The sequence below is a fragment of the Seriola aureovittata genome, chromosome 11 (genome assembly GCF_021018895.1).
Source record: "Seriola aureovittata isolate HTS-2021-v1 ecotype China chromosome 11, ASM2101889v1, whole genome shotgun sequence".
Lineage (NCBI taxonomy): Eukaryota > Metazoa > Chordata > Actinopteri > Carangiformes > Carangidae > Seriola > Seriola aureovittata.
This window is the reverse complement of record NC_079374.1, coordinates 17,992,539-18,064,627: the sequence shown is the minus strand read 5'-3', so window position 1 is coordinate 18,064,627 and position 72,089 is coordinate 17,992,539. Positions and strand designations below refer to the sequence as shown.

The following is a 72,089-nucleotide window of genomic DNA, read 5'->3' as shown; positions in this document are numbered from 1 at the left end:
GTGTTTTTAACATTTTCTTGACAATGATGGGGCATAAAATGATAAGCTGTAACAGGCTTTGGCTACAGAGGTAGTGCTTGTTAGTACAAACAATTCATTGGCGCAGGCCCTGCTAATACCATCCAGAAGAGTGAGAGCAGTTCCAGACCTGCAGTGCTGGACATGCAGCCTGGAGACTGTCCTCTTGAGAAAACAACAGCTTAGGTTGTTTCACACTTGTATAACATTAGAGTACTGCACGCACACACACGCACGCACGCACGCACGCACGCACGCACGCACGCACGCACGCACGCACGCACGCACACACACACACACACACACACACACAGTAATATAAGCAAAAACACACTCTCCTAAAATGATTTTTACATTTTTAATGAAGCCACTTACCCCTTACATCTGCTGCAGGCTCTGATAAAATCAAGGGAAGTGTAGAGGCAGATTCATGTGCAAATAAATCTTGATTTTGCAAAGAAACGAAGCAGCTATTTTGATTTGATCGCTAGCAAACATCCTTGAATCTGAATGCTGTATTGTAACTCTATGTGATACTATGTGTTTTAAGGATTGTAGCTTTGAATATAATGTGAAATGTTCAGAGGAAGAGTGCTTGTGCTTAGACAGCCGTCTGTCTCAGGAACACCTTACGCAAACAGCACCGACACAAACTACAGCTTCAGAAATATCCAACAAGCTGAATCATCTCCACTCTCACTCAGTCTGAAAAATAAAGCCCAACCTTAAAAGCTTCATTATGCAGAGTAACAGCATTTGGATTGCATTGTACTGTGCAGGCATCCACACGTTCCACATTTTGAACAGTCCTGAAGCTCGATCAAGAGACAGTATTTTAAGTTGAGGCTGATGGGAAAGGGATTAGTTTATTTAATCATAAACCAAAGTACTGGACAAAAACTAGAATTACTGCAGCGTGGTTGTATGCCTCTGCCAACCAGCCAAGTTGCAGGAAATATGGTCTTCTATCTATTACATGTCATGACATTTGACCCAATGATGAAGATATTTTGAGAGGACTTTGACCTGCTGGTTGCACAAGAGAGTGGAAGTCAGAAGATCACCAAAATTATGAGGATTCATCCACCGTGGCCCATGAATGTCTGTACATAATTTCATGGAAATCCATCCAGCGGTTTCTGAGATCTTTGAGTCAGGACCAAAGTGGTGGACCGACTGCCATCCTTAGAGCAACCCTGTCTCCATGAATGATGCGCTTATTAACAGCAGCCAAGAGGTGGTTGGAGTGGATGGCAGGTGTACAAAGGACGTGGTGCAAGACTGTTTCACCAGAGACTGGAGTACACAGCCACAGCCCCATCTGTTGTTTGGTTTAGGCAACAAAAAAAACTTTTGTTAGGGTTTGGGAAAGACTGTGAGTGCCTAAATATAACCATCAAAAAGTTAAATAATGCTGTAGTCACCATTAGTGGATATTGTACTGCATGATCTGATATATGTAGTCTGTGAACATCACATTTCTTACAAAACAGTATTTGTTGTTGCAAATTAGCTGTATATAAATGCAACATCTAAGAAATAGATTTGCCTAGAGCCATTCCACTAGGATGGCTAATAAACTTTAGTCTTGCATAATACAAAGAAGACTGGGATCCAAGCTCATATAAACATTCCTTTAGAAAATAGTTTAAAACCCATTCCACTATAATATAACAACTTGTGTGGCCATAAATGGTGGAAATGCTGCAAGCCAAGCCAACATCTCATTGACAGTGAAAGGTAAGAAAAGCCAGCCTGTGTACAAAGCCAAGAATCACACTGCATTTAAAACACATCAGCGTCCGTCCACCCTCTGTCTGAGCTACTTCACTGTACGTACAGTTCATCAAGTGCAGTCTGCAGTAAGTACTACTAATCATTTATCCTCCAAATAACAGTTTGCATTTTGCACAAACCACTAGTAACTGTGTAGGAGGTTTCAATGAAACCTGTGTCACTCTGCCTTATGGAGCTGCAAAACCCATGTAAGAGTCTGGCTTCATTAGTCTGGCTTTCACTGCTGTTTAAATGTCCTCTGATGGTCCTAAAGCTGTTTCTAAACTGTCTATGTATGCTTGGATTTCAGGGGAGTGTTTGGAATATAAATAGTCAGATCCAAGTATATTGTGTGTAAGCATCGAAATCCTGACAGCTTCAGTCTAAAAAAAGGGATCATATCATGGGTGTCATGCATCTAAAAGCACTTACTTGTCAGACCCTATAAAGGTCCATGCCAGACGACACATTACAGCAGATAGCAGTGGGTTTGGCTTCCAATCAAATTACAGGCAGCCACAGAGAGTGCCACACCTGAGAGGGGGTTCGCAAACAGAATGATCCAGGTTGCTGCCTCACACTAAAAGATGACACAATTGCAAAACACATATGCACAGAAGCTCAGTTGTATATGCAAACTCGCAAACTCAAATGCAAACTCATATAGGAGGTGAATCACTCCTTGAAAGCAGTCACTCTCACATCTCGGTGATGACTGAGGCAGCGCTTAAAAGACAGGCAGATGCAGATAACAAAAGTTCCAATCTGATGAACAGCACTCACAGTGCACGCTGCCATTACATAAACACACATGCTCACTGAATGGGGAAAAGAGGGCGTCTTCCACCATTGATATATCTATCGTAATGGGCATGGGAACACACAGCAGTCATTTAAGACAATAGTCCCTGAGAGAGGTGGCTATTTTTTTTCTCCTCTGCAAGAGAAATAGTTATTGTTCAAACGTGTTAAAACACAAATTGTACCACCTGGCATCTTTGTTTCTAAATATGGTCACTGGCTCAAGTGTTTTTTATTCCCACCAGCTCCACGTCCTTGAAGTCTTTGCCAAACCTCTTTTGGCCACAGACTTTCTCTGTGGCAAATTGATCAAATTGTTCACTGAAGCCTGTCATTGAATTACAGAAAGAAAATCTTCTTTGTGATTCCTGCTCGATGTCTGATTGGCTTTTGCTCAAAGTTTGTTTTGGATTCATCTTACCTTAAAATGCCTCCATGCTGAAGCTGAAAAATGGATCCCAGAATAGACATAATGTTATCAATTAAATGTGTGTGTTGTAAAGAGTTGGAGCAGAGTGCTATTGGACACCAACGGCTTGAATGCTTTTTAAAGTCGGAGAATCTGTATTTGCTCTGCTTTTAAAACAATGACAAAGCTGAATTTACATTAAAAAAAAAATAAAAAGAGTGAGTTGGATTTTCGGTCTGCTTGAGTGGTTTTGCAGTCTGTCGTTTGGCTAAAAGCAGTACACAGATGAATGCCCTGACTGGCGTTTGCTGCGACAACAAGCAGCAGCTCCGTCTTTGACAGTTCCAACAGACTGATTTCCAAACACAAACTCCAGGCTCTCTTATTTTCCCAGAGAAACTATTCTTTCATGTCCTCATATCTATTCATTCACGGAGTTGGACAATTCAGAACACCAACACAATTTCACTCAGGTTGAAACATGTTTCAAATTTCTCTCAGCTCTACAAAGCCTTTCAACTTCTTTCAGCTCATTTTTTGGGGGTTTTCCTGCCCACAACTTCACTGTTTGCTTCACTCTCACTGCTCTCAAGGTCTTGTTTTCAACAGTAGCTGTTATCAGTGGAAAAAGCTCTTAAAACTGTTTGTGCACTACCTGCCCCAGCACCAGATGGTAAACAGAATTAGTGTCGGTGAGTCTTGGTGAACAAGATGGAGCATTTAGGAGCAAAAGAGCCAGATATTACCTTCAGCAGTTCATGGAGATCAAAACTGAGCTATAAAGAGAGTGAACATTGGACTTATATTATCAGGATTTGCGAGGTAAGTAGGACCCAAATGCAGTCAACTCTTGGGAGACGGTGCAGGCAGGTTTATTTAATCAAAAATCCAGACGTGAACATGACATGGACAGACATGAAGACAATAGGACGTGAACAAACCCAGAACTAAACAGACGAACCGACACAGACAAAGGGGAGCACAAAGACTATATAGACACAGGAGGCAAAGGTGATTGCACACAGGTGAAACACATTAGGGCGGGGCAGACAATCACCACAGACACAGGACCAAGACAGGAAGCAAAAGCACTGACACACATGGAAACCAATTACAAAATAAAACAGGAAGTGCAAAAGTCCAAAACACAACTAACAAAAAGTGTCTGCCATAGCAAACCATGACATATATTTAATTTTTCTATGTTAGGTCACCAGAAACATGACTCTAAAGGAATGCTAATGTTGCTACATATCTCCTGGATGTGTAAATATGCTAAGAAGTTCATTATAAGTGCTCCACTCCATCTAAACTTCCCTAAGAAAGCATATAATTTAATTATCAATCCTTTGATATCCAGCTATAATTACAGAAGTTAATGCTTCCAGAAAATTTGAATTAGGTTTAATCTCTACAAATGTGACATTTTTGTGCCCGTCCTTATATGCTGTTTTTACAGACAGGCTCAAACAACATTGTCCCAGCATGGATCTAATTCTGCAAAGAGACCTCTGCTTATCTTGTACCTTCTCCTTTCCTCTGCCTGCGCTGAACAGAGTAAACAGAGGCCAGGTCATGACAAAATCACAACAAAATCATTTTCTCTGTCCATTTTCATTTAGCTCATATGCTATCAAATAATGAAAGCACAGATTGTTGGTTGTGAGGAGCAGACCAGGGGGCTGGCAGGTAATTTGTTTGCTGTATTCATTTGAAGCTGCCTTCCTTTCAGCTGATGCGGAATACACTCTTAACTAAAATTGGTCTGTTCACTTGAAGCAGAACCTTTTACATCACTGTAAAGCATGGCAACCATCTTACTGATGCTATATAGGATGATCTTGTGGATTTCATACTGAATTGCAGTATTTGTGAAACTGTATGACTCTAACCCTTTCATCTGTGGGATGGCTTCTTGGAGTTTTTGTAGTTAAATTGGTCTTAACCTACATTAGAGCTCGGGTTAAAATAGAGGTCACTTTTATTACACAGGGCATTTCAATCTGATTTATATCATATGTATTTTTTATAATTAAAGCAGATTATTGTGATTCAATTTAGATGCCCTTCCCTACCCAGAGGAACCCTTCTGAACCACCCATACAGCTTTTCAGTGGTGGTTTGTCATAAGTGGACATTCAGTGCCATTGCTCCAATTTCCCTGATCAGCCAAATCAGGAGTAGCAGCTGCACTGGGCTTTCATCACATGCATAATTATTGAGGAATCGCTTGTAGGTTTGTGAAATAATTGGTTTTTGAAGAACACAAGTGCAGCCTAAAGCCAAGGGGGAGAGAGAGACTGCAGAAATGTGAAAACTCTGTTGTAACCAGCTGGCAAGTAGCCAGTGCTAGAATAAGGTTAATTGTATATTGTTATGATCAGCCTCTCTCTCTTTTGTGTTCCAAAGCAATGTTATGCAATAAAATAAAATCGATGATTATGGAGGAATGCAGTGTTTTACAGTAAGTGGAGGAATTCATATAGATATTGTAATTTCTGTTAATCAATAAGTAATGCCAGTGACATTAGTTGGTCCAATCAATATTCAAATTATTTATCTACTCTTTGATGTACAGAAGAATTTACTACCTTTCAGACGAATAGCAAAGTATGCTTTCATCTGTATTAATAAACCAGCAGGAATGACTGAAACTGTTAAGCTGAAGGACAAGCATGTATTTATTGCTTATTGTGGATGTGTATGTGTTTCTCTCTGATAGCAAATGCTAAATTACATTTTTCCACAAGACATTTACAAAACAGCTGGTCTTTGTAAAAGCAAAAACAACATTTTCTTTAAATCATTAACATTCATACAAATACGGCAACACTTTGTTGCTTATCTTGGTATTTCTCACTGCTGTTATTTAACTGTTTAAGTTTCCCCCAGTGTCTAATTTGTAGCAGGCGTGTGGTGGACAAGCTTGAAGTGTGGTTTTTTAGTTTTTTTCTATTTTGCTATGCAAATTATATTTGTGCTTACACATGCATCTTTGTGTGTGTGTGTGTGTGTGTGTGTGTGTGTGTGTGTGTGTGTGTGTGTGTGTGTGTGTGTGTGTGTGTGTGTGTGTGTGTGTGTGTGTGTGTGTGTGTGTGTGTGTGTGTGTGTGTGTGACCGCATGTGTGTGACTTCCAGGCAGACGCCAACAGAATTGAAACAGAATGATTGTGGATCCCATATGAACTTCTCACCTCCATCACCTGTGTCTCATAGATAAAACATACATAAAAATGCCAGACAGAAACACTTCATTACCATCTGTCACACTGAGAATCATATACTTCCTGAACACTTTAGGTCCAAGGATTTGCATTGTACAGCTGCAGGTGGCTGGTCAAGCCTTCTTTCTTTGTTATTACAAAGCAACTGTGGTTCGGAAAATTGCTGTAATTTTGTTACTCGCGTTGTCTCAGCACAAGTGATGGTGATTGAGGCTTTGGGATACATGTGGGCGTATGTGTTTGTGGGGGTGTGTGAGAGTGAAACCAAGTTAGACTCTCTCACACTAGTTAAAATTCCTCTTCTGATTATCTCTACTACATTTTACTCTGACAAATCTTCCTTTCAAATTTCATCTGTGGCTACTTTGCATTATGTTCCATTTAGTGAATTATTGCCAAACTCACTTTCTTTCTCTTCAGTTACACCACACATTACACATTCTTAGCTCTGGACGAAGGTCCACACTCTGCAAAGTGTAGAACAAAACGGTATAAAAAGAGCCTTGTCCCAGCAGCCATTACTCATGTGAATAAGTTGTCGTAACACTGCATAGAAGGAATGTTTAATTAATTGATTTATTTATTTTTATTTACCTTGTGCACGTGATGTTGTCTGTGTTGTGTGTTAAATGTGTGCGTGTAAGATTGACGACTCTTTGGTACTGCAAACCGAATTTACCTATGGGCACAAATGAAGTAACCTGACCTGACCTGAGATGTAAGTTCAGTGGAATAATTTGCAATTCATCCTCTAGAGACCATGAGCACCTATAGGAAATTCCATGGCAGTCCATCCAAAAGTTGTGATATTTCAATTAAAAGAAAAAGAAATGGTAGCACTAAAGGAAGAGTCAGCAGATCACCAAATTCAAGGACACATGATCAGAGGATTATCAAATCAACTGCATTTATCCTCTGGATAACCATGAATATTTGTATCAAGATTTCATGGCTATCCAGTCAATTGTTGAAATATTTCAGTCTGAGTTGGACCGACCAACCTTGCTATCTGCTGTAGTTGAAAGGTTTTTTTCTTAAGGGAATGTATTCACCAGAGTGAGCAGCTGGACATGATGGAGGTGTCTTGCCAGGAAAGTGAGTCAGAACCTCCTGGGGTGTGAAAAGACTATACCTGAAGATGTAAATAAAATATCCCACTTTGTCCTACTGCAAATGTCACAATGTGTCTGCATTAACCAGTAAAATAAATCCTTTGTGGATGATTTAGTAATTTATGATTGCGAACAAGATGTCACGAAGAGAAAACACCTAATGTTCCACACTAAGGTCCAGTTAAAATTGTTTGTTGAAGCCTCTATTTGCTGTGTTTATGATTTTTACTTAAGAATCTTCAAGCCTGCTTTTTGTTTTTTTCCAGTGTAAATCTTTGCCAAGTACTGGTTGTGATATTTCTGCACTCCACTCCACTCTGAGATCTCAGTCATTATGTATCGTCACGTCCTTGTGATTTTTTACTTGTGTTTGACTCCCTCCTTCCTCGTTCTATTCATCCATGATGACTCTCACTGCTCAAGCTACAGTATAAGCACCCAACTCTGTATGCTGGGATGAACTAATGTGTGAGAATTTGTGGCCGTGTAAGATGTTGTCTAGCCTGCCTCTGTGGGAGATGACTCTTCAGACACTGTCAGACTGTTGAGGCCTGTGGAGGCCAGATTAACCCCCTTAGATGAAATGGACAAGACAGCCTCTTTATAGAAGAACAGACAAATGCTTTTGTGAAAGTGTCCACAATGTAAAAGGCAGCATGAACATAAAAGTCAAAACCGTTAACTGATAAAAGGCAATTGTTAAAAGGTTAAGAACCCAAAGGGCACAGGAGATGAAAACGATGATCATTCCTCTCCTCTAAGTCATCTGGGGATATACTGAGCTCAGATTATTGCCGTGTGCCCAGACCGAGAGTTAGTGTGTATTTCTCCATTCATGCCGGTTCAGGATTATCTCTGCCTGAGTGACTTCCTGCTCCACTCTCTCTCCAGAAGGACCTGTATTCATTTCCACAGCGTCTATTATCCACAGAAAGGGAATGAAACAACCTAGCAATTACAGGAAAAAAGCTTCAAAGCCCAAAAGAGAAACTCTCTCTGGGAAATGGAACATTTCATTTGCTTTGATTTTTTTTCAGGCGAATTCCACTCAACATCATTACCTCTTCAAAAACTGGTTACAGTCCATCCCACCTACAGACTGATAGGGCAGCTCCCTCCACCAAATGTTGCACAGTTGCACCAGTAGTAGTAGTTGGTGTATCAGCAGTTGATAAGGGAGTTTCCAGTGCTCTAAGGAGTGTGTCTGTGTGAGTGTGTCTGTGCACACAGGGAGTTATTAGAGTCAAGCTCTTTATTTTCTATCAGCTTTTATCAGTCCTTCAATAACAAAAGCAGATTCACTGTGGTGTTCAGGTTTGGTCTAAATGTCAAGTGAGTCGCACAGAAGTATGGTATTTCATGATGTCAAGACGATGCTGAGGGGAAATAAGGTGCACACACAAATTTCCATTGCTGGAATAGTCTAGCAATTTTGCAGTTTTTTTTCATAAACACATTACAGTTTTTATTAGCATTATATATTATGTCATTTTCCAAGTGTGGGTGTGTGTTTGTATCTCCATTTTTTTTTCTAGATAGGCAGGAGGACACAAAAACCGAGAGCAGTTTTCATTTGTACACAGAAAACACTCTCTCTAATAGGCCAAACTCACAGTGTGTTGCAGCAGCGAGCATGAGCTATAGCTGCGGCGACTCGTTAGCTCCAACACTCTGCTGAGCTCATTAGAAAGCCACAGTGCAGAGTCTTCTGACCAAACTAAACCATAAACCAACAGCTGCCTCACTGCTGAACGTTTCCAATGAACACAGATCCCCCACTCAAAACTTCTGCCTTTGATCAAAACATGTTCCTTTTCAATAGATTTTGCCATATTGGTTTAAAAAATGATTTTGTTGACCTTGTAATTTTACTTTATACCGATAAAGATACTCATCCAAATGTCTTAGATGCAGGTGCGTTTGAAAATGTCACTTTAGTCTTGAAAAGAGGAATATCCCGCATGCTGCTCTTGCTTAGCATCACAATTTATTGATCATTGTAACCTTTCGGTCTCTCTAGACCTTTGTAAGAAGTATTCTAACCAGTTCTTACAACCATGATGTAATTATCATCATTGCAATCTTTTGGACTAGTTTGGCAATCATTTGACAACAGTAGGCATATTATGCAGATGGAGGAACGAGCGTTGAAAAGTTTGAAAGATAGCCACCACAGCTGTCATCCATCTGGCTTGTAGCCTACAGCTCGCTAGGCTATGTTTTTGTTAACAGCAGCCCAGGTATCCAATCACATTCAGTCAGTTGAAAGTTGAACTTTCAATCAGCAAAAAAAACTGTGGCTTGTTTTTCTTTAAACCAATTAGAATTGTTTTGGGTGGTGCTGAGCCCAAGGTGCAGCAGCAGTGCCTCTGCAAAATTATGTCAAAGGGGAGATATGTCGGCCGCGTGATTGCATGATCCAAATCTTCATGAAAATTCGGCCATTATCAGCGTGCGGGTTGCTAGCTCGGATGTTGATGTCGTTTCCTGTAGCGAACGGGATGTTGAAAACGGTAACAGGCAGGGGAAGCAGAATGAGAGTAGAATTCCTATGGCAGGCTCATGCCAACAGCCTACATCTGGTGAGTCAGACTTCTGATGCTTATGAACCCACTGAGAAGCATCAGCCATACCTGCTGCTCACCTCAGCTGTACAGACCTTTATAATGAGTTCTAGCTCATTGCTTCATTTTCAGCCACAGGCAGCTGCTTTCACTGTACCTGTGCTACCTGCTCAACACCAACTGGCAGACAGAACAGTCAGATATTTTCCTCAAGAGCTAGGTATGTTAATAAACCATGTTTTATAGTAGGTTATGAAACATCTGCTTGTGGGTTTTTCCAATAAAAGGTGTAGTGAACCATAAAACTTTAACTAGCTGCTGTACATTCACATTTTTGTCCACAAGGAGCTGGAATGTATGAAATGCCAGCAGTGAACACCTGTCATCGCTCTATTGGAGATATATGAACACCAGTTTACTTGTTGTCTTGTGTTGCTCATCGTGACTGTACCCAAAGGAAGCTGAAAATGATGTTACCTGACAATTCTGTGAACTACCTAAATGGACTACCTGAAACACCAGTTTCAATAAAAGTACAACTTACATAATGAATTTGGTGGATGTCTTTATTGGTGTTGTCCAGTCTGCTCTTCGATGCACTGATATTCTGTAGTCCCACCGGAAAAACCTTAATTTTGTTTTCTCACATTGAAAGAATCTTTGGTTTGACGAATACAATCAGGCACTGAGCAGCAACTTCCTGTCAGACAGAGCCAGCACCACTCTGACCGGATGTGATATTTGAATCCATCTCTCAGAGGACGGAAGATGCAGAGTATGAGACCATATGGACAGAAGAAACACAGAGTGAGCAGTTGGGGCTGAGCCTGTGCTGGTTGTGTAAACCCTGTAGAAACTTGTTGCCATGGATTTGTAAGCTCATGCTCTGCCAGTTTATTCAGGGAGTATGGGGATTCACAGTCAGGTTTACAACTTCTGAGCAGCCAAGAAAAGTGGTAAGTGGGTAAAATTATGATTAATTATTGTAATTTAAAACACAGGTGTATTCACAGCACACAGTATTTCCTGTTTAACTGTGTGGAGGTAACAGTGCTTCTTGGTTTCCCACGTGCAAGTATTAGAATCTCATGATAACACTGGCTCCAAGGCTACATCTTAACACTTGATAGTTTCCCCACTTTTTCTGACTCGTGACCTTTATTTTTTGTCCCCATTGTCCAGCAATTTGAGAGTTTTTAAGGTTCACATGACAATCAATTAAATTCATTTTGTATTAAAAATTATGAATCAGATGAGTCTTAGTATATGTCTAATAAAAACACAGTATTTTGGCTCCTGACCCCTGGGTTGAGAAACATGAATATTAGAATGTGAGAAACAATATTGCAAAACCATGTGTTATACACATGGCAAATGCTAATTATTAATTTAAATATTTTACTCGAGAAACACTCCTTGTACAAAATCTTTAACTATTCCCCTTTTGAGTTTTATTTCACTCTATTATCCATCCATAACCACAATGCATAATAGCAACAATATCTTCAAATCTGTACAAAGATTTGTACAAAATCTATTGGTAATTAGAAAGCTTGTGCCAATATGATGGATTGTTCCTTGTGGAACACTAAAACTTATTCTTGGGCTGTTTTGCAGCAATGAAGGAAGGCACCCACCTGATAAAGTAATCAACACAGATGGTAATACATGAATAACTTTACTTTCAATCCAAAGCACAGCAGTGTGGATCCCCAAGTTTCCAAACATACCAAATATGTAGGATGGATTTTAGTGACGAAGACATAACAATCACATTGTGGCTTAGTGAAAGGATTATAAATCTTGAATGACACATACAATTTATATCTGTGATATTGACAAACAGTGTGTACGCATCCTCTAGTAATCCAGGTGTTGGTACAGATGATCTCAAGCAGATAGAGGAAGTGATCAATCATGTGATCTAATGAGAAAAAGATGCATAGAGATACGCCGGAAGGAGGAGACACTGATGCCTCTGAAATGTCTCGGTCATGAAGGAGGAGAACATTGACTTGCTGGAGTGTTTCTTTCCTTCATTCTCACGCTGTGTTTCTGTTGAAACAAGCACTGCAGTCTGTGTGTTTGAGTGTGTATGAGTGTCTGTGTGTGCATCATCCAGCTGGGCCAGGAATAGAGGTAGGTTGATGTGTAATGTATCTGCACTGCTGGAGTTCAACTCCAACTGACTCTCTTTCTAACACTTACTGTGATCATTTTCAGTTGTGTTAGACTGACGAAGAGGTCAACCCACCAGGTGAAGAGGTTATATATTTTTCTTTAGTTTTATTGCCCCTTGCTTGTGAATTTGTGAGATTAAAGCAATCCTGTGGCGTTTTTGACCACTAGTAGTAGTAGATGTTTTTACAAGTGGGGCACCATTTTGTTTGAATTGTGTGTGTGCGTGAGAACACGCATGCACATTCTTTCCATCGCTACACAGTATCCTGCTGATTGACAGTTGGTGGTGGTAATGCATGAAGAGCCTAGCAAAGGACAGTGAAGTAGACAGCAAGCTTGGAAACATAAAAGTAAACACCACAGCTTTTGAAACAGAAGTTTAAAATATAAACTGAATTTCACACATTTGCTGGACCACAAAGAATGTGTTTTGATGTGAAACACTGCATCTAGACATTACTTGCTTTGTTTACACAAAAACTTTAGACGGGACGAGGTAAAAGCATGACATAAACTTTGGATGTAATATTTCATCTGTTTTTAGCCAATGGCCGAGACGAACGATGCCAATTAGTTTGAAAAACAGAAATGTGGGACTGTTTTAACTATAATGAAAGGTCCCTATTTAAGAATCAGTTGCAAAAGTCAGTACAGGTGTCATTAGTGGGATTGCATTCTATTATTTTTTAAGCATTTTTTTTTACCTCCGCCTTTACCTTTAAAGTCATATTTGATCCCCCTGGGAATAAAAGATACAAGCTTTACAGAAATCTGTGAAGAGATTTTCTGTCATTCTTCACAGATCATTCTTTTCAGCTGCTCTCTGCTGAAGGGGTTTTGTTGCTCTACCTTCCACTTTAAAATACGCCAAAGGTTTTTCTATTGGATTCAAGTCCGGGAGGCATACTTGACCAGGTCATGGTTTTTACTTTTTCTTCTTAAAAAATTCTTGTGTGGGTTTTACTGTGTTGTGTTTGGGATGATTGTCATGTTAGAAAATTCCTCTCCTGCCAAGCCTCTTGATAATGGGAGTGAGTCATCTAGTCATTCAGTATTTGGGTGTACAAACTTGAATTCATAGTGCCATCTATAAATGTCATCTCGCCTACACCTTTTGCACTCATGCAGCCCCGTATCAGTACACACCCACCTCCATGTTTCCCAGTCAGCATGGTGCACTTGCCGTGATAGTCATGGCCAGGTCCATGCCAAACATTCTGGACCCCATGTGATCCAAGCAAATCGATTGACCAAAAAATGTGTGGCTAGCACTCATCAGGCTTCTTTCTATGTTGTTTGGCAAAGTTTAATCTTGCAGTTTTGAAAAGTTGCATAAATAGCTTATTTTGCACAGTGTTATTTCTTCAAGCACAGCCACTGTGCTTTCTATTACTGGTAGTATAGCTCCTCGTGTCCTAACCACTGCTTTGGCTCATGCACAGTAGACACCTGATGCTTTTGTACCCTATCCTATCTTTATGAAGTTTCACAATCTGGTTTCTTACTTGTTCAGGTAGTTCTTTACCACGTGGACAAAACTGAGGAAGCTGTACTGTTCACATTTTATAACCCTTATTCGTGCAATTACCTTTAATTGGAAATCACAGGTGTAATAACTTTGCAGATAAGACAAAAACATCTTCCAAGTGATTTTTAACTCACTGCAGCACCAGATAAAGAAAAGTGTTGATTCATTTTCATCCCTGACTGTCCACCCCCATGCATCGTCTTTTTACTTAAAAGATGATAACCTGGTGAATGTTATTCTCTCACAGCAAAACAGCAGGCAAACCTTATCTCAACATCAGAGCTGATGGAGAATGACAGCTGGTTTCCCATTTCCTTTCCTTGCTGACACATATCACCGTATATACCAGCAACACCTCATGAAACACAGCAGTTGTCTTCCACATTAACGTAGTGGCTGCTACAGTGTGTGAGTCCAAGAAGAGATATATCACGAGTTACACATAGTGGATTAAAGAAACAAAGTACATTTACTCAAGTACTTTGCAACTCTGAGGTTTCTCTTTATGTAATTTTTTAAAGCAACTTACACCTTTAATTCAAGTTAATTTTGGAGGCAATTGCACTTTTTATTCCACTTCACTTATTTGACAACATAGCAAATAATCGCTTGGCAAGTTATATTTCTGAATAGCTATTGTGAGCATATAAAACACCATACAGTATATTGTTAGACTATGTTAAGTTTCCCAAAGGTATGACAAAGAGAATGGTTGAGGTACAACCTTGACCAACTACTACACTGAAATACTGCTTACACATTAAATTATTAGTAATAATAGTCAGACAATAAATATTTTGTAATATAACAATGATATTGGGTATCCTGCCTCAAAATGAATACATCTCATACTGACAGGGTATTTTACTAAGAATACAAAAGTATTATTTATTGGAGCACCTACCTGATGAACAAAATGGAGCATTACTATACTACTAATACTTACTTACTTAATGTTCTATTTCATGTTGAATATGTAAATATTCAACTGTAATATGCAACATGTTTACCATATCAATTTTATATGCTGAAAATTATAAAATCATAAAAATGACAACTCTAAAATCTGCGTTTCTTTCATTGTCATGACAAACAAAGTGAACTGTTCCTAGCAAAAGCTACTGCAGCTTGTTTGTGGACAGGAAATCAATGGAATGGATGTGTCAGCGATTACTGACAGCTGGGTCAATACTGTATATTCTACCCTATCCAGACGGCTCACATGAAATGAACATTAGACTGAGAAATACTGTGAAACTGAGTCAGAAATGAAGGTTAAAGGTGACCCGTCTGGTCTGGAACAGTGAGGTCATGTGGTTAAAGTCAAAGAGGAAATCTTGGCACTTAAGGCTTCATGCACATACTGTATATACCGGCAGAATTGGTTTGTGCTGCCTGGTGCTCCTTTTTTGAGATGGGTCTTGGCTGTATTATAATGAAGCACAACTGCCTGCTTAGGCCCATTGCAGCAACTGGTTTTGTTGCCGTGTGGATGAACGCCACAGTACTACAGCTTGAATCCTTTTGAAACTCTGTATTTACAGCAGAAATTGGAAAGTGTCTTAATTTTGCCGTGTTTTATGCAGATGCTTCCCCTTGGCAGCAGTTCAATTAATTATTCTTTTTATTCATCTTTTTTTAGCTTGTAGAAGCCCTTTTCAGCTTCCCTTTACATACACAAGCCCTTCTCTCCAGGAGATGTTTTGACTGACAAGTGATCTGCTGCTGTGCTATCACTTGTTGCCATGGTGACTCATAACTTTTGGCAATGTGTATAAAATGAGTGTGTGTTTTTGTTTCTTACCTTCTTTTCTCAAGTCTCATTTCGCCCCAGTGAGGCGTTTTATTAGTCAGTGTGGCAAAAGCTATGAGGCATCACGGAAGAGCCTGAACGGAGGTGTGACAGCACAACAGGAGCTGCAATTCAAAGCCAATCAGCTATACAAAGAATGACTGTGAGCCACCAGAGTACAATACCTACAGGTGACTGCCACTCATAGGCAAACCTAAAGAGTTTGACATTATGTTTTCCTGACAAGTGACCTTTTACAGCAAAACCTTTTAAAGAGGAGGTCAGTGTTTGTGCGTGTGTGTGTGTGTGTGTGTGTGTGTGTGTGTGTGTGTGTGTGTGTGTGTGTGTGTGTGTGTAGAAGGGGCCTCTCTGTGTTTCACCACAGGTAAAGTTACTGCAGAGGCAAATGCTGTTGGAAATATAATAACTACAGGTAGAACGTGCCTGAACAAATCTATGGGGCTCATATTACACCTGGAGCTAAGCAAAGCGCAAATGTCTTTGCTAGTTTTGGATCTTAGCACCCATGGGCGTGTTTTTCTGAAGAAAAGGTGCATGCAGGCACATTGTTGGCGCATTGCTGATCTGAATGGTGCAGTATTTCACTGTTATTTTAAAGGCAAATTATCAAGAGAGTATTATGCGCCTACAGAGGCAGATGCACAACGTGCGTTCACTCCGTCTGTTACGCACAGTCTGCTGAAAATGCGCTTCATGTTTGGATAAGTCAGGTGGAACATTAGAATACAGCTCAGAAGGTCAGAGCATCCATTGTGATATATTGTGTGTTGCATGCCTCACTAGTCATTCACAATATGTAATCAACTCTACACAAATAGAATCTAATTCTGTGTCAAACACCACGCCATTGTAACAGCAATACACCAAGGAGCAAGCACGCCTAGATTTTAAGGAGAATGAGAGATGACACTTCGATTGATTTATTACATGTTACACCCAAAACACTCCCATGATTAATTAAGAGACTAAGTACAACCCTTTTGAACCATGCAACAGTTTTTTTTCTGCCATTAAAATAGCAAAAGTGGATATTGACACGCCCTAAATACACCTGCACCATGTACTTTACACCATTGGCTTTGGACTGTCAAAATAGAGCCGTTTAACTGCTACTGCAATAACATTGCAGTTGTACTCTGATGTTACCCAGCATGCCAAGATTTGAAAAGTTTAATCTTTGGATGTTACAGATGAAAAGCGGCTGTCATGAAGATAAGTAGATATCAAAATCATATTAATTGTGTTAATCATTCCATCCACACATTTTCATATTTATTATATTAAAGTTTTGAAGGATCCTCATGAACAATTAGCAGTTTACTGTCAGCAGCTTGAATGCACACCAACCATTTAGCTCAGTTCCTTTCAAATACAGTCCTGCGGAGGTGGCTTCAAGGCGTCAACAGCAATAGCAATGAGTTGAACTGGAATATGTAAGCCTGTGACTAATATGCAAATATCTTTAAAGGTAAGATGACTAGCAGATGCATCTTATTGTCCAGGCCCTTGTGTGGTGCTTGAGATGATCCAAGTAGATTCGCAAAATCTGACCAATGATCTTGAGTTCACGCTGCGACTCTTTGAAGTGTTTTAGTTACAGTCTGGATCATCAGGGCAAATTAGCCTTCATTTGTTCCTTCCCTCTGATCTCTGTGTCTCGTCCTGTCCTTTCTCTATCAGCCCTCGGAGACTTGCTCTTTTCATCACCACGACCGTTTGATCTGAGCTCTGGTCTTTGCTGCACAAGGAGGGACTGACAGAAAGAGGTAGAGAGGAACTCCTGGTTTTTGTGCTTCCACCAATATTTGCATTATCAGCGGTGAAATTATCACTCGTTTTAATTTACTTGCTGTTTGTTTTATAATTTAATTTAGGTGAGAGGAGCCACAGGCACACTAAAATGTAATGCTGTCTCATCCTTACTGTCTTCCTGTCGCTACAGACAAAACCTGGCCTGCATATTAAACTCAGAGCTGTCCTACAACACTGCCTTGCCTGGTGCTTATTAGTGTACAGTGGCAGACCCCATACCTACCAGTGCTATCCTGTCATGTTTAATCTTCCCCAACGGTATCATCAAAGACAGCCAGGCACACGAATGGCCTGTTCAATTAATGCAATGTGGCCAGGAGGAGCATTGAGCTGAGTGACAGTTTCCTATAAATCCTTAACAAAGGCAGTTCAAAGGCCAACTTTTCTGAAACTAAGAAATTGGCTTGGTTTATTGCTTGGTGATTAACTTTTGAATTGGAGAATCAGTCAGGATTTGAAAGGATTTAAAATGGTTCTATAGATCTAAAGAGCCAAAAAGAAATTCTCAATATGCATTAAACCCTTTAAAGCCTACAACAAAAAGGGCACAAAGCTACCTTTTTTTACTGCATGTGTAAACAGGCAACTGTTTTCTAACAAGTTTGACTTATCAGCTTAAAAGTCATCAATGTGCTCACAACTTGTTTCAGCTGAAGCCAATCAATTATTGCAGGTTTAAATCTGTATTCATTGTTTTTTGGCCAGTTGGGGGTTCAGCAGAAACCAGCTGCACACACAACGTAACATCTCATCACTCTCGCAAACGTGTTAGCAAACAGTTGCTTATTTAAACATCGAACAGATAGCACGTGTCTACCTGATGAATTTAAGTCACACATTTACTCTCCTCTTAGCTCTGTTTTGTTCTACACCAACTCCAGAAGGAAATGATGGTCTTCTTCTGCCTCTGAATGCTCCATTATGTTCACCAGCTAGTTACTAACATTGTCGGTGCGCTTTTCTGTGCTGGGCGAGTATCCTACAGTTAGATTTTAGAGCCGGCTGCCTGATGGTATAAACAGGGTTGAAAGGCGGTCATTCTACTTTGTAGAGCTGAGGATCCTGCTGAGTTGTGACAATTCTCTGTTGAAATTTTTAAAAAGACAGCTTAAAAAACAACAACATTGCAACAAATATCACATACGATTTAGGGGACGGTGTGAAAAAGGGAGGCTGAGAGTGAGCTGATGGCTCAGTGGGTGTTCCCCTCTGCATGCACTGTAGAGTTGATTGAAAAAAATGTTCAAGATATTCAACAAACACTGATGTCTCACAGCTGCAGTGTCTTCCACAGATTCACTCATTGCTTCGTAGCTCCGCAGAACAAGTAAACAATTTTTACAGCAGCATCAGACGCTATAGTATGAGTTGTTGTCTGCCAGGTAGGGATAAAAACGCCTGGTTAGTTGAGCCGTACTCTTCACTTTAACTCTGATGCTCGAGTCTGTACATATTACCCTGTCTTTTATTGTATGTGAACAGCTGTTAGTACTTTACAAGCCTGGATGGATCAGGATAAATAAATAACCTAACATAAAGTTAACCAGTTTATCAGCCAGACTGTCAGGAGCCTGTCATCATCTGAGATACATTTTGTTTGACCCTGCCAACAATGAATGCCCTGATCCCGTGTAATGATTTTTCCCTCTAACACCAGCTCTAATTTCTCTGCATAATGAGCTGTACACAGACGAGCCAGTCAGCGGGAGCGACGGCAGGATTTGCAGCTGAAAAGGCTGACATGAATTTGGGGTTAGAGGGCTTGAGGGTCATTTCTCATTTCTCTTATCTCTCTCTGTCTTTTATTCTTTTCCTCTTGTTTTGGGATCCTCTCTGTTCTTGCTGCTCTGTAGCCTCCTGCTGGTCAGGTGAGGGGAGAACTCAATCAAGGAAGCAGACAGTGAAATGCAATTTTAAAGCTGAGTGCTTCATTTCTTTGTCATGAAATTTTGCCATAGAGTAGTCCAGATGAGACCAGATTGATCCTTGCATAACCTTACAATGTTGTAGCATAAAATCATATACATACTGTAGAAGCCATATCTGAAAAAGTACAATTTTTAGAGAAAACTAATAGTTTAGTGACGTGCTACACTGAGAAGAATTTAGTTGAGGAAGGTAAAATTTGAATATCCCTGAGGGGCAGTTTGGCTTAGAGCAAGCAGTCAATGAAAAATAAACACAGACAAGTACCTTTAAGTGCAGCGACCTTGAAATCCCCCGATTTATTTATCATGTTGATCAGTATCTTCTCAATTGAAGCATGTTTATAGAAGTTAAAGTGGGGAAAGTCATTACAACGGAAAAGCAATTTGAATTTCAGTCTTGTGACTGATTTGCGTGTAATGTCAATAGTGTCACAGCAAACCAAACCATTTACCCGTTTCATTTCAGTCCTTGTTCAGCCACTGAAGGGATAGATGGAAACTCATAAAGCTTGTAGACTTACAGGGCACATGAGTAAACTGCCCTGTCTTGGTGCCTGTTGCCTAGCTACCGCCTACATCCATCTTGTATCTTTTTTTTTCTCCATTTTTTTTTGTTGTTGTTACCAGAACAGAGAGAAGACTTGAATGAATTTGATTATCTTGCATATGTCCATGTGTGTACATCATGTTCTGCGCGCGTCTTCATGTCTCTTTCCTTTGTTCCTCCTCTCCTTTTACAGTCTCTTTCCCTCTCTGTCCCTTTGTTCCGCTCCCTACGCTCTCCCCTTTTTATTTCATACCTTTGAACATTTTGCATCACAACCCTTAGGACACGATGGCGTTGTGCATCAGGCAACAGCCTAATTTTTTAAATACTCCTGGTGCACGGCGCATGAGACTTATGATGACGAACTTTATGTGTTGAGACAGTTTTCTCTCACAGTGGAAAAAAACAATGTGAGTACACGGCAGCTTGGGAAGAAATGATTTCTTAAGGATTCAAATGCCACTTCACGAGTGGTGAAAACATCAACAAGTGTGACTTTGACTGAATCTATTATTCTGTCAGGTCTGGTCCTTCATAGACCATGTGTCAATGTTGCCCCTTCTTTATTCCTCTCACTGTTTTTCAACAAAGTTATCTATCTGTTATATTTACTTATCTTTCTGCAGCATTTTGTTATTCGCATTATTCGTCCTTCAAACTGTGAGTACTGCAAAGAGAAGAGGAGCAAAAATAACAAGAGCAGAGTCACAAAGAGCAGCATGCCAGCAGCGGTGTTGACTATGTAAAGACTTAAGGCGAAACTCGTCTGGTGCCGCAATTGTATATGGATTGTAAAATAAAAGTCTCTTTAAACATTCAGCATGCTGTGCAATAAATATATTTACCAAGTCCAATAATGTTTGTGTGGTTTTCAGAGGGAACACAGGGACAGTGTGTCCTGATGGCTGAGGCTCGGTGGCTGAAATGTGGCATTTGGGTTCAAAAAGGAAATGGAAGAGGCTCTAACTTCCCAGCTGGAATTTCACAGTAGGTTTATGCCATAATTTTATTTCTTCTTTTTGACTGCAGCGCTGCCTTGACTCACTGTTTACAATGAATCAATTTACTTTCATCACCTTGTATGGAAGCTTTCATGCAGACTGTGTGGTGAAGCGACAACACTTGGAGCACTTATTGTGAATTAAAGGTTAGTTGCCAATTTAAAATGCTTGCCACTTTCCTTGTTTAAATAGGGTTTAAGTTAATGGTAACTGTGTGGCTGAGAGCCCTTCACATCTTATTTACATCTTATTATTTCCACTTGTACTGTAGAAAGGAATGAGAAATTTTTGAAAAGACTTATAGAGAGTGAAATACAGTTTCTGTGCTTTTTTTTTACATGACAGACAGAAATCACTTGATTTTATATTAGTTAATAAATAAATTAAAAGCTTAGAAAACACTTGACACAGAAGTGAAGTGGTCTTTTCATACTAAAGTGAGAGCTGTACATAAATGTGGGGACGCTGTCATTTAACCAGCAAATATTTGATGCTGACATTTACTTAACGAAGAGAGATTGCAATCTGTAAGAGACAAGGAGAGCAGCGTCTCGTTTCCTCCTATGGACAGTTAACCTTTGCTGTTCTCAGCAGGGTTTGTTGAATATGTTGATGAAATTAGCCCTCTCAGATGTGTTCGGGTGGTGTTTGTGCTGCGGTCGGTGAGTCAGGCGCAGGTCTGGGCAGATGGTGGTCGGAGTGGTGCATAAGATTCGCTTGATATTCATCAGGAGAGCTGACCTCTGCCATGATGTATTCAAACATACAACAACGCTCACTCAGACTTCAGCCCTGCATAATGAATGGATGCAGAGATTCAAAAACAAGACAAGCTATCAGTTTCACTCCCACCGTCCCTCTCTCGTGGTGTAGTCGGGTAAAAAACAGGGATATTCTGGCAAGATTCTGTTTAAAAAGTTTATGTGGGTTCGGCGTATGAACACTGGTGCGGACTGAGTTATTCAAGGTCGATTATTTTGAAGAATTAACTGTAGTGGCACTGGCACAGGGCCAATCAACAAAGTTCAGTGTGTATTATTAAAAGGAAATGCTCCCACCCACACTCATACATCAAATTCTTTCTCAAGTAAAAACCTCAGAAAGTAGGCAGTGGCACAAAAGTTGGGTTTTCTTGGCTGAGAGAGAGCTTTGACACCTGGAAGAAAATGCTTTAATAGTCAAAAGAAAAATTGAAAGCAATGTCGATTTTTTCTACTTACTCCTCTGTAAATCCATGGAAAACGAATGTTGATTTGAAAAATAGCTGTACTATTCCTAACTATCATTTATAAGCATTATCATCAGGTGTGAAATTATATAATTATGAATTAAATGATCAAATTATAAATTATGTTAGTGCACATCATTGACATTTGTGCTTCCACGTCCATAAATCATGTATAACTGTAGAGTATGTTTTCTGTTTTTTCAGCTTTTGCTTTACATACATACAGTATGTCTGGTAAACTTGACTCTTGCAAACATTGTTCACATTGTTCACTGGGTGTTACTGTACAACAGTGCATGGATACCTACACACACATATACACACACAATCTTTCCATTAAAGGTTTCCTCCTAATGAGCAGGCAATTAAGTTTCATACAAAACGTGTCACGGTGCTTTATTTACTGCAGCTTCAATGTGGTCCAAAGGGTCATGATATTTTCCTCAAGCACACAAACACACACACACACACACACACACACACACACACACACACACACACACACACACACACACACACAGACTGACATACACAAACATGTTGCCAAGTTTAATACACATCAGGATTAGCCACCTGAGATGTGCCATCTCATTTTCGACACTCTCTCTCTCTCTCTCTCTCTCTCTCTCTCTCACATGCACAGGGTCACATGCAAATACACACAGTCCACCTGGTACACTGTACATACGGATGTGATACCTGTGAGAATGTGTCACCCCACTCTGTTCCCACTGCACCGGTGGATGGATCTGTGGTCTTTGGCGTGTGTGTGTGTGTGTGTGTGTGTGTGTGTGTGTTTGTTTGTATCTCTGTGTCTTCCTACTTCTTTTTTTTGTGCTTGTTACTACATGTTTTTATTACTTGTATGAGAGATTAGACTAATAGTCTATGTGAAAATTGGAGCATTGTATTTATGTGTGTGTGTGTGTGTGTGTGTGTGTGTGTGTGTGTGTGTGTGTGTGTGTGGAGGGGGGTTGGAAGTGGGGGTGAAGGGGAGGGAGGAGGGGGATCTAGGACAGGTGCTTTAAGAGAAACCCTTTGACTCATAGTCTTTTCACTAATTAAGTTTAGGCTCTTTATGTGCATATGTGTGTGTGTGTGTGTGTGTGTGTGTGTGTGTGTGTGTGTGTGTGTGTGTGTGTGTGTGTGTGTGTCTACTTGTCTATCCATGGGAAAGGTTTGCCTTTTCCATTCCCTCGCCCTTTGATTATCTTTTCTTTTTACTCGCCCTGCAGTCCTCACAGGTTTGAAGATCCTTGAACCTTCCATTGACTAATATTTTCTAAACATCAAAATTCAATATATTATAAGTTCTCCAAACACTGCAGTGCAAAACTGCAGTTGAGTCACCTCAGAAACAGAATTTAGATCATCACAGGACTGTATCTCCATTATAACTTAATATTTATAATGACAACAAGCAAAAACATTTCATGTGCTTGTATGCAGCAAAATGAAGCATTACAGAACACATCTCCCCGTTATTTGTTATTTAGAAATGTTTAAAGACTGGGATATATCTGTTATAAAATTGTTGTTGAATGTTTTGTGAGATTTACAGTAGCATACAGATTGATATAAAACAGAGGTGGTTCAGTCTCAGCCTGCATTCACCAGCTGGGAAGATGGTCTTTAGCCCGAGTGGGAGTTGCTGGCTGAAATCAAAGAAGAGAGAAAAGTATTTTAAGGTTGATACTTGTGTTGGTGAGATTTTTTTCTTCATGTTTTTTTCAGCATTATATTCAGCTGTCTCCTTAATATTATGGATTTATTTTCTGTTTATTTCCAGCCTTGAAATGGGTGAAATGCGGTTTTTCAAAGTCCATTTGGATTTGCTTTGCTATTTGTCATAATGGCTTTCATTATCTCATTGAGTCTTTTTAATCAAGCGTCTGTTTTAAGATTCACATCTATCAAGGTTGCATAGTGAAAGGGGATTGGAAAAGAAATTACTCCATGTCTGTAGCATTTGAATTTAAATGTGGATTTTAATGCCAACAAATATGGTACACGCAAAGCACAATTAACAGACTTTGAGAGAATTTCGAGATTCTTCCAATATTCTATATATACATATATATATATAGTATATTTTTACCCTACAGTCGAGTGAAAGAATTAAGTTGGTAACATGCCAACATTTAAGATAAGATAAGATAAGATAAGATTAAAATTCATGTTGAAGAGAAACATTCACCAAAAGGGCTAAGTTCATCCAGTCCAAATTTACACTATGCGCTTAAGCAAGTCGAGTCGTGCCTGCCACCCACAAGCTATTTTCCACCTGCTGCCCACCTACATCAACAATAGTGAAGCAGAGCCCAGGATAAATACAAACACAAACAGACACAACAGAGTGCACATGGTGGCCACGCTCTTCAGATTAACCTTCATCCTCCCTGATGAGACCTGTTGTCTTTACCTGAAGCACTTTGAGTTTGACACAATATGGACACCATACTGAAACAATGGTAACCTTTTTTTGCGCTCACTCTGAGATAATGTGACAGGAGTTTCTGCTTGTGGGCTAAATAGGATAGGGTTAAAGCCGTGCTCCTCACCTTCAGGTCAAGCTGGGTCAATCCGCACAAAAAGCATCCGATTCACACCTAAAAGCTGCTGCAAGGCATTTCGCTATCTGCGGTATGAGCGCTGTGTTTCTCCAAGTTGCATTTTCTGAGCACTGGTTTTGGATACACACATGCAAAACAATGAAGAACAATTAGTATGACACGATTAAAGCATTCACTTTACTTTCCCATTGCTTCTACGGCGCAATCCTGTAATCAGGGAGAGGTACGGAGAGATAGCAAGAGGAGAGGAGGGGATCGGGTTTCTCAGCCGCTCCGTGCCCTAATCCTGGATTTGGAAGCGGGATGAGAAGAACGCAGGTAAGGACAAACACAAGTAATAACAGCACGGACATGGGATTGGTAGGTGGGGGTGAGCAGCTCGATAGGAAACAGGGGGCCTCATAGGTTGAGAGAGGGGTGGTTAGTTGTGCATGGGTGGGATATAAATACCTGCAATAGACAAGGGCGGCGAAAAGCTGAGGGTATGACACACTGGCTTACCTGCATATCTACTAGAAAGGAGACGGGGAGATGCAAGAGGCCCTAATAGTAGGTGAGAAACATCTTTGAGCAGATATACCAGTGATAGAAACCTGAGGCTCATCACTATCATCTTCGAGCTGAATGTGTAGTCATGCCAAAAACTGTGAAAAGTTCAGGCTGAAGTGCTGACATCCATTTCAGTCAGGTTATCCTTCCCAAGAGAGTGAAGAGAGAAGTATGCTTTACTGAGCCAGACAGAGAAGGACAAGGAAAGAAGAAGATACAAGGGGTGAAAGAAGACAAGACGTGGTGAGACGAGGTAGAACAAAGGAAGGCCAAAGAGGATGAGACAAAAGACAAAGTAAGACTACACATAACAAGACACAAGAAAGGAAGGGAAGGGAACAGATTTCAACAGACTTGAAAAGAAGACAAAGCACAAGCAAAGCAGCAATGGGAGACAAGACCAAATAAAGCAAGAGAAAGCAAGCGAAGACAGGAAATCGTTCGAGGGACCACATCAGACTTCAGTGTACCATTGGGATCAGCTGAGTGTGAGCGGCCAGAGAAGAATGGCATGTCAGGCGTTCAGCGCCGACTCTTTCACCCCACTGGCAGGAGAGTCAGCTTTGCCAATCCTCATGCACCATGCCTCTACCAGTGACTGCCTACCAACCACCTCCCATGCACACAGCATGGTTTCTGCAGGTAAGCAGGGCTCTCAGGGTCTTCTGTCCTGTAATGTGAAGTGTGTGTATGTATGTGCTCCCTTTCGATAATTTGTTATGCACAAAATTGGTGGAGAATGGAAACTCATAGTTCCTCAGTGATATGGAACATATCCCACATATTGTTGTCTCGATGTTAGATCCCAGTTGCAGGGAGTACAGGCCTCCAGCAATTACTTCAGTCTAACACTTCAACCTGTGAGAAGAGAGGGTATTGGCATTGTGCCTTTTCCTGCTGTGACAGAGCATAGATAAGCGCATTCTGCAGGGATTTGCTGGTACTGACAATGAGTACACTATTGAATATATATGAAGTTCTTTGGGTGTGCCAGGTGAGTCATGTCGACAAGTTGCTCCTATAGACCTATAATTGATCTGCTGATGCCTCCTTATGGAGGCACAGTCGTGCTCTCAGGCAATGGGGAGGATGAATTGAATTGAAAAATACATTTATTCAAATCCAATCCAAATTATTTAAATGCATCTAATCAGCTGGGTTGGCCCAGCTGTCTCTACTCAGTGGATAATTACAATGAGGATATGTTATCAGTATGACAAAATCCCTGAGGTCTTTTTCTCCACGGAGCATTGCAGAGAAAACTTCCTGGAGATTTTAGTGGCTGCTGATTGTTAGTGTTCAAGATGGACTGGATTAGATTGTGCAGAACATTAAGCATACACTACGTCTCTAGCAGCAACATGTAAAATGATTTTTTTCACCCCTATACTGTAGTTATTTATCTTCCAATGGGTCTATAGATGGAAGGTGCAATGTGGTCATCTAACATAAATACAATTTGTAATAATGATATAAGTAAAATTCACAATTACGGATGCCCTCATTGTTGCAGTATTTTTTTTAAGACAGCCTCATAATTCTTGGTCAAATCATAACACATGACACAGGAAAACATAGGAACTGTCTGTACATGTCTGTCAGTGGCACTGTACCAGCTCAACTACACCAGCATGAATGCATTAGTGCTTGGAGTGAACGCCAAGCTGCATAAAAAGATGAATACATGAATAATTATGTAATTAGCGGAGGACACGACCAGAACAATATTCAGCTATATTTAAATACACTTGGCAAAGAGGGGCATTCTCAATGGCTTTTATTGCTGAGTCTTTAAAGAGAAGTCATCCTCTAGCTCGGAATCGGTGTCATAATGAATCGAACAGTTCAAAACCATCTCAAGGTTGATTTCCCTTGCTTTAAATGCATGTTTTGATTTCTTCTTTATAGGTTCAAACCTGTACCAAGATCAGATTCAACAGTAAACAGCATTTCTCCTCAGTGTCTCGTTTAAAATATGAATCTGCTCAAATTTCCCTGTTCATACAGTCCCCTCCCTGACATATTGTGTAATATTGGCCATGGTGAAAACTCACATATTAGCCATGAGTGTCATCTCTCTCTCTCTCTCTCTCTGTCTCTCTTTTACAGTCTGATATGACGAAGCCTAATAAAGACATTCTTTGTCTATAGAAGAAAGTTTTTGTGTGAGCGAGAACAGTCATGTCACACTTCCATGGACAATTCTTTAAAAACCCACTTGTTCTAGTGTAACAGCTGCGATCAGCAGTTCCAATTTAAAAACCTAACAGTCTGGATCATAGTCTCGACTACTCAGGTCCTAACTGGCACGTCTCTGCAGTTCTTGGTTGGCTCATCGTTTGTCATCTGCTCAGACTGTAACCACATTTGTCCCCGTCAGTATCCTCAGGTCTGTCCCTGGGTCAGACTTCCAAGCGCTCCCACATGCACCTGTCCACCTCCTCCCTCGGCAACACTCTTGGCAACAGCCCCCCGAGCCTACATTATCCTGTCACCCCCTGTCACTACAGCAACCAGCAAGCCACCTATGGCATGATGGCAGGTGAGTAGTAGTGGTGGTATTTTTGACAACAGAGATAACAAAGCTGTGATGAATCTAATGGTGAAACAGTTAGTTGATTTGATTTATTTGTAAATTGATCTACAAAATCAAATAATCATTTAGGTAATTTATCAAGCAAAAATGATAAATATCCTCTGGTTTCAGCTTCTCATATGGTAAATGGACTATGTTTATAAATCACTTTCATGCCCAAGTGGTTTCTATCTAATATATTTAGGTTTTGGGCTGTTTGCCATGAAAAACAATCAATCTGACAATGTCACCTTGCAATCCGGGAAATTCTTTTTCTCACATCTCATAGAGTAAACAATTAATCAATGAAAAATAATAAAAAGTAAACCAATTACAGATTATAAAGTGTTAGTTTATAGCCCGAGATTATTCTAATTGTCGCTGATGAAAATGGTATTTAGCAGCTGTGATGACATTAAATAATGATGCTGATTATGACTCATGGTAAGGCTAATGGTATTGATCTGACATACTGAAGATGATTATGATGACAACAATGACTTAATCAATATGGAATCAATAAGAATGCAATGAAATCAAGTCTCAAAATCCACAGTCTGACATGCTTTATTACTCTGTGTCAGTATGTGAGGGCTTCATCTGCAAAATACTAAAAGTAAAACAGTTTACTTGACATGCAGCAACAGGACTGGACACAGTTCATTCACTGACATCAATAATGACATCAATATGGTCAGACTCTTGTTTGCTTGCTTGCTTGTCTGGGATGCTTAATCTCCAATAAATTCTTCAAGATATAACAGCACCAACAATACTGGCTATGATAGAGGTTTTGAAGATTATTGACATTATTGTCAATGGTAATTATGATGATGACTCTCTCTGCCCCCCCCCCCCCCCCCCCCTATCTCTCTTTCTCTCTCTCTCTCTCTCCTCTGTAGCTCAGGAGATGCTCTCTGCCAGTATTTCTCAGACTCGTATCCTGCAGACCTGTGGCGTCCCTCACCCAAACATGGTGAGCGGTGCAAACCCGCTGCAAGGTAATGAGCAGACAAACTCTCTCTCCACACACACACCCACCCACACACACATACACGCACACACACACACATACACGCACACACACACACACACACACACACACACACACCATCATTCTCTCTCCCGGCCTGCAGTTAAATCCAGTAAATTGAGCAGACAATTTGTTTATTCTCCATTTAATTTTAAATCTGCTACCAGTTAAAATCAATTTCAGACTTGATTACATCGCCTAATGCTTGAGCTCTTTAGCGCACTTGTTAAACATAACTGTCAAAGACGACTTGCCACTTCCTCCCCCACCAGTGGGGAGAGCAAAGACATGAATATAGAAGGAGTTAGGTGAAAACTGTCTCAAAGAAGGGCACTGGTGTTAAGAGATTTGTTATTTTTTCATGGCACAAGGAGACGGGTTTCACACTGTGTGAAACCCGAGCAATATTGTATAGTGAATTTATTGTTTTAACTACAGAATCATTACTGATGATGTCGTACACCTGTAGGAGGAATGGAGCTGGAACTATTATAAATCATTCTCGTGGACAAAGTCATTGATTTTGTTTTTGAACATAGAATATGCAATGCAACTAAAATTCACTTTAACATATTTACGTATCTAATCTACACATTTTAAATCTAGATTACAGTCACATATATCTTGTAAAACAGAGATATTCCTGCCTCTCTGGAATCACTTTGTAGTTGTAATGTGCACCCTCTCCTGGGGGGGGGAGTTCTCTGTTTCCTGTTTAACAACTCAGCGTTCAGCGATGGCATTTCGTAGTGTCAAAGCGCCACATGACACCATTGTAGTTTCTGTGTCCCAGACATGAATACAGACCTAAAGAAACACCCAGACATATCCAACAAGTAGAATCTGTCAGATAGGATATCCCTGTGCAGGTGTGCTGCATAATAATTCAATCTGAATAATTAAAAAAAAAAAGAAAGAGTGAAGACATAAATGACTTTTCAAGGTCAAAAGAATTTAACTTTTACATAGCTATTACAGCTTGATGTGATATAACCAAGTGGGAGCAAACACAGACCAAAGAGAATATGACCTTAAATATAACCGCGGTGACACAGAACAGGAGCATTTGAAGAGGAAATAAAATTGCTTCTTCTTACAGACAGCACTGTTAAAAACGCGGATTCTAACTACTCAAGCGTAGACACGGTGACATCGACCCACTCCTCTAAATGCTCTAATAAAATTGTATGGTCTGCCGTGTCAAAGGCTGTGCTGAAATACGTTTAGATTAAAATGAAGCAGAGGCCCATATTTACTTCCATCAACAGATTGTGTGTCACTTTAATGAACTCACTTTCTGCACTGTCAAGGGGCAGATTGAAGGTATAACAAATATTACTGACAGTCAGCTTGAGTGAGAGCTTTTGTAGCGTTTGTCAACAACCTTAAAAAAAGAATGTGAAAAGGCATGTGGGAAGACGATTGTCTAAGACAAAGGGATGATGCTTAGCTTGAAATAAGGGAAGTACTAACAATTAGAAGACTGACAAACCAACTGTGTTAAAAAAAAAAAAATCCTTGAGAAATTTAGTAGGAGGCTTATGAAGTTTGCAAGTGGTGGAATTTGTGTGAGAAACTGCCTCCAGTAAATCACAATAAATCACTTGTTCAGAGTGGTCAACAGCAGCACTCAGCAGGATATCTGAGATGAATGTTTGAGCACAAACAGAGTTAATAGCATTAAACAGAAATTATGAGAGCTGAGGTCAGAGAAGAGAAATTTGAGAAGAGAAAGAGAAATTGGCCCTTTCATTTTTCAGAGCTGCACTAATCTCCTTTTTCACATTAAAAATCAATCAAATGAGTAAGTGTAATGTGGGTTCATGTCGCTTAGTGAACTCACAGTGATTTATCACCTATGCATCTACTCAGCTATTTGGAGCTTTTGTTTTTGTCTTCTTTAATGCATCAAACTCATTTTCAGCCACAGGAGGCAGCAAGTCGTGGAGCATTTAGCAGCTAAAGGGCCAGACATTTTCCTCACTGGTTGGTGGAGACCAAAACAGAGCTAAAATGAAAATGAATATAGACTTCTATTCATCAGGCGACCAGAAACATGACTCCAAATCAATGCTAATGTTGCGCCCTAGCTGCTGGATGTGTAAATAAGAACCTGTTTGCTAAGACGCTGGTCATAACAGCTTTATAGGGTGATGTATAGGCTATATGCATATATACAGTATATATATATGCAGCTATAATTACAGTATAAAGTCAATATGTTTATCACTTTGTTTGCTTTCTGTACTTGCTCAGCATAAACCTGCTGACACTGCTAGACTCTTTGGATGGCGCATATGTATAGCAGCTGGAGGGTCCATGACCATGTAAACAAAAGGCTTGTGATGTGATCTCACAAATCCACTGAGCCCATTTGTGTTTTGAAAGTGGCTCACTGCCCAGTCTGTCTCCATGGCACAGAAACAACTGCTGTGTGCACCACAGCATAGCTGTATGTACACTATCCAGGGAACGTCTCCAGCATGGTGAGGAAAACAGGACGCCTCCAGCTGAATCATCCACGACCTAAAGAAACTGCTATTATTCTCAGGGATAAAGAGTTTTGCCCCAAATCCTAATAGTAAACAAATATGGTGCAGGGATAATTTTAACACTCTTAGTGAAAACAGTAGAATTTTAATTGACAGCAAGCCAACTAAGGTCTATGAAAAAGGCTTAAAATTATAGTATAGCTAATAGCGGACAGGCAGACATACTGTATACTGTACTCGGGTTTTATCTCCATCCTCAGAAATAGATTTCAGAAGAGGGTGTCCAACCTCTCCCCTATACACCTTCAGAACAAGAGAAATTCACTGATGCATACCATAGACTCTACCACTTTGCTCTCAAGCTGCTGGTGTATAGATTTGACTGAACAATTCAGCGGGTCAGTGACAGCATCCTTTTCTCTTTTCCACTTTGGAAGCCCAACCCATTTTGTTCAGGTGGCTAATATTGCATTTATGGGGCCTATTTCTGCCACTCTTCAGAATGGCTAAAACACTGCTATTGTCAGGCAATATTTAACTCCTGTACATCAGGGTGTCAGATGAAGCTTTTGTCTCATGCTCAGCGGATAAGATGTTGCTGTGTGCTACACGCTCAGTTCAAGTGAGCGAGCGGTCGAAGGGTTGCGGCGCGTCCTCATTGGCTGAGTAGAGGAATGGATAAATCATTGCCCTGAGCAAAGTCGATGAGAGGCTAAAATGAAACCTGTGTGAATGTTGATTAGTTGAGCTACTGTGTAAGCAACCATTTCACTCAGGATATTTACCCTACCATTACTGATACAGATACCACAGACAGAATATTGGAAACACCTTGTTTAAACACTTTGTACAGTTCAACAGCACAAGAATTACAGCATCCAAAATGTCCATAAATTTAAATCAACACCTTTCTGAGAGTTTCAACAAAAACACATTTGTAGTAGACTGCAATTGTTTTAGCTAGGTGTACCTAATAAACTGGTATGGTACAGTGTATGTCCACTGTATGGGACTTTTGTCATATCTAGGTATCTTTGATAAATAACACATAAAAACATCAGTGTATTATTTTTAATACACTGATGTATTAAATGGGTCATTTTGTTTAAAGTAGTTGGGACTAAGACAAGAAACATTTTTTCTCCCATTAATTCAGTTAATGCCATTGCATAATACAGTTTGCACTGCTACCCCACTAACACAAGAGGGGAGTGTTGCATTGTTCATTATGGACACAGTTTTCAGACAGGTTGACACTGTGAAGAGCACGTGATCTTCATGACAGTGATCAGATGGACCTGTTATTGGCCTTTCGTTACACACTATACTGTCTATTGTCTGGTCTTATATGACGACCGTGATGTCGTCTGATTAATTAAATATTTTTTAGTCAAGTTTATCACTGCAGTTCTTTTTCTCCACTGCAGCTGTGTGGAGCAGTGATGCAATGGGGAGCATCACATTCCAAATTACAATTAGTCATCCAACCATCTGGTATTCTGGCAGTAATCTGTCATTAATACTAACAAAAGAGAAGAAAGTGGTGACTAAGAGCAACAGCCACCAGCTCCACTGCATCGAAGCACTTTACATTAACAGCCACCTGTAGAAATAATGAGGAATCTTGAATGTCAAAGTGCATATTGCATGTTACACAATTATTATGAACATGTTTCAAAAGATTGCACAGTGTTTATTTCTACTGAATATAAACCTTTTAAAAACAGGTATAACAAGCTCTCAGCCTTGTCTGGCAACAATGAAGCCAAGGACAAGATCCTGGCAGGAAATGTGAACAGAGGCTTGTTAAGTTATGAATAAACTGCTTTTTCAGACCTTTCAGACTCACCTTAATGTTTTTATCAGTGAATGGAGCTGGCTCAGGTGTCATAACAACCCAAATACACCCAAATGCCCACACCCATACTGTTCCTCATTACAGCAGTGTTTGTGCCTGTACCTGTCCTAGTGGCAACATCCTCAATCAAGTGTTACATGGTCTCCTCAAAGTTTTCCAAAACTTAAAAAGTAAATATCAAGGAACAAACTGAAACATTCATTTCAAGAGCAGGTGGAAATGGTCATATTTATTTCAAAATACAATATACTGCATATCATAGCAAAATGATGAGCAAACAAACGGTTTTTATTCCCAGCAGTCCAGTGTGTCTCACAGGGGCATGTCAAATTTTTTTGTTGTTTGCTGTCGAGATAAAGGCTCTCAGGATACATATGGGAATAATACCCTTCTGACAGTCTGAGGGTCTCCCTTGTGTCTCTTACCAACTAATTTACCTCATTCAGGTTTCCCCTCTCTCTCTCTCTCTCTCTCTCTCTCTCTCTTTCTCTCTCTTTCTCTTTTTCTCTTTCTCTTTCTCCAGGGTCTCTTACTCCTTGCTTGTACAAGTTTCCTGATCATGGTCTAAGTAGTGGTTCTTGTGCGTTAAGCCACGGTTTCTCTTCGCTGCCCTCGGCTCTCCTCTCAACTGATGAGGCCCCTGGGGGCCCCAGTGTTGGAGAGATGAAAACCGATGCTCAAAGGAAGAGCATGCGAGACCCTGAAGATGCCCCTGCCATGGACTCCCCACAGATACGAGAGCTGGAGATGTTTGCCAATGACTTCAAAATACGGAGGATCAAACTTGGTGAGATTCCTTAAAAAATCATTTGAAATGATCACGGTCCAACTACACCAATTAGACGCCACCAAACCTTTCTGTGTTTGCACACACCTTGTCACTTCCCTGCTCTATGTATTCCTATAAAGTATTTCTGTTTCATTGTGACCTCCAGGCTACACTCAGACTAATGTAGGCGAGGCTCTTGCTGCAGTGCACGGCTCAGAGTTCAGCCAGACCACGATCTGCCGCTTTGAAAATTTGCAGCTGAGCTTTAAGAACGCCTGCAAACTCAAAGCCATTCTGGCAAAATGGCTGAACGAAGCTGAGCTGGCCGGTGGTGAGTAACACATATAACACACCTCCACTCCACTCCATCCAACCCCCATTTAAAACATAAATTTCATTGTAGTCTTTAACTATCTTATCTCAATACAGTGAAACAAGTACTTTTGATTTGTGTGATAAGATCTATTGGAGATAACTGTATTATAGCTGAGCTCTCTTTGCATGATTATGAAGATCTAACAGTGGCTTGTGGTTCACAACCTTTTTGCCTTTGATAAACCAATATCTCACTCACGACACGCTATTTCATCTAAGAGTGATTTTGTTTTCTCACACTGAGTAATCCTTAGAGGTCTTAAGAGGTACAATGACCAAGGCTTTCACAAAGAAAAAGATGAGATTTATAGACAATATGACAAAAATCAAAATATTTTTTTGTAGTAAAGTATATTCTTTCTTCTCTCATAGACCGAGAAGTTAAAGGAAACATTATAGAGAAGCCTGACAGCTGAAATATGTGATTCTTAAAAGGTTGACGTTAATATTTGCTCCAGAGTTTATAGGGAAGTCACAGTTTTACTTGTGTTGATACATAAGTAAAGAGTTGATATGTAAAAGGGCCAGTAGGTTAGATTAGGTAAGTCAGACAACAGCAATCAGTAAGACAGTTTTATTGCTATGTGTTTCTACCTGTTTCTCTACAGGTACACTAAACTAACATCATATTTTCTCTCCCCCCAGCTTTGTACAATGATAAAATAGGAATGAATGAGCGGAAGAGAAAAAGGAGAACAACTATCAGGTATGTGCTATACAGACCAAACATACTGTACAAAACATATCATACATACTGTATATAATGCAGAGTTTATCTTTCCCTTCCTCCTCTGTCTTTTGTTCCACACACTGCAGCCTGGGAGCTAAGGAGGCTCTGGAGCGCAGCTTTGTGGAGAAAAGTAAGCCATCCTCTCAAGAAATAGCCCGGATAGCCAAAGGCCTCCATCTGGAGAAGGAGGTGGTCAGAGTCTGGTTCTGCAACCGGCGGCAAAGAGAGAAACGGGTTAAAACGAGCCTCAACCTCAGCTCCTGTTTGACCAAGCTCAGTCCCAACTGCATAGCACAGATGAGTAAAGCACAAAGGCCAATGACGTGATTTCAGGTTCACACAGAGAGAGTCTGTTCAGTAACGGAGGTTCCACACAAAAAATGTGTTACTTCAAATGTGTTAATCATTCCAGTGTGAAGTGGGAGAATTATTTAATAGAAAAGCCTAATAATAAAAACGTCCCCCAGCCTGCAGTAAGCAGCGGCTGACGCACTTAAAACTATTTCACTAATTTAACATTCAAATGAGAAATTATATCCTGTAACCATCAGCCTGGGAAAAATAAAAAATAAAATAAACAACACAATTTTGCTATAAAAAACATGAGTCATTGTCAGGAGCAAATGTGCGTTTAATTTGTACAGACAACCATTATTACAGTTTTTTTTAAATGTAATTTCTATGTTGTTTTTCTTCTTATTTACTGTAATAAAAATTTGCAGCATTTAAAAAAAATATACTGTACTATACTATAAATGTCAAAGAGCATCCGAGGCATTCATTTTTCTTTTGAAGTTACAACTGTGCAGATTAAATGTTTTCATTTACTGCATATGAGCAGCTACCAATCCTGACACTTAGACGTACTGAATCCTGGCTGTGCCTTGTTTGCTATATGAATACTGAATGTATATTAACCACAGACAGCAAATATAATTTAGATTGCAGGTGAGTGCTCCCATCGATCAGTCCTGTGCCTTTCTCAAAACAGACGTTAGCAATACCGTCCTCAACTTCGTCCTTTATTTTGTGCACGAGGAGAAAGAAATGTTATTGTTGATGAAATTAAGTGTTAAGACATTCACATCTGCATTGAACAGCAGAGTCTTTGTGCTGTGTGTGTTTGTGCATTAGAGCCTCTTTTTAGCTTCCTGTCACTGTCTTATAGAAAATGTTTGATGATGAGTTATTTAAATAAATATCGCCGTGCTCAAAACATGAATATATTTAAAGTTTCACGACAACCTATTTATTTGAGATGTAATATATTATGCTGATCTACTTACAAACTCTGTGATTGATGCTCTGAAGTCAGGAATATGTGAAACTTTTTGCAGTTTATGTCAAATGAATCTGAGCTCTGCTGTTTCCCTGTTCATCTTTCATATTTGTTGATGTTCATGCTTTTGTTGCTGCTGCCTTGACAAAGTGTCAAAAAAAGAAGAACACGAGCCAGTCACGACTCTGACCTGGTTGGGATGACTGATGCGAAACATCTTAGTAAAGTGAAGAAACAAGCTAACACCTTCTCAGACAAAATCTGGGCTGCAATATTCAGCCTATGTCAGGGACCATTAACTGATGTCTGGAAAAGCTAAAAAAAAAAACAACAACAAATAATGAATGAAAATATGTGTCCTATAAGAATGTCAGACAGATATGAAGTGCCTTTATTTAACTTGATTGAGAATATAAATATGCCAAAGACATAGCCGGTTAGTGCAAAATCTTTCACTTGTTTTAAGAAATTGTCTCAGACACTGAAAGTTAAATTGGTTCAGCTCACTGCCAAACAATAAATTCTTTTTTATGATGACCTACATGTGCCATCTCTCATTTATACTGAGGTCGTTGTATTACACTATGAATACATACACAAGGAGAGAGAGTCTGTTCAGGTGTTCATCATGAACTGTACAATTCACGGGGGTGTCACTGGGGATTCATGAATAAAGCCAGAAGACACTTTAATTCAGAAACAAGCAGTTCCCACTGTGATTCATATACAGCTGTCAAACCGGAGTGTTGTCGGGGGAAATAAATGAAGCAGGGTTGTCGATGGCCGCCACATTTCTGAGGCTGCACAGTGGAAAGTCATAGTACAGTAATGATGAAGTTACTGAGAAGCCTCTTAGTGCTGGTGCCACAGAGGCCCAAAGCTTTAACATTACTACTCTTGGAAGTTACGTCTCTTAAATTCCAAATTTACTCTTGGTTTTTTTGTCAATTGTATTGTATATTTATTTAGAGAACATGGTATCAATATCACATCATTGTTTAATTTTAACAAGATGGCAACAACTAATCCCAGTTTTTCATTTTTTCCATTCATCTTAACGCATGCTTTATACTGTACATGATGCAGCATTACATTCTGCAGAGGTAAATGCAGAATGCTCATCTGAGTCAATGTTTATCCAGTGTCTTCTTCTTAAAAGACCAAAATAGTGATTTTGCATTTTTTTTTCTCCCCCATTTACTGTAATTCATATATACAGTACTTTACATCACAGCTAATACTTTAAGCTGCAGTTCATAAGGAAATGACTGCAAATCGATGGGTGTCTGGAATGGTTGGATAAAATATACTGTATATGAAAATCAAAAAATACACAGCATGAATGAAAAATGGTCTGCAAGAATGTTAAGTGTACATAATTTATAGTTGAGCTTGCAAAAATACTGGCATGGTGCTTTAAAGGGAGAGGCTCAGAAAACTGTACAATCACCACATCGTACCTGAAGAAACTTTATTCCTTATAAAAGCCATAAACCCTTTACACAGTCACTTTACAATGACATGGAAGAAAACAAAGATGAGTATACATATTGTACACCTTTTAAAAAGGGGGAACTTCCAAATGGAACAGCACTCAATGTCAAAATCTGTTTCCGCTCAAAATATCACAAGAGAGTGTTAGAAGGTAGAGGTAAGAATGATTTACAAACAAAAAAATATGAATTGTGAATTGAGCATGTCAGATACATGCATGAAAATTTGAAAAAAATGTATTTTAGCATTGGGAATCAGTGTGGAAACAAACGGCTGGAGAAAGATAAAGACTACATTAATATGAGCAGATGCCTGTCGCTGTCATAAAGCCTGAAGCTGGCTGACATTAACAAATCACTGTATAGAGGAATCCGCTTCAGCTCTGAAAAAGAGAAACGTCTCTTGGATCACAGTGTCATTTTAGCAAACACGTCCATCATTTTCTCGCAGTGGTGTAGTGTGTGTATGTGTGTGTGTGTGTGTGTCTATTTGTGAGTGAGGCAGCTTAAAACCACAAATGACAGTAACTGCACAGCAGCTGAAAGAGAAGAGGGACTGCAGGACCAGTGCCATCCTACAATCACTGTGTAAATCCCAAGTCCAAAATAAAATACACAAATCAGACAGCAAGCAACAACCAAGAAGCCGAAAAAACAAACTCATTTGATTACTCAGTAGTATCAAACAATCGATTCCAAACTCTTTGATATGCTAGTCTTTCATTAGTCCTAATTTGTGTTTGGTGAAGTTTAGTCTATACAGCGTTGGAACTTCCGCAGTGCTAATTAGATACCAGCCAGTTTGCACTCAGATCAATCTGTCTCATCATCTCATGCAATTAAAGTAAAGGCCGTAACCTCGCCCAAAGGCAATGTCAGTTACACATTTCACATGCATATGTCTGTCTTCACTACCAAGATTTTAAAAACATGATAATTAATGATCTACTCGACCAATTTGCTTGCTTTGTGTGGTGACAGTTATCAACTGGGTAATGATGCATTTTCTTCCTTTCACTTGCACAGTAAAGTAACTGAGTCCTATCTCTGGTACTCTGATGATGACAAAGGAATCAATTAACAGCATTTTACCCATAATAACAGAAAACTTGCCCAGGAGATGTGTTCATGAGAGAGAAGGTAAATCTGATGGGTCTTAAATGAACAAATGGGGGCGTCGTGTAGCGTAGTGGTTTAAGCAGGCGCCCCATGTGTAGAGGCTACAGTCCTCGCTGCAGTTGGCCCCGGTTCGAATCCCGCATCGGACGGCCTTTCGCTGCATGTCATTCCCCCTCTCTCTGCCTCCCTGTTTCCTGTCACTCTCCACTGTGCTGTCCATTAAAGGCATAAAAGCCCCAAAAAAATATACTTTAAATGAACAAATGGCATCAAAGATAGCAGGCAAATAGTGTGAGTAGGAGAAATACGAGTTCCATCTGTTAACTGACAACCATTAAGCTCTTTTTAATTACCGTGTACCATCCATTGTCAGTCAATGTAGCCCTTATAAAGACGGAGATGGGTGGTGAACAACAGTGTAGGTGGTTCCTCAGGTCAAGCACCTATTAATGGTCCACCTTCAGGCTATGGCCACTCTGATGTCATAATAAATATTATTTTCGCATAAATAGATCAGATGTTCTGTGTTAATGATCTGCACCTGTCGAAGAATGTGAGAATATGTTTGTGTTAATGTACATCTTAATGTCAGGTGTGTGTGTGTGTGTGTGTTGGTGTACACCCTTTGTTACACCTGTAGAATTTGAACCATAGCAGAGTCTGTATAAATCAGTATTAATGTTGCACTTGTTCTTAATGTGAACATTAATACAAAGATGGCGATTAGTCCACTCCCAGAGCTCGGAGCTGTCTCTCGATCTCGTCGTCAGAGATGGTGGCTTGTTTGGAGGAGGCAGCGCCGGGGACGCTCTTTCCTGCAGCTGGAGCTCTAACCATCTGGAAAACGCACATGGGCAGAAAAATCCCATTAGCAAGCACACTCAACTCAAACTTAACACAAAGCTGGGTACTTGTAAGATTGCCTGCTGTGCACAGCTGTGTACTGCCAATCCAAAGCCAAATCTAAGGGACCTGGTCAGATTGATCATAATTACTATCAATTATATTGGAAAACTCTTAGTTTAACTCCATGTAACCATTCATACTACATAAATAATGTGTAATGTCCCTTCAAATAACTATAAACAACCCAACCTTTAATGCAATTGGGTGTCAGTTAAACAAACTTTTTTTAAATTATTTTTATTATCTTCCTTTGCTAGAAAAAACAGGGTTAACACTTAACATTTCAACTTTCTTTAATCTATTCTTTAAAAAGGTTTTTTTGTTAATAGTTTAAAGTCAAATATTTTCTGTGCAGCAACAATCTGGCACTTACCACTAAAGGGCATAGTCAAATTTGAACCATTGTAAATGACTTTTGGGTTTGCTGAAAAAGTGTAGCCATTTCTCTGTTTGTTGTTTTGACTCTTAAAAACATGATACACTGAAGGATAATTCCAAAAAAAAAAAAAAACACATGGTTGCTTATTTGCTTATGTTAGTCTCTTCCAAACTACCATAGTTTATGAGTCTTGTAACTTCCTTTCAGCTTCAGGGTTGGTTGAGAAAGTCTTTATTGTTTTGCTTTTCTAAGAAAGTGCATGATACAATATCTGCTCCCTCTTTTATTGTGTTTTAGCAGGAAATAATTACCATCCCTAAACACAAAAACAGTTTTTATGAAAGCTGACTGTTTGTTCTCTCCAGCTGCTTGCTCATTTATTGGACAATTTGTGGGTTTGTGTGCTGTGTTTTGAGAGGTAATAACTCATGGAGCCCCCCAGGGGGAGCCAGACACACAGCAGATGGTCAGCCTGGCAGTTACACACACTACAGCGCTAGAAGAGCTGAAGGCTAGCCCCACCACGTGGCAGCTGGAATACATTTTAACAGTCAAGTAAAAGACGTGGCGTGCTTATTGTTCAGTTCATGTTGCTGGGGGACGTGCACCTCGTTTTACATCTGAAAAATATGTGGTAAAACCTTATGTCTTAACTTCTATGTTACTGTTTCTCCAATTTTTACCTGAATCGTTATTACACTTATTAACTTTCTAACAGTCATTAGTGTAAAGGTATGTGGGGGTAGTGTCGCTGTCTCTCTTTGTCTCTCTCTCTCTCTCCCTCTCTTTTTAATTTCTTACCTTTCCTGAGATCTCAATGCCGATTTCATCCAGAACCTGGTTGACAATGTCCTGGGATTCTTCCTCATCCCCAGACTCATCAAAGATCTCATCCAAAGTGTCATTGACTGGACGGAGAGTGAGGCAGGGAGGGAAGAGATAAGGACAGATGAGTCAAACACATAGATTTTCAGTCACAGTCTGGAGGCAGCTTTTAGCAATCTTTTTAAAATGCTATTTTACATTCTAATTAGTAAATATATATATTTATGGATGATTGTGTGTTGCCATTTATACTTGAAATTTATAAAAGCCATTCTATATATGTACTGTATGTCAAAATCATATTTTTATGTTTCTCTTTCCCATCACAACAGATTGTAACACATGTCACTGCTCGCACCCTTCACACATATCTCAACAATCTGGTTTTGGCAAGCTTGTAAATACCAGAGCTCCTTCTGTGTGTGTGTGTGTGTGTGTGTGTCCTTACTCATGTCCTCTGTCATGCCCATCTTCATGTTCTCCTTCTGGAAGTCCTGCATGGTCTTCAGGGTCTTCTGAGGATCCATCTTTTTATTCACTGCTTGCATTGTCTGTTGATGTAACAAAAGAAGGTTAGAGAATTAATCTGAAGGTTTTTAGCTGCTGCTTAGGAGACACGACACATTGTAAGAACTGCTCCTGAGCAAAGAAACAACAAGGGGTGTTGCAAATAAGCACAACCTCACATCGTGCTGGAATTTGTAGGACTTGTGTTCTTACACAGTCGAGGAGGGTGAAACAATGAGTACAAAAAATTAACTTGCGCTAAATTTAAAGTTTGACTCATATGGTATTCATATAGACAACTTTTACTCTTGTAAACATACTCAAGTTAAATGACCTTTTATACAGGAGCGGCAGTTTTGGAAAAAGCAAAGTCGACATGATTTCTACACTTATTAAAAATCGGTGTCCCAAGAAAATATTAGCTTAAGTTGCTCTACATTTACTAGCGCATTTGGATATTACGAATACTAAAACAACACAGCACAGACTAACTCACAAATTATGCATCTCCTTCCTTCCTGTGAAAGATCAGCACAAAGGCGGCCTACTTTCACAGCTGAGCCACACACATCTGAGAACATACTGTATACCCCGTCTGTGCTTGACTGTAGTTGACATACTGCTCCACATCATATTAACCCTTGGCTTTCAACATTGTGGGTGGAAAGTGATGCACTTTCCACTGAAAAAGCTGAATGGAAGCTGCAACTTTTTTTCTAGGAAAAATATGCTGGTGTGTGTATGAACAAGTTTTGCAAATATAAATATAAAATATAAAACAATTAACACATTTTCTCTCACACAAACACACCCACCTCATCACACTCCATTTAACTGAGGCCTAATTATATTTGACCTGCCTGTGTTTGCTTAGTCTGTATAGTACATCGCTCCTGGCCAATAACTACCTTTCACACTTCATTAATAACGATGCTACAAGACTCAGTTTTAGACGTGAACAGATCCCGCATTAATACTTTAATTACAACACTAAAATATTGATACGAGCAAACACTGAAACTAGTTCCTGTTCAAAACAGAAACACACCTAACTTGTGAAGTGAATATAGTGGATATCCAATGTATAGCAGTTATTTAAGTATTCAAGGGATAGTTTGGGTTATTGGAGGTGGGGTCATGTGAGGTACACATAGTCAGTGTCTTTACCTGCAGGAGATTTGAGTCAGCACGCTCCCAGTTTGGAGAAGCAGCCAGGAGTTCCAGCACAGACGCTGAGCAATGTGCTGCTGTGGACGGGGCCAGGCGCTAAAAATGAGCGCTGTACAGTGCGCTGTTTGGACGCGCTCATATGTAGGAATAAGGGAGTTCAACGGTGGATAAAACATGTGTTGTGACTGCAGCACATCACATTGCTCAGCTTCTGTGCCAGTGCTCCAACCACCAGGAGTGCGCCGGCCCAAATCTACTGCAGTTAAATACACTGACTATATATAAGTACCTCACACAACTCAAGGTCAAATAACCCGAACTATACCTTTAATATAAGCGTGGGCAAACCTATGTAACAAAGGAATTAATCTGGAATTTATCCATCTGTAAGGTCGGCACAGTTTTCTTAAAAAAATAAAAAAGAGGCCGTTTTGGTCTGATACATGCTTTTCACAATGAGTTGTCCTTGTATACACATATTAATAAGTAGTATTTCTTGCTTGTTGTTCGCAGTGCAGCATTTTCTTCTTACAAACTGATGCATACTTCCATTTTATAATCTGACTTTAGACCAGTTGAACTGGGCCTTGGATTTTACCTTGGCTGTGGTGGACATGGCACCGGCCATCTTCATTTGGGAGTTCATGACCTTTGTCTGCGTAGACATGGAGGTGACCTTAGAGCTGACGGCGTATGTCCGGTTTTTCTGCTTCCTCAGTTGGACCAACTGCTTGGCGAGGATCTTACATGCCTCGCGGTTACCACTCTTTGCCATTTTCTTGATCTCTGCCTCCTGGAGAGGGAAAGATTAGGATGTGAGCACTAGGTACACTTCCCTGACACTTAGAGGACTTACATGGTTTGTTTGCATTTTTCCCACTTAACACTAACAATGTACATTTTAGTAAAAATAGCAAATTTAGCAAATGAGTGTGAGTATACACACTCACACAATATTAATGAAAATTGTAAGAACTGAGTCCATTTTCGACATAACAGAGAGGTATGGTGTGACAGAAAAGAAAGCAGGGAGAGAAGCCACTAATTGTGCCAAATTCTAATCAAATATGACTTAATCTGGAAGAAATCCACTGTAGCTATTGAGAGTGATTGAGTCTCCTGGTTTTATGGGTAAGTACATCATCTACATTTCATTTAGACATAATGTTCCTGTGCATAAGAATATAAATAAAGAACAAAGGACACTTTTCATGTAGTTTAAAATGTGTTTTTTTCCACTCAACATCAATAAGTATAACTTCTTCTTACACACCTTACATTAGAAAATATACCACAAACACACACACACACACACACACACACACACACACACACACACACAAGTATACACATACTATGTATTGATATACAAACATCCACAATAAACCCGAGAGACCAATGTGTTTGCAAATATAAACAATATTAAACACAGCCGTCCGGATCAAATGTTACTCACTGGCAAATACATGCTTTTAGCTTTGGTAAACATCAGAATACACTGATGCCCACAAGGATGCTGTCTGTGGGCATGAATGTGTGTGAGCATCCCAAGAGAAAAGAGTGGAGCTGCAGGTTACAGTAAGCTAGCCAGGCATCTTAGCACTGGTACGTTCAACAGCTCCACCATGCCTTGTTTATTTCTTGTGTGTGCGTTGAAAACATCCTCTTCAGGAAATAACAATCAATTATTAATGCTTGATAGTGCAGAGGCAATAGACATTCTGGCTCCCTGTCTCTTTCTCACACACGCACGCACGCACGCACGCACGCACGCACGCACGCACGCACGCACGCACGCACGCACGCACGCACGCACACACACACACACACACACACACACACACACACACACACACACACACACACACACACACACACACACACACAGAGAGAACAGGTGCATTTGTCTAAGTCTGTATTCGTCTGCTTGTAAGGAATAAAAAAAATCTAATTAATGCCAAGGAGAAAAAAAATTGAGCTGTGTGAGGGAAAAAAAGGGACAAAGTGACAATAATAATGTCAACTGCATTGTCATCTGAAAAACTATGAATGTATCAACAGGGAAAAGACAGAGACGAGAGCAGTGGGACTGTTGCTGATGTGAAGCTTATAATGCCTTATTTACTGCTCTGTCAGAAAAGGAGGGAGGAGGAGTGGGGTGATGGATAAAGACTGCTCTCCTATGAAACAATGCAGCAAACAACTGGGTGGCTGTTGGGCTTTGCCCATGTATTAACAACAAAATGCTGAAGATTTCTGGTGTTTTTTCAATGGATTTTTGTTTCAGCAAGCAAAATTTCAGACTACTGAATATTTTGCTCCAAATTTGACCTAAAATCACTTTAACATCTGAGGTAAATAAAAACAATATTTTCATTGAGTGTGGCTACTGAAACATGTTAAATAAATAGAAAGAATAGAAAGAACAGAAAAAGTATGTTACTGTAAAGCAACATCAAGTCCAGCTGTGATTAATAAAACATATGTAATGGAAACCTTCATGCATTGTGAAAAAACCTAACTTTTTAATGCCTTACATTCAAATTTAATAAAGGGCATTAATTCTTTTACCCAGCTGGAAGAGAACTTATGCATGTCCTAATTTCCTGAATGTGGACCTTCATGACAGGTCTGTTTCTTTTCTCTTTTCCATTCTCTTTCTAATTTATTGGAAAATGAACAATTTCACTTTAAAAGTACTTGGATCTTTGGGTGATAATCTCTGCTCCGTGCCATTGCTATGCAGCGTACACATGTGAATGTGCAAGTGTGTGCATACACTCACTGACAGCGTGCATGGTGGGGGGCAACAGACAGTCATGATTGTGCTAAACTGCAAATATAGGTCATTTCCATTTCTCAACGAAAGTATCTTTTATTAAGAACATGTAACAAAGCTTTAAAAAAAACTAGACTAATTAGTGTTAGCATTAATGAGGAAAAAATCTGGTTCCCCAGGGAGGTAATTATGTCCTGTATGATATTTACTTAATACAACAGAGGGGAGACGACACAGCTGGTTTCTTTCATCTTTCAGAGGGGAAATGTGTTCGTCTGCGAATATAGCTTTATCGTGTAACAATGTTCGTGTGTGTATGTAAGACAGAGAGGTCTCACTTGCCCGAAGCAAAGCCACCATACCAGATCTATCTTGTCTATTCGTTTAGACCCATTAGCCAATCAGGTTCAATCCCAGATTGTAGGAAATGGATGTAGTGTGTCTCTATTGGGAGCGTAGGGGGTCTTAATAAAGCATTGATGCAATATGCAGAAATCTATGGAAGATGCCTTGGTAAGGATATTTTGTTCCCAAAACACAGTGTGTGCATGGGCGTGTATGTGTGTGTGTGTGTGTGTGTGTGTGCGTGTGTGTGCGTGTGTGTGCGTGTGTGTGTGGTCCCACCATTTGTTTCTCTTGTTTCTCCAGCGCTGCTCTGTCCCTGGTGATCTGTCTCTGAGTGCCACGCAACTCTTTAGACTGTTCCTTGATTATGTCTTTGGAGAGAGAGAGAGACAGTAAGCAGGAAAGATCGGTTAATACTTTGTAAGATATCAAACATTTGCACACCATCAACATTTTTCTCAATACCAAAATGCAAATACACACCCTCTGACCTGATGAATAAACTTCTTTTTGTTTTTTCTTTGTGTGCATGTTTCACATCAGTATTTTGACAGAAAGGCAGTCGAACTGAAACACTTTGGCTTTGTCAAAATCCCCCCTTCAACCCATGCCCTCAGTTTGTGGGGAAATAACAAAGACAATTCCAGTCTTAAAATCTGGCATCACTCATGACTTGCATACCCAACATAATCAGGAGCTGACAGCTGAACAGAGAGCAAATATAAAGACCAGCAGGAAGAATGTGGAGTACCATCACTTTTTCTTCTACAATGTGGTTTAAAGGCAAACCACAGTCTACAGTTTCTTATTTTTCAGGTATTTTCAGTGTGCTACATGTGCAGTGGTGAAATATGGATCACTGAAAATGGGAAGGTTTTCAGTTTGGATGTCACTACATTTCTTGTGCAATGCAGTTAGAAAGGGCAGGGTCTAGGTCAGCTGCATGGAAGAAATCAACAGTGAACATGTTTGAGTGTGTGCCCACATGCGCACAAAATACCAGAGTAATCAGCAGCACATTGAGAACACACTCTGACACTGGCAACTGTAAAAGTGCCCGGACAGCTCGCACCAATAATGAGTCAGCTCTGACCCGCCCACAGACAAAGTGGTGTCATGTGAGATAATGTATGACCCTGAAGTCACTCATTCATTCATGGCTTCTGAGAGAGGGACAATCCAAGTAATCTGTGTCTCACACACACATACACACCTTTAGGACAATGAGACATAAAACAAAAATACATTTGCAGGTATCCCCTTTTTAACACTTGATTTTAGTCTGGACACTGACTATAGAAAAAATACAACAGATTCAGACTGGATGCCTCTGAATGTTCTAATATACAGTATATTTTAGCCCTTTTACAAGCATTAAATAAGGTGACAATACAGAGTTAATAAATACAGAAATAAATTAATGGCCAGTAAAGACGCTTTTATTTATATAGCTCAAAATCACAAATATCAAATTTATAATCTGCACTGCACCACATGCACCACACTCTATCCTTTGACCCTCATTTGCAATAATAAAAAAATCCCTCAAAACAAAACCTTTAAAATGGGGAAAAAGGAAGAAACCTCAGAAAGAACAACAGAGGAGGGGTCCCTCTTCCATTTCAGACAGACATACAATAGATGTGTACAGAATTGCACAACAACTTATTCTGGTTCTTTAGGAAGATGTGCAGAGTTAACATTATAGTGGGGAAATGAATGAATAAATGAATAAATAAATAAATAGGCACTGAAGAATACATTTTAAAACAATTAATTAAAAAATGTCAAAAAATACTTATTCTTTCTGAAAAGTTCAGCAATCATGAACTTGGTCAAGACACGTCAGAGCGTTGGACCACTTGCGAGAAGCACACATGTATACGTATAAGGTGACGTGCCGCCAACATCTCAAAGTGGGAGGGATATCATCCTACAAATATGTGTGATCTCGCCGACCCCCCCTCTTCATTCGCCAAGTACCCAGAAACCACTTCAACCAACTAACTCAGGGCAACGGCGAAAAAAAAAACTATGTCCGTGGAGCGAGAGATGACAGAAATTAAGGGAGGATGGGGGACTGCGAAATGTCACAGCTGTGGAGACTTGAAAGAGGCTTGGCATGGAGGTGGAGGTAACACAGCGCAGTAAGTACAGTGTGCAGATGATCGGCATGAGTGAAACTGTGATGACAATGATGGGAGGAGTAGGTAGGAGGTGCTGTGAAAAGATTCGCCTTTACCAACAGATCCTATTGTTAAACATGCAGACAATATACTTTGATATTTTTATGGAATTCTCCACACAAATAAGTTGAGGTGAGGCCGAGAAGAGGTGAAATTAAGTCTGCCCTCCCTCTGGAAATCCAGCCCTAAAGTGAATATAATCAGTGATTGAAATAGAATAATTGATTCAATTCATTACATTTGATAAAAGAGAGGCTGAGGGCTTTTCATTATGACCTTGTGAGCATGATTACCTCGCCTCGGGAAAAATACTGAAATGTTTAGACTGAAAGGCTTTTCAGAATTTTGACACCTGTCCATTGCAGACTAAAATGAACATATCCAAGATGGTAGCCTCAGCCTTCCCCTAACATTACACAATTTTATCACACCATTTGTGATTAAACTGTGGATAATTTCACAGCACAACAATGCAGTTGCTTTAGAGTCTAAGTGTAAGGCAAAACTTAATGTTTAATTAATGTCTTCCAGAGAAACACAACGTGAGGAACCTACTGGATTAATCTGAATAAATATAAAGCAATGATATGAAAGTTAAAATAGTGTTAGACCTTCTAATATATATTTGGCGTGACATATTTAACGTTTTTGTCATAGATATTATGAGTGGGGTGAATGTTTCCCATTTCTACTCAGTCACTGGAAAACAATATCTTTACCTTAGCTCTAGAGTAGCAAACAAACAAACAAACAAACAAAACAGGAAGACACCTTCTTCCTATTAGACCCTATCGTTAACACACAGCTAACGATTACAGTTCCAGCAGCAATATTGTTGTTCAGAGTTACACTGTAATCCAACCATATACAACTGGAGCAGTTTCCCCTGAGCTACATTAAGTCTGATTTCAGACTTTGAAATCACTTCGAAACAGTGTGACTTGACTCAGACCCAGAACAGGTTGAACGGGTTTATTGTGGAAAGCTAATTTAAGATGGAACAACACAGCCGGGCTAAAAACAAGTTAGCTAGCTTTTTACACAGAACAAACTTACCATCGACAGTCTTCTTCTTGAAAAGGGACGCCATGTCGCTGCTTTGTATCAACTTAAATAGCAAATACAAATCCTGTATTGATATACTGTGTTATTACTAACGTTAAAACTGCCGTTTAACCGTCAGACCGGGGCGGTGGGTCAGTTTAGCAGCCTCGGTTTCCTGGTTCACTTTTCTGTTGTCGGAGTTCCTCCCTCAGCTGACTGACTCAACGGCTCCGCGTGACGTCACGGCGGGACTCTCATGCTGCCTTCACTTGTACCTCGTAAAATACCCAATAATTATCAGAGAGCTGTTGACTAATCTGGACCATGTGAACACTGTTGCATCTACGTTCTATTCGGGCAAGTCTTAGGAATGTGGGTGTGGAGGAATAGCACCCGAATGCCAACGTCTATTTTTGTACCCAGATATCTAGTAGGAGTACAGTACAAGTGTAACCATGGATAGCCGGACAATAGTAACTCTATTGTCATTGCCATTGCATGGTCAGTACCTGCTTGAAATGTGTCCATACAGTTAATGTTATGATAAACACAGTCCTATTATGTATCGTGGCCTATGGTTATGATATTTAAAACCCAATGGTGGCTGCTCTGGTGATCCATCATATGAAAAAAATAATATAATGCAGGCATTAGCAAATAAAGTAGTGACAAGCACAGATATATCGCTAAAGAAGCTATAACAAAATAGTATACTGCAACTTAATCTGTTTAAATGAAATTGTATTGAGATTTGAGTCCATTGTTTTGGGTTATTGGTGTCCATTGAATATAGACTTGCAGTATTTCATACAGTCCTTGAAGGCAGCACAAAGGCAGAAAAACTGTTGAGAAAATGTTCATTGGAAACAAAGAAATGTCTTGTTTCTGTTTAATGATAAGGTTAGGCAAGCAAATGAAGTCATGTTGACATGTGTGGGTCACTTATCATTTGCAGTCTGTATGAATTTTACTTTTCACATTTACATGATGTTTAATCCAACTGATGTTTAATTGGTTTCCCTTCCTTTTAGTTGTTCAAGTGGGATTTTTATATGTTGTGTGCCTGTGTGCATGCAAGAAGTGTATGCATCTTAGCATGTTATCAGTATGTACACTAATCATAGCACACAAATATGTGAACTATCACGTGGAAACAATCCACAGTGGGTAATACTGTCTATAAAATCACCCCCATGGCTTCTCAAAGTATCATAAATTCGGTTCTCAATTTAATTCCTCTCCTTTTTATCTCCAGGAGGGAGGACATCCTTACACTGCAGCATGTATTCATATATTCGTATTGCTTTATTTCATATTAATGCTGAGAGCAACTTTATGTGGGGTGATGGGACTCTTGAACCATAACCAACTCAATTTGGTGCATGTGTGTGTCTGTTCCAAAGGAGGTGGTGGGAGGTAGCAGAGAGGGTGCAAGGTGGGAGGGAGGGTCTCAGCCCAGAAATAGTGAGAGATGCCAAGTTATGGATGGAGCAGAGGAGAGAGGGGTGACTTTGAGGAGGAGGAGAGGAGGATGGGTAGCCCTTAGCACTTTTCTCCTTCCTCCAAGGAGGTGTGTATGTGTGCAAGCGTGTGCACAGACACTCGCCGGTATGCATCGGCATGTCGTCCTGAGGCGTTGTTCTTGTTAAGGTTATTAGGGAAGATGTTTGACGCTAATCAGTGGAGGACTACAGGGACCCCCAGTAAACGGCCTCATCATCAGAGCGCCCCAGTGGTGATAAATCTAGCCCCAAGCACCCAGAGGGCCTGTAGGTACCAAGCCTGTATCTGTCTGGTTTTGCTGTTACATTGTAACAGAATGTAAATCAATACTTGGGTATCAAATTTGGGCATTTTTCTACCTCTGATCAGTATTATTTTATCTTATGACGCCCTGTTGGGATTCCACATGCCTTATTTCTATCATTGTTGATTATCTAAATATCATTATTTAAGGTATTGATTTTTCATTGCTAATGTTTTAGAGTCTTCTCCAAACCAAGTAAAAGGAACACACACACACAAAAAAAAATGAAAATGAAAATGAAAACTTTACAGATAGTGAATACTGGAAGAACAGAGTTTGCATTATAAGCGCAATGGAGGAAACTTATTAATGAAATAGAATAAATAAATCCAATATGAAGAATTGCTTCTCTGTCTGCACCACATTCTGCCCTTATTCCTCCACTTTCTATCTCTATGATTCTCCTCCTCTTATCTGTGATCCAGCCTGGGGCAAGCAGACGTGTAATGTTAAGGCACTAACTACAGAGTGTATGGAGACACACACACACAGCAGCAGAGAGAGACGTTCATGTGTGAAATGAGATCTCTGCACAATCAGTGGGAGTTGCAGCTATAAAGCACATCAAGCTTTTCAGCTTTAAGGTATAGAACAAATCGCACTAATCCATTTACTAAATGAATGTGGAGTTGCTGTATTCTGGTAACAACTGTTTTTTTCCCCCCTCTTCACAGATAAACCCATTTGTGGACATTCAAAAATGAAACCGAGTGGTGGGTCCAGTCACCAGGTTTTTGTTTGTTTTTTTCTGAAAAAGAAGAGCAGAAATTTTGCACCAAATAAAAACTCATCAATCTTTATTTCTAACAACTTAAAAAAAACAACTTATTCTTGCAACCGAAATAAACCGTAGTTTAGACACATAAATTATAGTAATACATAAACCTTCTCAACTTTTATGCTCTACTTTAGCTTGACAAATTGCAGAATGTCTCACATCCAACAACTTTATATCTATCACAATAAAGACACACAATCCTGACTACGTGGTGCCTTATTTTTTACAATAACAGGGGGGGCAATATCCACCCCACACATCAGCCATGGATTCCATTTTTTTTTTCTATTTTGTCATTTGCAATAGAATTTCAACAAACCTCCCTTAGGCCTCTGCAGGTTGTGTATCTCATTCCCATATTTATCAAGCATAAAATCATATATATCACTGAATCATAATAGGGTATAAGATATGACTATATGCTGCATTCTTCCCTGTGCCACTGACATGTAAGCAGGCTGAAATATGTTTGTATGCAAACACAGAGAGACAAGGGGCTGTGATGGGAGGCACGGGATTTCAACAGCACTTCTTCTCTCTGATGGATGGATACTTCACTGCTACCCAGATGGAGAAAGGCAGATAGAAATAGGCAGGGTGTACCAGGGGGGAAAAGAAAGAGGAGAATAGAGGGTAAAATCACAGAAGAGAAGAGAGGGGTGAATCAATGGGAATAATAAAGATAAGGGAGAAGATGAAGTTTACAGGGTTTTCAAAAAGTCTAAGATCATTGATTTAAACAGAAGCCAAAGATCATGGCGATAAGCTGCTAATATTGTGCTATCATTAAGGAAATTGATGACATTTCACGAAATATACTCATCCACTTTGTTTGCTTAAAATCTGTATGAGAAGATTGATACCTCTCTTGTACTATATAGTGGAGAGGGTTTAGGACATATGGAAGATAGCGAGTGTCTGAGACAGGGGGAGGACACAGAGGGATGGTGGGAAGGAGGAAGACAGGGGGAGAGCAGCAGGGGAGGCAGAGGGGAGGGGAGTTTGGGATGGTCTAATAAATCGAGTGAGTGACTCCAGTCATTTCTACCCATGGGACGAATCTAGTCCTGCTCACCGGCGCAGTGCAGCATCAGGGAATTGTGGGTAATGAGAGCTTATTCTCCCCTGTAGTGTTTGCTCATCATCATTGCCACCCCCAACTGCCCCAGCCTCCCACGAAGCACGCGCACTCACACACACACACACACACACACACACACACACACACACACACACACACACACACACACACACACACACACACACATGTATTTAGATGCTGGTGTGGAGTTATACATATCAACATGTGCAGACACACAGTCTTGCAAATCTTGCAGACAAGCTGTTGGTTTTGTGAGTGAGGTCAAACAGTGAGGTGTTATTGTTTAAATCTGCTGCTGGCGCCAATTTTGGATGTCACACTCAGTGAGGCACACACACGCATGGTTCAATGACACCCTCTTTTATCCACAGGTCCTTTTAGCCTGAGGAGGCCAATCTGTCTGAGGGTAGATCCTACATACATCAACCCACAACCCTCTATCGCCCTTTCTCTCTCTCTCTCTCTCTCTCTCTCTCTCGCGCTCTTCTGTCTATGCAGTCCGTCGTCCTCCTCGCCCTGGGGCCAGGCTGTGACCACAAGAAGTAGGCTGGTGGTCCCAGCAGGGGCTGAGGCTCAGACACACCATTAGCATGTGGGAATTAGAGTCATTACAACTGGAAGGGCAATGGAGGACGAGTCCTTCGCTCTGCAAAAGAGGTTTGGGAAGTTGTGTGAGGAGAAAACAGACAAAGTTGGAATATTTATTAATCAGATGACTGAGAAACACATATCCAATACTGCATGGATATACATATACAGATAATACATATTATACATGCAGCAGTGTTGTGGATGGGCCGTACTCTGAATGCCATATGCAGAAAAGCAAGTAAGTGAATGTGTTTGAAAAGAAAATGAGAAATGAGAAAATCCTGTGTAATCTTTATGGAGTCAGTGATGTTTGTAATGAGAGATGGACAGGTAGGTAAGGTGAGTTTGTAAATTGAAACTCATCAAGTTGGAGGAGAAGGAAAAAACATTCAACTCCACACCAACAATTAAAATTTTGGTTTGTTATGTTAAAATAAGAAAGGGTCTCTGTTTCTTTTTTTATACACTTATTAGTATCTCCTGTGCAAGAGGTTACTTACTGGTATTTCTATTATTTTGACTTATTTGTTGTCCATAGTGAATTATGAAAATATGAGCACAAACAGTGTAAACACAACATTTTATCGCAAAAGAGAACAAATAAGACTTAGCTATACAAGGGGATATAGAGCAGATCTGATTCCTTAGATGGCATGTTCTTAATTAAGTCGCATGAAAAGTAAAAAGACATTTCATTTTTAAGCAGTAACCATTATTGTATAAGAGTGATATCAATAGTCTTGCAAAGGTGGAACAGAGATTGGATCGCCAAGATGTGGGGCACCCCCACAGCAAAATCTCACCCAAGACCACCCCAGCACAGTAAAAGAAGCTTTCAGTGTCTCTATTTATTCTGTGACTTACCTGTGCTTGTGAGTATGTTATTACTGTCGCAGATAATATGACTCTATTTGACATTCTTCCCCACGTCGTTGTTTACAGCAGGCATCAAAATTTACCTTGAAAGTGCTAAATGTTGTGGATAGGAACCTGTGTGCTTAATTTCACACATTAATAAAGTATAAACACAAATGTCCTGCATAACCAGTATATTTTTTCCAATTTGCTGTGGATTTACATGTTTAACATTTTAATCCATGTCCAGCTTTTGTTTTAGAGGAAAATTCTTCCCCGATTGGCCCAGATTGGCCCAGATTGGGGGTGGGAGGGTGAATAAATGTGAATAAACATGACCCTTTCTTTGAGTCTCCATCATCTCATTAACTTCTGCTGGGCAGCCTGGGTAGTTTCCATTATCTTTACACATGCAGAATATGAGTTAAAACTGGAGGATGGACGAAGCAATTATCTGCTTTTTAAGCAAGGTCAGCATGGAGACTCTGAGGGAACCACTGGTCACTTTGTTAACAGACAGACAGTGTGGGCACAGACCGTCAGACACACTGCAAATGAAGTACTTTTCTTTGTCTAGTCTTGGCAATTAAAACTCTCACTTCCATTTATAAAATGTGCAATAATGGCTACAACAATTAAAACTGAATATGTGCGATCACTGAGATAATGAAGAGGCAAAAGTGTGTCGCTTTTGTTTGACGAAAAAAGCCCTTATAACAGTGTTTTTTTCCCTTTGGCTTCACATGGAAATTCCATTTCCATTAACTTTCAAATGACTGTCTTCTGCTCATTAGAGTGATGCCAAAGTGCAAATGATCCCGACATGTTGTTTTGTGTCTCATTTAAACTGAATTATAAATCAAGACTCATAGTATAGTTTAAAATTAGAAGCAGTGTTGAATGTACAGTTAGAGTTTTTTTCTGAATATGACAGTGAATAAAAATCTACTCATATTGCATCACTCCATGTACTTGGAGATGCACTAATGATTCTTTAATTAGGCTTTAATGTCTGCACTCCTCCCCCACCTCTGACACACACGACGAAGAGGGTTTATCTTGGTACACTGTTATTTAAGCAGCAACAGCAGGCAGATATCCTCCTTGAATGTACAAGCAGATACATATCTATAGTAGGCCTGTGTGTGTATATGTGAAATCAATATATAATATAAACCCAATACCAGTTAGTACTGTCTATGGTCACATATACAGTATTTTAATACGTCAGATTTTAAAACCGTGACGTCATCTGGGCCTTTATTTACCTCAACTGCAGAAGGTAAGAGCCCTTTATTTCAGGCAGGCTTATAGGGGGCAGGTCTTCCTCATGTTTGATGTACCAGAAAATCTCTAAACTGGAAAATGACCAATGGTGGAAATATGATCACTCAACTATGATCATTCATTCAGTCAGTCAGTCACTCATGGATACTCTATGATTATCGAGCTGGCCCCGCTATTGTGGTCCTGCCAAATAAAAAAAAAAAAAGGGGGGGGGTTTAAAGCTAGAACGAAGTGAGCTTACCAGACCTCTGTAGCCCGTCTCTTATCTCAGCTTGAGGCTATCCGCTCGAGTACATTTGAACCTCCAAACTGTTGGCAGTCGGTTGCATTGTGATTAAAGTAGGCACCAAATTTTGACAATGAAGATGAATGCATGAAATAAAAAAGATCATATCTCTGGTTTTGTTGCATCAATTTTCACACTTTTTTTTCCATTGTGAGCACAACAATGTTGTAGTATAAATTGGTGGAGTACTTTTTTAATGTGAGAGAGATTGAAAAAAAAATGTAATTGTAAGATGTATGACAATTTAATATTAAATGAGTGGTGGTATACACTAAATAAAGTCATCACTTAAACTCATATTGTCTTAATGTTGTTTTGTTGGATTAACCACTAAGAATAAAAACTGGAATTTTAGGAAAGTCAATTATTACATTTGAAAATATTAAATGCAAGAAAATATGAGCAGCTTCAGCAAAGAAATGACTTGACAATCCAAACTAATGTATAGTACAGACCCTGCATGTGCACCATTTTAATTTGTTTGCCTGATTGTGTGCAGGAGCCTTGTGCATCATGTTCACCCTCATCATCACCATTGTCATCCACATCTTCAGGTCGTCCGGAGAGTCAGCCCAGGCAGGTGTGTGTTTCTATGGACTCTCTCCAGGGCAGAGGAATGATAGCAACCACGCCACAAAACTCATGATGCTGCACTCTGCTTAATATGAGATATCATCATCAACAGCACTCAGCGTTATCTCACACCTGCATCATCAGGGGTGCAGTGTAAGGTTGAAAAAGATAGATCTTTTAATTAGAAAAAAAAGATTTGGCAAGGACACTGCACTTTTTGCTGTAAGGGAGTTTGACTAAACGTGTTGTACATTAACACCGATGAAAATGTTTTTAATTGTCAGTGTCTCAAAATTCAAAGGATTGGCACTTTCAGTGTTTTGTTTTTGTCATTTTACCACTGACTTAGATCTGGAACACATCATTTGTGACCTCTTTTTTTTTTTTTGGTTTCCTGGGATGTATCCCCAAAACATCATCCCTCGCAGAGAAGAATGTTTCTCTGAAATCTGCCTGTGATCTAAAGTCTGAATTTCTTTAGATCTAAAGCACTGGAGGTGTCCCTCATTCTTTGAGGGGTATACAGCAGGAAAAGCAAACAATTCTCTAACTCCACTTTAATTTCTGTCCTATACCCTTCTCCTCCCTCCGTTTTCCCCTCTAAAACATCCACTAATAATCATCTCTGTGCCTCATTAAGGAGCAGAGGAGTGGAGGCACAGGCTGCTCCAGATGTTTGGTGGAAAACCCCTGAGGTCCAGCGTCTGTGTCAGAGAACTTGTGTCTCTCGTAATATGTGCTATCAAGTGTGTAGGATGGCATGAGCGTGTGTGCAAATGTGTATGCGACACCACTTTAAATCAGTGTGTTTGATACTTCCTGCGCTATCTCTAGGCATCACTCTGAGTGTTCCACTGCCCCACTTCCAAAGCAGGCACAGACGGCGAGTGACGAGACTTCCTCTATGAGAACACTAGATGGAGACGTGGACACAAACTGCCATCTCTGCATGTTTTTATAATCAGTCTCTTTGTCTGCTGACGGTGTCATACTGAGTGATCTGTCAGGTCAAGAAAAGCAGGTGACTGCAGGATTTGAATGATTTATCGGGCTGATAGTGACTGTTTATTCAAATCTTTCTATTCACTGTTCTGTATTTTTATTGCGATGGATATGATAGATTTTTTTTTATCACTGCTCATTCATTGTGGAATTGATCAGTGCATTTACCGCACAGTGACTACTGTTAAATACCATTTCAAATATTCTGGAGGACACAGCCAGAGCTCGCTTTTTTGGCAGTTAAGGAATTGCAATTTGAATAAATTACAAAGGAGTACATAAATAATGTTAATAATTTTATCTGAAGAGATTTTGGCAATATTTAAACATTTTCTTGATCATGAACAATATAAATATTTTGTTATTCATGTGTAAGTCACTTTCTTCCAAAATGCTGCCCCACTTCAGCATCTTCAGCTTGCAACTGAATAATTCACGCTCCCTTTATGAAATCAAAGTGAATGAAACATGAGAGAAAATTATGGCTTACCATTACCAAGTTGTTGTAGTCCTTGAATTGTCATCAGATCTGGCAACTCAGTTATCAAATGTGGCAACAACAGCATGCAGGGCTGGTCATGGAATAAATAATAAATCTTGTTCTTCTAAACATTTAGCTTTCACCTGAGAGAAGCCACGGTTGGTGAATGAACTCTGGTGAAATGTAGGACTGAGAGCATAAAGATAAAAGCAAAATGTCAAAAATGTCTCTGATACAGACATTGGAGCAATTTTGATAATGATTTTATGAATAATAGTTTTTTGTCCCCACAGTATGGAAAGCACATGTCGAAATAACAAAATTAATTATTTAACTGTGTAATTCTTAACAGAGAGGACTGCAAAATACAGGTGAGTTATAATTACATTTCAACATTGTAACTTAACACGAATGACAACTTTTTTTTTATAGGTTGGCTCTGTTCAAATAAGCACTTTCTATGTTGTCATGACCGAGCTCTTAGGCCATGACAAAATTAGGGAAATGCACACATTTGTACTTGCCAAATACAACAAAAGGAGGATGGCTGATCTTAAATGCATTTTGGATGGACTGGCCAGGTGCACCCAGTTGGACTAATGCCAACTCCGCCTACCAGGACCTGAATGGAGACAAAACACCAACCCCTAGGGGCCATGAAAGAGCCAGAGGGTTGTCATATTGTCAAACACAACAGCTGTTTTAATTACCTTTGTTTTTTTTTTTTTTCTTTAGTTTGAGATGTGATCACATCTCATACGTAATCTGAACAACATCAAGGCCAATCTTTTCTCCAAGAAGACCATCATATCCAAGGATGGTAATGGGGTTAAATACTTCACTTTCAAGAGTTTTAATTGTCACTGCAAAACTCTTATGCATTTCAAAAGTATTTAATTTCAAACAATACTTATACCTTAATACACCCAGATGAGTTGAGTATTAAGTGGCACTGATTAATCCGCAGATTTATTGAGAGTATTGAGTAGGCTACATCGTAGACAAGAGTGCTGACCACTCTGTGAGGCTGCATGAAGGTACAGTGGTACATTGAGCTAAATTTTAACATCAGTTTGTTTGTCAAAGCACTTCCGGCTCTGGAACCCGGGGATCGTGAATATATACCATTTGACTGTGTTTCAGTTCAATGAGTAGGTCTACACAGTTGGAGTGCCAGTCAAGCACTGTATGAATTTACTGAACAAATTTTTTTTAAAAAAGAAGGGATTTGGGGAACTGAAAAGAACTGCTTTGCACATTGCTAACATCAGTGTGCTCAAAACAACACTAAATACAGCCAAGGTACTTACAAAGGGCAGTGGATCACCAACGTTCTTAGAATTCAATCAATATTTGAGTAGTTGCCAAGGTATTTCTTTCAAAATCAAAAATATCAACTTTGTGTTGGTTCAAGATGAAACGTCCTGTGGCTTAATTTCCTGGGGACCATGAATGTCTGTATAAAGTTTGACGGCAATCCATCCAAACCTGCTCAATCTAACCTGCCTCACCCATGGATGACTGACACCCTGCCAAAAACTTTGTACCAATCTCAAAGCTACTGAGAGAAAATGGCATAAATCTAGTGACCCTGCTGATCTCTAGGGTTATCAGTGACTCCTATCTTCTTTCTCATCCAACATCAATGGTGCCAAAACTGTTTTTTACAATGATAAGACAGTACCAGAGACAGTACCAGTTCCACCTTCAAAACATCATTCAATCCTCCACCACACTTGCCTCCTTGTTTCCTTAAAAAGCAGTTGCTAGTCTCCATTACTCTCCATGGTAGGCCCTCTTTCTGAAGGCAGTGTAAAGGCATGCCAAACGTATAGCAATCCTTCTCTGCTCTCATGCCCCTCAATTGCTCACCACCTTTCTCACTCAGCCCTCTAGCTGAATGCAAGGCTTCAAAAAGTGTAACATATAGCAGATCTAATACATGTACGTCTCCATTTTCCCAAGTCAATGGTGCGTTACTTCTCTCATTCGCCCCTCTCACTGAGAATGATGAGTTAATGTATTAAAACTCCTGACTGGTAGTCATCCTACTACATGTGCACTGGACACCATTTTATCCAACCTCCTCCAAGCCATATCTCACACCATTATGCCAGCAATTACACATGTGATAAAATGCTTCACTGGCTTCGGAAAGCCAGAGTTCCTCTCAGGGAACATCCTCCTTGATCCAAATCAGTCAGGTTTTAAGAGCGGCCACTCCACTGAAATGGCTCTGTTGTTTGTGACAGAACCCTAAGGGCAGCTAGAGCTGCAGCTCAGTCCACAGTTCTTATCTTGCTAGACCAATCAGCAGCCTTTCACATGGTTAACCACCACATCCTACTGTCTGTACTCTCCAATATGGGTGCTTTCTTGGTTTGAATCTTATCTCACTAGGCGCTCCTTCAATTTGTAATGGCAAGGACAAATGTCCTTATCCCATTCCCTCCCCACAGGGGTGCTCCAAAGATCAGAGCTGGCTCCCCTTCTCTTTGCAGTATACACCACCTCTTTGGGTGGTGGGTGTCCACTTGAATGGCTTCTTCATCACTGCTAAGCTGACAACATCCAACTATACCTATCCTTTCCACCAGATGACTCCATGCTGTCAGTGAAGATCTCAGCTTGTCTCAGATATATCCATATGGACAAAGAAACACCACCTTCAACTAAGCATCTCTAAGACTAAATTCTTAGTCATCCTAGCTAATCAGTCTGTCACACAGTGAAACCCTTACAGATAGTCTTCTGGTCTTTGATCAGCCTTAAAGGGTATGCCTGTCATGGTTTGTCCTCCATACATACCTGCCTTCAGTAGTTTTTCACTCACTACTCCCTTGCTCATCCCAGCTGCCAACCACACCCACCTCGTCAGTCACTCCATTCACCTGTTCACTCAGCTGCAGCTCATCAGCAATCAAGCCTGGTTAAAAGCTCCACTCTCCTCCACACTCACTGCCAGATTGTTCTTTGTCCCCATGCAAGACTCTCCAGCGATTACCCTTCGACTGATCTCTCGGTTCTGACCCTGCCTGCTCCTGACCTACCCGCCTTGTCTCTGCCCTGGTATATACTTCAGCCCTTCTGTTTTTGACCACGAATCTGCCTTGCCCCTTCCTGGTCTTCGTCTGCCTGTTCTCGGGGCTGCTCTGAGTCCTTCGCCTCCACTGTTGCAGTGTGTGAACTTTCCTGCTGGTTCTTCGGTCCTCTGCCTGGTACGGCTGCCTCATCAACAGCTTCATTCCGGGCCCTCGGATTTTCCCCAAGCCCCTCAAAGACTGCCATTCCCCTTAGAACTGAACTGTGCTTATTTACCTGCTTCTGCTGACAAATAAAAGTGATTACCAATACATCGGTTCTTGTCGGTGCTGCTTTTGGGTCCAAACCTCACCCGTTACAACGCCACTGCTCATTGACCTCTACTTGGCTGCCTGAATCAAGTTCAAGTCACAATTGCTTGCCTACTGAGTGACTTCTGGGCCTGCACACATCTATGAAAACAAAATCATACAGGCTTATGCTCCTTCTCGACCACTGTGTTCCTCCGAGGAATGTTGCCATCCTTGCACACAAGGCAATCACAGCCTGTTCTCATTTGTGGTTCCTCAATGGTGAAATGAGCTACCAAATGCTATCAGAGCAGGGGTATCTGTCTCTATCTTCAAGAATCTTGAAGACTGATCTCTTCTGAGATCACTTCCTCTCCTAACACCTCTTACACCCTAACATACCGAACAAGCACATACTCTCCACTTTCTGTGCACTCCTTTACCTGATCTCTTTTGACTTGACCTTATTGAATGGATTTGGTATTTAGTACATGCACCAAGATTCACTATTGCCCTTCACTTCTAAATCGTTTTGGATAAAAGCATCTGCCAAAATGTAAACATAAATCCAATTTACATTTGCAACTAAACTGTTTATATTAACCCATACAGTGTATCATTTAAGCAATTGGTATATTCTGCTTTCTGAACTGGAAATTATACATCCATGTACTGACAAATGTCAGCTGAACTGAAAATTTGGTTTCTCACCATTTAAAATTTAGAAACTTTACAAGCTATATAATATAAAGCAAATACTGTATATACTTTTTGTAGATGATTCTTAAAGCTGTCTAATCATTTGCTTTCTTTCAAGATTTGTGTTGCTTCCTATTATAATGTTCAGCTGTGCATTTTGGGACAATGGTGTGCTTTAAAACCAGACTCTAATCAAGCTCTAATTCAAGGAGCATGTCAATGTCTTTGAGTTTCGGTATCAGTGCACTATAAACCCAGTTGGAGTTTGTGTGTATGGAATTGGGACACATCATGTTGTACTTCTCTATCCATCCAGATCATTTTAATTGGTTTTTGAAAGTTTTTTGTTAAGTAATTGTAGTAGTGGCACGATGGACACAGTCCCGATCCCTGCTGCAGATGGGAAAGGCTTGCAGTGCCTCCACCCTTAGAAAAGGTCAGAGAATGCATAGTGATATCCTTTGCATCAGAACAAATTAGCAGTAGGCTCATGCGCAACATAGATCATCAAGCTATCATTGAAATTAAGCGGGGGCCAACATACAATTCATGCTGCAGAGAGTATCAGTCCTCAAGTTTTCATCCTCTTCTCTGGTTCTCTGGTTAATAACCTGCATGGTAATCGTTTGCACTGTCTGCCTTTCACAGTATGCTTGTCAGTCCTGCTGTAGTGCAGTGGGAGGCAGTGTGCTCAAAGTGAAACATGTTGTACTAGTATCTGTAGAAGCACATATCACCAACTGGGGTAATGGTAGAATAGAGACCGTAAGAATTAATATTTGACCAAGACTGCTCTTTTTGTTCTAGTGTCTGATCATAATGATTCTCCTTATTTTAAAACCCTTGAGAGAACAAGTGTACCTTTGGTGTGACATTTCATTTATAACACAGATGGACTCATAAAATTTGAATTGAGTATTGAATAGATATGGATATGCTATGATATATGGAAGGTTGAAGATTTTTAATGTCTACATCTAAAACAACTAAGCTGGCAAAAAAAAAAAAGATTCTGGTGGAGCAAATAATTGGTGGACACATTTTGAAATCGTTTTAACAACTTACAAATGAAATGACTTCTGCTGTTTTGTACAATTCAGACGTCATATAAAGTAAATTTATTATTTTGTGTTATCATCACTGTGTCATCATTGACCCAAATTCAGTTTACTGAAGTTGAACATTCATTACTTGGGGTCATTTACTGATTGCATGGATGATGTGGATGTAACTTCTGTGGCTTTCATCAAGTCTCCTTTCAGGACAAACTGACAACAATAATGTCATGTAACTGACCTCACCAACAGGTGGCAGCAAACTGCTCAACTCAGTCCATCAATGAGTTTCATTTAAAGAGGGAAAACTGACAAAAACAGCCTGATTAGACATGGCAGTGATGAATGACCTGAACAATCACAATTATTTGAACATGTCAGAAATCAAAGACATAGAGGCAGGGGGGGCAATGGTCAGCAACAAATACACATAAAAGAGTTTCAATATGCAGGAATTTTGCATGTTGCATTCCTTTAGGCTGTTGCTTTTTATTTTAGATGCCTCAAAGCTTCATCTCAAGGGTGGAAGTGAAAATAGTTCCTTAAAGATGATTTTGACTGATAAAATTGTACCTACTCTGAATAGCACCTGTTGCTGCAGATAACACGCTGTTCATAACTTGGTCCAATGCATTTAATTTCTGCTCTTTTTAACTAAAAACACTTGGTGGATAATTTCATAATTGAAAAGGCTGATTTCAGTATTTCTTCGACTTCGATTTTATTGATTTTTTTTTCTTTTTTGGGGGATTAAAACTATTCCTTGCAAAGGAAGCTTTGAAACAACTTTGTGCTGGGAAATAAAATACAGATAATTACACAGTTAAACAATGAACTAAATAAATTAATAATAATGATAGCAGTTAAACAATATTGTGAAATTTTGGTGTGCAGGGTTAGGGTGGTCCTGAGGTCAGAGGTCTCTATGAGCTATGGGATCTTAATATAACATATTGCAGCATACTATGAGTACATTAACAATTTTATGAATGGGTGCCCCCAGTGGGAACAGAACCTTTAGAAGCATAGTTGTGTTAGTGCCTTGCTAAACTCCACTGCGCCATGCAGGCCCTTCCCCGGTGGGCGTGCGTAAACGGCCCCAGCCCTCTCTAAATATAACTCCCCTCCAAAACAGAAAGAGAGAAAAGGGGGAAAGGAATGCTCACCCAATCAGAAGCGGTCTAAAAACTTGTCAGAGAAAAGGGTGTTTTTTTTCGGATACAGTGTGTGTGTGTCTCATAGCGTTTTGATCCATTTTGTGGCCCCGGGTGGTGCTGGTGGAGCGCACAGCGGGAGACGCATTGTCCGTATGCAAACTGGACGACATGGCCATTGTATGCGTTTGGGCATATATGGAGACGCCGATGGCTCGGAGGATACAATCCGTCTGAAGTCTCAGGGAGAGTCGCCCTCGGCTGTGTTGCGTGCGTTTCTCTACTACGACTTTCTCCACTTTTTAACCGCTCTGCTCCGTCGCTATGAGTTGCCTGGATGTGATGTACCACCAAAGCTATGGAGCGCACTACCTCCCTGCAGCGGCGTACAAGGCGACGTACTATAACCACCATCACCAGCAACAACAGGTGAGACACTCATCAGGGAAACTTTGCAGCTGCTGAGGGGCACTGACACAAAATAACCTCAGCTAAAAGACTTTTTAAATTATTATTAGTCGTTTGAGAAGAAGCCACAAGGGCTCAAGTTTTCAAGGAAGAAGCGTGAGTCCGTATCACTGATAGCAGTAGCTATTTAAAATACTAACACGACGTTTTAAGACTGAGTAGACTGCCAGTGTACAGCTAGACATGTCTAACATAGGCTTCCACCAGAGAGAAGCTGGACAATGTCCCCAGCCCTATAATCCCTTCGTTTTTCATCTAAAGGCTTAATGACTTCTGCTCAGAACATCACCTCAAACTTTCTCATACACACACACACACACACACACACACACACACACACACACACACACACACTTAACTTCAGTTTCAGTTTTGAATGATTAAATTCCAGTCTGGGGCTCGGCATTCACCTCAGGTCAGGCGTAATGACACGGAACTATTAATCCTGTGGTCAAACGGTGATGTAATGACAGCTAGTCAGTCACTCAGGAATGTGGACGAGGCACATTGAGCTTTACAAATAGTTGGAATGCGGTATGGGAAAAAAGACACTCGTTTTCACACAACTCCCAAGCCGCTCCTAGATAAAATAATTACTCACGTGATGATAGAGAATAAATATTTAAATGCAAAATACTAAAAGTAAAGTTTAGCTTAGTTTTGAGTAGAAAGTTTTTGTTCAGTTTGCTATGTTTATTTAAACGACTGATCTTCTAAAATGTAAAGTCTTTTCTGTTCTATTCAAATGAAGTTTATTCCTGGTTGGATCTGATTGTTAATCTCTGTCTGTCTCTCCCTCCAGAGGAAGCTGAGTGTTTACAGTAAGATGCAGGAGTGTATGGAGCAGCAGCAGCAGCAAGGAGGAGGCAGAGGGATGCTGTCCAGGGATCAGGGCCTCCAGCATGGTCCTGGAGCTGATTCAGGCCGCAGATCGACATCTGATTCTGAGCTGAAGGATATTACTCAGCCAGCAGAAGCTGAGTACTTGAGCTCCCGGTGCGTTCTGTTCACATACTTCCAAGGCGACATCGGCGACGTGATCGATGAGCATTTCTCCCGAGCTCTCAGTCAGTCCAGCACCTTCAACAGCGAGGCCAAGCCAATCAGAGTGACTCAGCAATCTGCTTCAGCCACTGCCGGCTTATGGAAAGGTGAGAGGAGCAGCAAGTCTGTAATAATATTTAGACAGTAAAACACTCACTGACTTGATTGAATTATGGGAGTTGTTTGAAAAGAACTTCAAGTGTCAAACTTGTGTTGTATCTCATGTTGTGTTTCAGATGGTAGTTCTCTCTCTGAGGGCCAGAGCAGCTCTGTTTGGAACAGCAGCACCTATCCATCTCAGAACAGCTCCTGCCTCCCATCGGTCTCTGTCTCGGTCCACCCAGACTTTTCCCCCAGCCCTGTTTCCTTCAACCACCCAGATGGAGCTCTGTGGGCCAGCCACGTGCTCTCCCAGGCCAGCCTCCCGCCTCCGGCTACCCTCCCCGACAGCTGGACCTACAGCCTGAACCCCCAGAGCACGAGTGGCTACCCCAATGTCCACGACATCTACCATCCTCACCCCCACGCCCATATCCACTCCCGGCACCACCACTCAATGCTCCATTCATACCCAGCCCACGGCCCAGCATTGGATCCCAGGTTTAATCCTCTGCTGCTGCCTGGTGTTAGGAACCAGAACCAGCCAGCTGCCAACACAGGGAGTTCCCCACACAACGAAGGGGTGAAGACAGAGATGGATCCCAGCAGCAACAGTCCTGTAACGGCCACCTCTGTCACCTGGACCCCTTCAGCCCTACATGGATCTCTGGAGGCATATGACTCAGGTATATACCACAAAACAATGCAGCTAAAAGTATTTGTCAGACTTCACGTGTATTCCAACTTGTGCAATAGGTGGTAATAATCAGAATAATAATTTGACCTTGTTTTTTTCTTCCTTTTTCTGCAGCTCTTGATCAGACCAAAGCAAAGACGTCAGTTTGGTTCTAACTGATTTGCTGGAAAAAAAAGATGGAATATGGGTTCACAATAAAAGGATCTATTATGTGGCTTTATCAATGTATGGCTGCAACACCAGCACTGTATTGTAAATGTAGCTATTAAATGCTAACTGTTAGCTTAAACTACAAGTCCTGCACTGTCCACATGACTTATTATGGAGATGAACTCAGGCTTTGGACTTAAACAACAGTGATCTAATGCTTTGGCTGAAGGTCAAGGCCTTTGAAGAACGAAGAAAACAGACTACTAGCTTTAAGGACGGGAGGCCTCTTCTTCTCTGACGGCACAAAACTCCTTTTGATGCAAATGTGAGACCAAGTGGTTCTGTTTCAAGAGCTTAATTTTGATCCACATTTTTGTTCTGTACAGTAAATGTTGTTGATGACTGTAAATGTTTTGTTTTTGTTTTTTTTGTATAGTTTTGCCATGCAAGTTGTTGTTTGCTGGATGATTTCTGCTAATTTGTTGCCTGAATGCTACTTTTACTATTTTGCCTTTGGGGAATGTGTAGTGTAAATATTCGTACTGTATGTTTAAGAAATAAATTTGTTAAACTGTATTTGCAAACGGGAGTTTGGTTCTTTTTCAGACATTGGTTTAATTCATACCAAACAAATGTGTGGAATCCGAGCAGAATATACTTCCAACTAAATTTAGCACAAAAAAATTATATTCTGCCTATTATGGGCTGCTCATTCAAAGAAAAGGCTGCTCTTAAGGGACAGTCATTTGCTGTGCACTTCATTGTGTATAACTTTTCCATTGCATTCCAAGAAATTGTAACTCCGCTATTTAACCTATTATAAAATCAGGTAATGCTTGTTGCCCTAAATTCAACACTGAACACATTGATGTCTATAGCCCTCCACACACTCAGCTGGGAATATTCAGCAGGTTATTGGTTAATATGTATAGGGTGATATTCGTGTTACCAGAAGCATATTGGAGATTTATCTCAGTGCTTTAAAGATATTCTCCAATAACAGCTTTGTAAAATCAAAACTGTATCTTCAAAAATGCTAATTTACAAGACTGGGCTGTTGCTCAAAATAAGAGAATTCACTGTGTTGGTTGTTGCAATACTCAAGGTATAAATGCTGCTAAACAACAAATTGTGCATTATGGACCGGACAGGAGCTGAACTGTAGCCCCAAGGGAAGTGGGTTGCATTCCACAGATGGCTAGTGAAAGGTACCATGACAGGTCTGTTGTCTGTCCCCACACTAAGAAACACACAGAAACACACACAATCCCAGACTGATGAACACATACCAAAGAATGTATTTCCCGTCTGGACAGGAAGTTTGTCGGACAGTGGCACACTACTCACATGCTCAAATACACACAAGCACGCACACACACACACACACACACACACACACACACACACACGCATGCACACGAAGAGACACATTTCAGCTGCTACAGTTAAGAAAATATTCAGTCGAGTGTGTGAATGAAGATATGAATTGGTTTCCGTTTTGAGGAATTAATGGATTGATCACAATGTACAATGAATTCTGAAACTGAAACTGAACCCTGAAAACCCTACTCTAGATACATCTTTCTCAGCTGGGTCTGGTGTCAGGACCAGCCTTAAATGTACCCATCCTGACATAATCAACAGCTGGCTCGGCTAGTGTGTGTGTGCGTGTGTGTGTGTGTGTGTGTGTGTGTGTGTGTGTGTGTGTCTGTGTGTGTGTGTGTGTGTGTGTGTGTGTGTGTGTGTGTGTGTGTGTGTGTGTGTGTGTGTGTATAGTGAGCGGTCTGACCAGGTGGCATGATCAGCCGTAGTAGCCCACTAACATTCCAGCCTCCTCTCCCACATATCTCATTCTCCATCTCTACTAACCACTGGGACTTCAGCAGCTGTGGTTCTGTCCAAACTATCTACAAATCATGATGAAAAAACCTGGATTGAAAAGACTGATATGATACTCAGAGTTGATTATATCTGTTTATTATCAATTCCTCAACCAGTTTGAGTGGACTTTTTGGATTTACAGTGTGACATGAAGCAAAGTTCACATTGTACGAGTTCCTTTTACACATTTGTTTTTCCATAGGCCTTTTTCATCATTTCAACTTGTCATAGTAAGAATGACATTTTAACTTGATTAACTGCAACTAATAAAAAAATGAATAATAATTTTTTTTAAAAAGGAAAGGATAATCAATGTAAAAAGGAAATAAACGCACTAATGCTACCAGGCACTGCACCCTCTCTACTGTGTCTCTTATGCTTGCTGCAGGGTTGATGTGTGGAGGCTGACTGTCGTGTTCACTATGTTTGGGGAGTAAAATAACAGGCATAACATCAGTTATCACATAAAATAGATTTATTCATTCATAAAGTGTGTCAGCAAAAAGATAATTTTTATAATGGTGTTTAAGGAATTTGCTGTATGAAAAAAAATTTATGAAATCCTCTATCAGAGTATTTGATAAAACAGGCCTCAGAAAGGGAAAGAGTCTAGAAAAAACATGGTGAAAGGAAAAATATAGAAAAAGATGGTGGGATTTAAAAATATTTTCCAGCAATCCCATCTCCTCTCCTCTCCTCTCCTCTCCTCTCCCCTTCAGAGCTCTTAATTAGCATTAGCATGTAGCCTCTGCATCAGCATGTAGTAAACTTATATGCTAACAGGCATCCTGCTGGCAGCCTTGGAGAATCACCACAGGCACTTCCACTGCAGGAAGAACAGAAAAAAATATGGAAACACAGACCTGAAGGCTGAATTAAAGTGAATTAATATGTCAATAATAAATGACCAAGCCAGAGATTTAGGAAATGTTGCATGTGTAGCATTAGTTATTAATTAAAGTTTAAATAGCCAATGCTTTGTGCTGATATTTAAGATTTTCATTTTTGATGACATTGTCAAACAGTTTATACGCATAACTATATCACTAACTGATAATATATGACAGCATTTTAAGCAATGTTCATTTCTTGACAGCATTTATATTTATTGTTGTAAACACAATGTGATTCCAAATGAAGGCAATTTATTCTTTTGTTGACACGGTTAAAACCTACCAAACCCAGTTACAACCCCCCAACCCCCACCCCATCATAATTTTATCCCTCAGATTACACTGTCTACTGACATGATCACACACACACACACACACACACACACACACAGACACACAAACACACACACACACACACACACACACACACACACACACACACACACACACACACACACAGTTCCCTAAACACTTCCATGCAGAAAATACATCAAATGAGAAATGGTTGAACCTGAGGCCAATCTAGGGCTGCGGATCCTCATCTCCTCATCTCCTCATTGCCATGATTGCCTTTTTTGTAACCAATGATAAATATTGGTTACAAAAGAGGCAATCATGGCAATGAATTGTGGCACAGAATTACATTAACTTTAAGAAATGACAGAAAATAGTTTTATTGTCTCTTTTATTTTCTTGGAATTCAAATTTCCATCTGACCTGGTGAGTCCTGTTTGCCAGCCCATGCCATGCCAGACTGAACCTCCTATCATTGCTGCCCTTAGCCGGGTAGTCCAGAGGAAAGCAGGATGAGAGGAAAGACAAGTGTTTTCCAACCGATGGGAAAGTGGTCTCAGACTTTTGGACCCATCTGTAACCTATATACAGTGCTGCCCAATACTGTAAAATAGGTGGTTTTCAAATAACATTCAATAAAACAGTTGAATTGAATTGAATCAAGTGTTGAAGAAACAGCAATGGCAGACAGAAAACAGATGCCAAACGAGAGTAGCAGACTGAGAGAGTCAGAGTCCACAGGAAGAGATGAAAAGAAAGAGTGAGAGAGAGGAGGAGGAAAGCTGATCAGTCATAACACGGCCCAGCTACACATTCCAGAGTAATTGAGCAGATGATTAGTCTCACAATCAACAACATCACACCAGCTGCCTGAACACAAATCTATTTAAATAAGGAGAGGAGAAGAGAGGAGAGAGAGGAGAGGAGAGGAGAGGAGAGAAGAGGAGAGGAGAGGAGAGGAGAGGAGAGAAGAGGAGAAGAGAGCAGAGCAGAGGAGAGGGGAAGAGAGGAGAGAGAGGAGAGGAGAGGAGAGGAGAGAAGAGACATATGGCAATCATAATCTCTCCTCCACCTCCACCACATCCTTCTACTCCCTTTTCCTCCATCTTACTTCAAACATCTCTTTTTCACTTCCACAAGCCAGCTCCAGAGCCTACAAATCACAGGGGTAATTAGAGCTAATTTGCCCTCCTCGTGCGAGTATTAGTGGTGTTAGGGGCATTAGTGAAAGGCTCAGCTTTCGCCACTCTGTTTGTGTCAACAGGGCAGCCTAATGAAGCATGCTGGGAGTGTCACAGAACACTTGCCCTGCTGATTACGCTTGATTCGACAAGCCCTCTCTCTTTTAAATGATACCTGATTCCTTGTTGATAAACCAGGAGGAACAACTACCAGGGAGAAGAGAGGCCAGTGAAACTGCAGATTTCCCTGATGTGCAGCCTGTCGCGACAAATACCAGTGTTAACACTAGCATCAGATCAAAATTTGCATTTGTATTTTTTTTTCTCTTTCTCATTTTAACTACCAATTACAAACCTAATGCAGCAGGTCCAATGAACAAATCATGTAATGGAGGTTCAAACAGGACTAAAATAAAATCTCTGTAAGCTTTCTAATCTAAGATTAGATTAGATCATTATAGTTTCATCTAATTTAATTTAGACTGGATGGAGCTATAATGATACCACGGAGAAAAAAGGGTCACAGCACAAGAGAGGAGGCAATAAGAAGCTGCTGAGGACAGGACAGCAAAGTTTAACAGCTGTAGTTAATGTGCAAATGTTCACACATTTGCTGAACAGATGAGACCAAATGTGTTGCATGGTTTTTAGCAGGATTACAATCTTTTGAATTTAACATTAGCTTGCTCACTAAATTAAATTAGTTGCATCTTTTAAATCATCTGTTAAAGCGCTAAAAAATTATTTTTGGCCTTTTGGCAGAAGCACAACAAGCTGTAAACCCAACATTGACTTATTGTCACCTCATAAAATGAGTATTGTATCAGCAGGGAGCATCTTATTCACGCACCAAGCAGACACAGAGTAACATTAGCATTCATGTGGAGACGTGTCTTTGTCCACTTGATGGATCTAAATCCAAATATTCACTCTGGTTTTAGCTGTTTTCAATTCCTGGGGAAAATATCTGATTGTTTAGCTGCTGAATGCTTTGCTCTGTATTCTCCACCAAGTCACCAACGAATCACAAATTGTTGGACGAACCAAGGCCAGAAGTATTTTATTTCAAAGAACTATGAATGAGAACTTTAACCGACTAACGCTTCCTTGCAGCTGATGGATCCGCTGGCCATGGCGTCACTGATACATTGGATTTTTCCAAATTCTGCATTTAAACCAGTTTCTCAGTTCAACCTGAAGTAGAAAGTGGATGATGGGAACAAATAAATACAATAAAACAATTATAACATCATATTTATTTCCCACCCTGTTCCCTTCAAAATCTATCAGAGTTAGAAGGCTTTGACCTTCACATTTCTGTTATTTTACTTATCATGAGAACCAAGTAAAAAAACATATCATGGTAACTGTTGGTAACATGGTAACAGCTGCTGCTACCACTGCTGCTGAACCAAAACAGTAAAGCTGTGGGCCAGAAAACTAAAATAATGA

General features: G+C 40.1%; 3 protein-coding genes and 2 long non-coding RNA genes across 8 annotated transcripts; 3 read left to right on the top strand and 2 right to left on the bottom strand.

Annotated features, from left to right (window-relative positions):
- The first annotated feature begins 20,588 nt into the window (after positions 1-20,588).
- Positions 20,589-36,712, top strand: pou1f1 (POU class 1 homeobox 1). 4 transcript variants are annotated; one of them, XM_056389205.1, is made up of 9 exons: positions 20,589-20,700; positions 24,733-24,833; positions 25,200-25,706; positions 27,445-27,606; positions 28,542-28,640; positions 33,546-33,809; positions 33,958-34,122; positions 34,812-34,872; positions 34,983-36,712. In XM_056389205.1, the coding sequence occupies exons 3-9, from the start codon at positions 25,571-25,573 to the stop codon at positions 35,221-35,223; spliced, it is 1,128 nt and encodes a 375-aa protein (XP_056245180.1). In that variant the 5' UTR covers positions 20,589-20,700; positions 24,733-24,833; positions 25,200-25,570; the 3' UTR covers positions 35,224-36,712. The 4 variants fall into 4 exon arrangements, with proteins under 4 accessions (XP_056245180.1, XP_056245182.1, XP_056245181.1 ...); XM_056389207.1 differs by lacking the exon at positions 25,200-25,706; XM_056389206.1 differs by lacking the exons at positions 24,733-24,833; positions 25,200-25,706.
- LOC130177446 (uncharacterized) lies at positions 23,034-24,709 on the bottom strand. Its single transcript, XR_008829019.1, has 2 exons — positions 24,504-24,709; positions 23,034-23,597 (listed from the first exon to the last, which is right to left on the bottom strand). It is a non-coding gene; the product is annotated as an uncharacterized LOC130177446 (long non-coding RNA).
- A 920-nt stretch (positions 36,713-37,632) lies between the features above and the next one.
- On the bottom strand, positions 37,633-49,130 carry chmp2ba (charged multivesicular body protein 2Ba). The gene is made up of 6 exons (XM_056389208.1): positions 48,941-49,130; positions 45,978-46,069; positions 43,173-43,367; positions 41,346-41,448; positions 40,874-40,980; positions 37,633-39,624 (listed from the first exon to the last, which is right to left on the bottom strand). The coding sequence occupies exons 1-6, from the start codon at positions 48,972-48,974 to the stop codon at positions 39,511-39,513; spliced, it is 645 nt and encodes a 214-aa protein (XP_056245183.1). The 5' UTR covers positions 48,975-49,130; the 3' UTR covers positions 37,633-39,510.
- Positions 47,749-51,656, top strand: LOC130177447 (uncharacterized). The gene is made up of 3 exons (XR_008829020.1): positions 47,749-47,845; positions 51,161-51,319; positions 51,410-51,656. It is a non-coding gene; the product is annotated as an uncharacterized LOC130177447 (long non-coding RNA).
- Positions 51,657-63,937: 12,281 nt separating this feature from the next.
- On the top strand, positions 63,938-66,964 carry vgll3 (vestigial-like family member 3). The gene is given in 5 exon segments (XM_056389453.1): positions 63,938-64,243; positions 64,245-64,359; positions 65,201-65,549; positions 65,679-66,227; positions 66,353-66,964. Coding segments are annotated over 5 exon segments (1,212 nt in total). The 5' UTR covers positions 63,938-64,085; the 3' UTR covers positions 66,394-66,964.
- Positions 66,965-72,089: the final 5,125 nt, after the last annotated feature.

What these genes read in the sequence shown, in the direction of transcription:
- chmp2ba (XM_056389208.1), bottom strand. Translation starts at nt 48,974, where the DNA reads ATGGCGTCCCTTTTCAAGAAGAAGACTGTCGATG. An exon ending in AGAAACAAGAGAAACAAATG is followed by an intron (nt 43,368 to 45,977) that starts GTGGGACCACAC and finishes TTCCCTCTCCAG; the next exon opens with GAGGCAGAGATCAAGAAAAT. An exon ending in GCATTGAGATCTCAGGAAAG is followed by an intron (nt 39,625 to 40,873) that starts GTAAGAAATTAA and finishes TGCGTTTTCCAG; the next exon opens with ATGGTTAGAGCTCCAGCTGC.
- pou1f1 (XM_056389205.1), top strand. Translation starts at nt 25,571, where the DNA reads ATGGCATGTCAGGCGTTCAGCGCCGACTCTTTCACCCCACTGGCAGGA. An exon ending in CACCTATGGCATGATGGCAG is followed by an intron (nt 27,607 to 28,541) that starts GTGAGTAGTAGT and finishes TCTCCTCTGTAG; the next exon opens with CTCAGGAGATGCTCTCTGCC. An exon ending in CGAAGCTGAGCTGGCCGGTG is followed by an intron (nt 34,123 to 34,811) that starts GTGAGTAACACA and finishes CTCTCCCCCCAG; the next exon opens with CTTTGTACAATGATAAAATA.